We start from the raw sequence: 71,746 nt of genomic DNA, 5'->3' as shown, positions 1-71,746 counted from the left end.
TCACACATCCAGAATAGTTCGATTTAGTTCCTGTAGCTCACTCCCAGACAAAAACTTTGATACGGAGAAAACATGGGTCAGAGTTTTAATCATTCATACATATCGTATAGTTTAGAACAGCTAAATTTAGAAAATCTTTGAACAAGGCATGCTATAGGCTTTCCTACCTAGATTTTGTTTCGACTCTAAAGATGAGTGTACTTGACATAGGCCCATTTTATTGAAAATGGGGCTTTCAGTACAGTTTATATGTTGTATACACATATGCCAGATATTTTAGTTGTAAAGAATGCATCATGAGGACTACTTTGACCTAAGACACTTATGTCTTATTTTGTACTCTTAGTTGTTTTAGCTAGGTATGGAGTTCTGCTTAATAATTAAAACAGGTACTTGCTACATGGTGAGTCTGGTAGCCATCACTCAGCAAACCTAGGATCGGAGAGATTTAAATTAGTTGCTTAATGACTCACAGGGAATTATCCATCTGATTGTCTTATTTAGAATATATAGTCTTTAGGTTTGTAGTCTCCATCTTTTTTTTTTTTAAGATTTTATTTATTTAGGGATCCCTGGGTGGCGCAGCGGTTTAGCGCCTGCCTTTGGCCCAGGGCGCGATCCTGGAGACCCGGGATCAAATCCCACGTCGGGCTCCCGGTGAATGGAGCCTGCTTCTCCCTCTGTCTGTGTCTCTGCCTCTCTCTCTCTCTCTCTGTGTGTGTGTGACTATCATAAATAAATAAATAAATAAAAAAGATTTTATTTATTTATTCATGAGAGACACACAGAGAGGGACAGAGACATAGGCAGAGGGAGAAGCAGGCTCCATGCAAGGAGGCCGATGCGGGACTCAGTTCTGGGACTCCAGGATCACACCCTGAGCTGAAAGCAGACACTCAACTGCTGAGCCACCCAGGCGTCCCGACTATAGTCTCCATCTTTAGCCAGAAAGATTTTTTTTTATCTTTCCAATCCTCCAGTGGAAAAAAAAAAAAAGGAGCAAAATATGACCATTCATCCTGATTGCTGTGTAAAGTTGCATTTAAAGTGTTATTTGTATATAGTTAAATATTTTATTTAACAATATTGAATAAAGTTTTCAGAAAATAAAATGCAATGACTTGTAAGTATGCAGTTTGATGAGTTTTTATAAATATAAACATATTAAATCACCATCAAAATCAAGATACAGAACATTTTCATCGTCTCAAAATATTCTTACATGGTCCATTATCAATGAGTACCCCCTCCCCAACCCAGGCACTGCCCCAGATGACCACTGATCTGCCTTCCATTGTACAGATTGCCTCTCTCTGCTCTATAATTTCATATTAATGAAAATCAGTGTATATTCCTCATTCCTGTTGTCTGTATCAGTATAAATTGTCTGTTCTTTTGATTTATCAATAGCATTCCATTGCATGCATATAGTTTGTCGATTCACCTCTGGATGAAAATTAGGCTTTCTTCCAACTTGGAAGTATTATAAGTTAAAACTTCTATAAACAGTCTTGTAGAAGTTCCCCTGTGGGCATATAATTTTATTTCCCTTTGGTAAATGCCTAAGAATAAAATGGATAGTTCATATAATATAATAAGAGTCTGTGTAACCTCATAAAAACAAAACAAAACAAAACAAAACAAGTAATCATTTCCAAAGAAATTGTACTGCCTACAAAGCATGAAAGTTCTGGAAGCACCGTATCATTGAAATACGGTCTTTCTAATTCTATTCTACTGGTTTATAGTGATATCTCATGGTTTTAATTCACATTTTCTTAATGACTGGTACTGTTGAGCTTATTTTCATGTCCCAATCATTCATTTTTTTAAAGATTTTATTTATTTATTTATTTATTTATTTATTTATTTATTTATTTATTTATTATTTATGAGACACAGAGAGAGAGAGAGAGAGAGAGAGAGGCAGAGACATAGGCAGAGGGAAAAGCAGGCTTCATGCAGGGAGCCCGATGTGGAACTGGATTTTGGGTCTCCAGGATCACGCCTTGGACTGAAGGTGGCGCTTAAACCACTGAGCCACCTGGGCTGTCCCCAATGATTCATTTGAGTATCTCTTTTGGGATGTACCTTTTCATACATTGTATTAGCTATAATAAAATTATGAAGTTATTCATATTTCCTATTTCATCTTTTGTCAGTTTTATTTAAATTTTTTGTTAGTATAAACATGTTTAGAATAATCTCTTTATCCCCAAATGTCTTCAGAATATAAGGTTTCTTTCATTTTTGGTATTATGAATTTATATTTTTCTTTTTTTCTTTTTATGATTATTATTTCTAAGAGTTTAATCAACTTTACTATTTTTTTCACAATTAATATTTATTTTTCTACGTTTGTGTTGTACTTCATTGATCTATTCTCTTGTCTTTATTATTTGCTTATTATCTGTTTCTTATCTCAATTTGATTTGCTCTTTTCTTCTAAACTAGGTTAGATTCTAGATTATTATTGCCTTTTTTGCTGTTATAAGCACATAATGCAATACATTTCTCTGTATAGGTGTCACCTATATTCTATACATTTTGAGTATTTTGATTTTGTCTTTTCGCTCTCTTTAATTTTCTTTCACTTCAAAGTGAAAAAAAAATTCTCACCTCTAATTTTTGCTTCTAATTTTCTTCTGATTGTGGTATTTGGAAGTGATGCCCAATTGCCAAATATTTGTTTGGTTTGGATATCTTTTTATTTTGATTTGCAATTTAACTAAGTGCTTAGAAATAAGATTATATTTTAAAAATTCATTGAAATTTATTGAGATTTTGTTTATGCCTTTTACATCAGCTTATTTTGTGCATGGTTCTACTGGCAAGGACTATGTGCAACAGTAGCTGGTGAGAGTGTTGTGTAAGCACCAATGAGATCAACTTGGTTGATAGTATTATTAAAATATTTTCTATTCTTACTTGTTTTTGCTGTTTCATCAACTCCCAATAGTGGATTGCTAAATTCTCCAACTAGGAGTGTACATTTGTTTCCTTCTTCCTTTCCTTTTATTAATTTTCACTGTTACTAGCTATGCACACATTCAGGGCTGTTAGATCTTATTGATGATCTGCTGCTTGATTTCACTTTGAAATGACTTTTGTATATTTCCTATGGTTCTTTTTCTTGAAACTCATTGATAGCAACATAGGCCATTTTCCTTCCATTAGTGTTTGCATGGAATGTTTTTTCAAAATCTTTTCCTTTCCATTCTTTATATGGTATTCCATTGTTTTAGTGACCTGTGTCTTTATATTCAAAGTCTTTTCTTATAAACAACATGTTGACATAATTAGGTCTTACTTTTAATCTAGTCTATCAATATCTGCTTTTTATTTTGGAGATTTTACTGCAAAAATATAATTATTGATATGCCTGCTCTTCTTACTATTTGTTATCTATTTGTCCCATAATCATATTTAACAATCTATTCCATTTCTTTCACTACTGTTGTCATGCTTTAAACTTATATTATAGGCCTGAGAACACATTATTATAACTTTCGCCTTAAACCATTGACTTTCTTTATAGTATTTAAAGACAGAAAGAAAGCAGTTATTTATATTTACCCATATATTTACTGTTTCATCATTCCTTCCTCCAGATATGAATTCTTATCTATTATTTCCTTTTTGCTTGTAGATCTTCACTTAGTATTTACTACTGGTGGTATGATTATGCTGGGACAAGAATTCTATGAATTTTAGTTTATCCTACTCAGGAGTTTCTGAAATCTCTGTTTAGACTTCTAAGCTTTTCCATTGTTTATTTGTGATGAATTTAAGCACACTCTTGCATTACTCAGTTAAGAATTCTGCCGAAAGACTTGAGGGGGATTTCTATTCAAATATTGCGGCTTTCCCACTTACGGGTTCCTAATTTAGGGATCCTATTTATTTTCCAGCTCTTCTGGTAGCTCTGAATTTGGACCTCTCGCTTCTTAGATTAGTAAGACTTCACTGTCTGCAGATCACTCTGTGGGATCCGGGGACAGCGGACCAGGAACGGATTCCAGTGCTGGCCATCCCTGTTAGCAGGGCTATCTTAGCTAGTCACTCAGTACTTCTGAGCCTTGTTCACTCTCTTGTATGACAAGGAAATCAGAAACTACCAGGGTAAGTAGATTTTAGGATTTGAGATCATTAGATACGTATATATTTTCTCTCACACACGCTTACTCTCCCTCAGAGCAATAATTCAGTGTTCCCAGCGAGTAAGTATAAGTGTAATTAGGGTTTGTGTCTGTACAGAACCTATGGGGGATATGTGGAATTGGCTGGATATGTAGGATTTATACTGTTACTGACAGGATGTTAGTGTTGTGTAAACCATGCTGCCATTAACAAAAGAAGTTCATTGATTCTTCTTGCTTCTCCTCAGTTTTATTTTTTATTTATTTATTTATTTTTATGATAGTCACAGACAGAGAGAGGCAGAGACACAGGCAGAGAGAGAAGCAGGCTCCATGCTCCGGGAGCCCGATGTGGGATTCGATCCCAGGTCTCCAGGATCGCGCCCTGGACCAAAGGCAGGCGCCAAACCGCTGCGTCTCCCAGGGATCCCAACTTCTCCTCAGTTTTAAAGACTCCTTCCTGGGAGTAACAAATCACATTTTCTTTTTTATCCTATAGTCTCATCCACAATCTCCTCATTCCACCTAACTGCAAGTGGTACCTGGAAATATATATTTTTTAGCTCAGCTAAAAGATATTTGTTTTCACTAAAAAAAAAAAAAAGGAGGCAAGGGAATAAGAAGCAACTACTTTCGGTCAATGCCCTACATGTGGTGATATGGAAGCAGGAGAGTGAGGTTCTTGTCTCACAGAGTCGAAGAATGAATTTCACAAAGGAGAGCAGGCAAAGCGATAGAGTTCCATTAAACATGGACACAGAGTGACCTCTCAGGAGTGAGGTGGTCCCAATCGAGTGACCAGTGAGGGCTTTTCATCTCTGGCCTTTCATTAGGACTTTACCAAGCTCGCTGGTGGTTAGGTCAGTGGCCTGGAACTAGATATGATGCTCATAGATCATGAGAGTTTTTGTTCCTGTGACATCTGTGAGCCACAGATATGTGTTGTAGGTCTGGTTCTATGATCTATAGGTATGTGTTGTAGGTCTGGTTATTCTTTACAGTGAACTTTTCCTTTGAGGCCTGATGAGGTTTTGTGGTTATTTTTCTTTTCTGTGGTTACAATGCAATTCTTAGAAAAACATCTTAACCCTAGTAATTAGGATAAGGTGGTCTAAATTTTCCTGATCTCCGTCTTTGTTCTGTCTCAGTATCTGCACACCTGAAAAACCCCAGAGCCTAGTTGGGGACCCTTCTCTTCCCCTATCTACAGTCCCATCCTTTCCCTACTTGATGAGAATAACTTTTTAAAGTTATTCTCAGTAAAAGATGTAGCCATTATCCTTCTGGAGGAGCCCATAGCTAATGGGGAAAGCAAAATTATCATGTTGAGATCAGCTGGAATGCTTAAAATTAACCTAATGCTATGGCAGTTAAGGGTCAAAGAAATAAAATGAGAAAAGAGGTGGCTTGGCCACAATGAGAAAATAGAATTAGGTGCTGGGGTGGCTAGTCAGTTCAGCGTCTGGCTCTTGGTTTCGGCTCAGGTCCTGATCTCAGGGTCCTGGGATGGAGCCCTCCAGGTCAGGCTCTGTGCTCTGCTTGGAGTCAGCTTGAGATCCTGTCTCCAGCCCTTCCCCCCTGCCTGCTCGATGGCATGCTCTCTCTCAAAACAAAAGCAAACACAAAAAAGAAATAGGCAGTGATAAGCACCTACTGAATACATGAAAAAAATAAATGCGTAATTAAATATTTAATTCAAGGGATTATCAAAATATCACTGCTAAAAGTAAAGTATTTAGCATTTTTTTCCTTTTTACAGTTGACATCATAAGATCAGCTTAATGTTGCCTAAATCTTTGACGAATCAGGAAAACATTGGATATATCAATATGCAACCTTCATGGAATGATATCCTATATATTTTTTTAAAATATTTTATTTATTTATTCATGAGAGACACACAGAGAGAGGCAGAGACACAGGCAGAGGGAGACAGAACTCAATCCCAGGACCCCGCGATCACGACCTGAGCCAAAGGCAGACACTAAACCACTGAGTCATCCAGGTGCCCCAATATCTTATATTCTAAAACTAATCAAAACCTAAAAGTTTTCTTATCCTTTCATTTTAGCCTGATGAATAACCTTCATCCCCATTTCATAAACAGGGCTTCCTAAGTATTTCATCTGTGTGTGGGAAATCTCTTAATAAGTCAAAATTTACAGACAAGACTGATTTCTTTCAGTAAGTAACTTTTCTATTTATTATTATTATTATTTTTTGCTTGTGTTAACCTTTTAAGCTCTATGCTTTCTCAAGAGGGGTAAAGGTGAAGTATTTCAAATATGTCAGGGAATTCTCAGGCATCAATTAGTATGAAATTCCCCAAGTGCAAATACCTGTCTTCCTTCCAAACAATGTTCCTTTTTACAAAGCTTGTGCATATGGAGGCCCTTAGACTCACTCTACAAGGCCCCTCACCGTTTTCTCCTCTCACCGCCTGGGACACAGATCTACTGAGCCAGAAATCTGTTTCTCATCTGGACCCCGCTAGACTCCAACTTGATCTTCTCCTCTTCATCGAAAACCCGGACATCTACCACCCACCAACCTCTCGTCTAAATCCTGCTCCCCTCCCGCGGGTGGGTACTCCCCCCGCGACTCACTCAGAACCCTCCCATTCCTGCCCTCAACTCCTGCAGGAGCTGACTCCTCCACGTCGGGACTTTCCTATCAAGCCCTCCCGAAGCCTGACCGAATGAATCCTCTTTGTGGATGGTAGTTCTCTCATCGCCCCGGACGGCCAGAGAGAGACACGCGGCCTACGCCGTACTTGCTTACCCTCGATGCCGTCCTGGAGGCGGCTGCCCTCCCCCTCGGGACACCACATACACTGCCTCCAAATACGCCTCCCTCATCACACACACACATTCTGTCCTCTGGCAAGAGCGAGGGTGTCTTACCACCAAGGGTACCACCCATAATCAATGGGCACCTCATTTCACAACTACTGGAGACCCTCAGCCCAGACCCTCAGACCCCCCAACCTCACTCAAGTAGCCACTGTCCACTGTCGTGGACCGACCCTCCAAGGACCTGGTGTCCCGAGGCAACAACAAACCCTACTCTCCACTGCCCGACCCACTGCCTTAGACCCCCACCAGCTCCCCTCCTCTTCCTCCACACACCACAGTCCCCCTCTTACACACACCAGGAAACTCAGACAGACACCCAAAAGGATGGGAGGAATCGCCAGGGACAAAGGCCGCATCTTCATTCCAAAGAAACTCGCTCTTCCAGACCATTCAGCCCCCATGATCGTTTCAGACATACGGCAGTCCCTACACGTCGGGCCCAAGGCCTTACACCAGTTCCTACAACCCCTTTTCCACCCTCCACATGTGCCACAGGTTACCGGAGAGGTGCCGAAGTCTTGCAAACCCTGCTCCACGGTCAACGCTCGAGGGGGAATTCGCAGGCCCGGCGGGGCCCAATCCCCAGCTCTGCGCACACCAACCTGGCGAGGACCGGCAGCCTGACTTTTCCCACGTGCCACGCCATAAATCCTTTCCCTACCTGTTAGCCTCAGTGGACACCTTTACACGGTGGATAGGGGCTTTCTCCATACCTCGGGACACTGCGGAGGCGGCGGCCACCATAGCCCTCCAACACATCATTCCGAGGTTCGGCCTCCCGCGGACCCTACCATCCGACAACGGCCCGGCCTCATCTCCAGCATCACCCAGCAAGTCTCCGAGAGCCTAAATATTACCTGGAAACCCCAGTCTTCGGGTAAGGGAGAGCGGGTCGACGGCCTTCTCGAGGGACATCTCCCCAAACTGCCCTTGGAGCCCGCCCGTCCTGGCCACCCTCCTCCCGCTGGCTTTAACAAGGCTCAGAGCTTCCCCTAGAGGGCCGTGGGGTCTTAGTCCCTTTCAGCTTCTCTTGGGCGGCCCTTCCTGGTCACTCAAAATCTTCCCGTCACCGCCTCCTCTGCTCCTATCTTGCCTACCTTACCTAACTCTTCTAAGAGCCCTCCTGCGGGCCCATGCGACTCAGTCAGCCCGACTCCAGGGGAACCCACAGCAGATACTCCCCAAGCCCTGGCCCCAGGGGATCGCGTCCTGCTACAAGAACTATACCCAAAAACCTTACAGCCTAAGTGCACCGGTCCCGATACGGTGGCCCTTATGACCCTCACGGCCGCCAAACTCCTAGCACACCACCCGCGGGGTACACAGCTCTAACTGAAAGCGAGGCCCCTCACGACACGGATGCGCAGGACCACCTTTGGGACCTACTCCAATACTGCTTTCAAAGCTCCATCCTCCTCCTCCTGGTCCTACCTCCTAGTTACTCCACCACTGACCCTTGTTAGGTGGACGTTTACATGACAGAAACCTGGCACCGGGGAATTTTCAGCACTGATTGTCAACCACCGATTCTCAACCGCCCCTGGAATGGCCAGGCCCCTACAGACTGAGTTACTGCGGGAGATGACCTGGCCGCCGCTTCTGTTGTTCCTCCTAGTGTCACTTAGTACCTCGGACAGATAGGGGCCGCCAGTGAGCAGAGGCCTCACGGGATAAACAGCTCCCACGGAGCCTTGCACCTGCAAGGGGGCGAAGCATGTCCCACATGTGCACACACCTGAGAATCAGCATGGCCGGCCCCTCCCCCAGAAGACCAGCTGGAAGGACAGGGGAAGAGCAAGTTCCTGTCCAAGCAGCGCTAGAAGGTTCAAGGCTAAGTCTAGGCACTTACAGTATATAAAATCAGAGGATACCCCTTCTTGTTTTTTGTTTCCCGCCCCCTTTCTTCTTTTTCCTGTACTAGTTGTTTTTAGCTAATCTGCACTGAGCAAAATGACTAGGAGGAAGGATTCACCACAAAAGAAAGAATAAGAAACAGTCCTCTCTCCCACAGAGCTACAGAATTTGGATTTCAATTCATTGTCAGAAAGCCAATTCAGAAGCACAATTATGAAGCTACCGGTGGCTCTGGAAAAAAGCATAAAGGATTCAACAGACTTCATGACTGTAGAATTTCGATCTAATCTGTCCAAAATTAAAAATCAATTAAATGAGATGCAATCCAAACTGGAGGTCCTATCCTGCTAAAAGATGAAAGGGTCAACCAAGAAATTAGAGAATTAAAAAATTCATGGAAGCTAATGAGAATGAAGATACAACCACTCAAAATCTTTGGGATACAGAAAAGCAGTTCTGAGGGGGAAATACATCACAATACAAGCATCCATCCAAAAACTGGAAAGAACTCAAATACAAAAGCTAACCTTGAACCTAAAGCAGCTGGAGATGAACAGCAAATGAACCTTCCACCAGCTGAAGAAGAGAGTAAGATTTGAGCAGATCTTAACAAAATAGAGACCAGAAGAACTGTGGAACACATCAACAAAACCAGGAGCTGGTTTTTGAAAGAATAAGATAGATAAACCATTAACCAGCCTTATTAAAAAGAAGAGAGAAAAGACCCAAATTAATAAAATCAGGAATGAGAATGGAGCGATCACCAACACCAAGGAAATACAAAGGATTATAATAACAGATTATGAGCTGAGCAGCTATACACCAATAAATTATGCAATGGAGAAGAAATAGACGCATTTCTGGAAAACCACAAACTACCAAAACTGGAGCAGGAGGAAAGAGAAAACCTGAAGAGGTCGATAACCAGGGAGGAAATTGAAGCACTCATCAAAATCCTCCCAAGACACAAATACGAGGGCCACATGGCTTCCCTGGGGAATTCTATCAAATGTTTAAAGAAGAAACCATGCAGATTCTACTAAAGCTGTTTGAAAGATAGAAAGAGATGGGATACTTCCAAACTCGTTATATGAGGCCAGCATCACCTTAATTCTAAAACCAGACAAAGACCTGTCCAAAAAGGAAATTACAGACAAATATCCCTGACGAACACGGATGCAAAAATTCTCAACAAAATACTAGCCAATAGGATCCAATGATACATTAAGAAGAGTATTCACCATGACCAAGTGGGATTTCACCGCGGAACGCAAGGCTGGTACAGCACTCCTAAAACAATCAATGTGATTGATCATATCAGCAAGAGAAAATCAAGAACCATAGGATCCTCTCAATAGATGCAGAGAAAGCTTTTGACAAAATACAGCATCCATGCCTGATCAAAACTCTTCACACTGTAGGCATAGAGGGAACATTCCTCAGCATCTTAAAAGCCATCTATGAAAAGCCCACCCCAAATATCATTCTCAGTAGGGAACCACCGGGAGCCTTTCCCCTAAGATCAGGAATACGACAGGGATCCTGAAGTGGGATTCAAATCCAGAACCCGAGGATCATGAACTGAGCCAAAGGCAGATGCTTAACCGCTGAGCCACCCAGGCGTCCCTCATCTCTCACTTTCAACCAAAAGCTAGAAACAATTAAACTTAATAGGCATGTTGAATCCCTAGAGAAGAGGTCAAAAGCTTGGTGTGTTGTGCCAGTGAGCCAAATTGTGAATGTAAAGGAAAAGTTCTTAAAGGAAATTGAAAGGGCTATTCCAGAGAACACATAAATCCTAAGAAAGCAAAAGAATCTTACCACTTATATGGGGAAAATTTTAGTGGTTTGGATGGAACATCAAACCAGCCACAATATCTCAACGCAAAACTTAATGCAGAGCAAGGCCCTATCGCTCTTCAATTCTGGGAAGGCTGAGAGATATAAGGAAGCTGTAGAATAAAAGACTGAAGCTAGCAGAGGTTGGTTCCTAAGATTGAAGGAAGGAAACCATCTCTATAACATAAAAGTGCAAAGTGAGGCAGCAAGTACTGATGCAGAAGCGGTAACAAATTACCCAGATCAAGCTAAGACAACTCATGAGGGTGCCTACACTAAACAAATTTTTTTTAAGATTTGAGAGAGACAGCACCCACCCGCACACTCGTGAGTGCACAGTGGGGAGGGGAAGAAGGAGAGCGAGAGAGAAACTACAAGCAGACTCCACGCCGAGCACAGAGACCAACACAAGGCCCAATCTCACAGCCCTGAGATCATGGCCTGAGCAGAAACCAAGAGTAGGATGCTTAACAGACTGAGCCACCCAGGAGCCCCACAATAAATTTTCAACAGAGACCAAACAGACATATGGGAAGAAGATGTCATTTGGGACTTCATGGCTACACAAGAGAAGTCATGGCAGGCTTCAAAGGAGGGGATGACTCCCTTATTAGGAGCTCATGCAGCTGATGACTTGAAGTAGAAATCTAAGCCCATTTACCATTCCAAAAATCCTAGTGCCTTTATGAATTATGCTAAGTGTACTCGACAAATGGAGCCTGGATGACAGCACACCTGTTCACAACATGGTTTACTGCATATTTGAAACCCACTGTTGAGACCTACTGCTCAAGGGGGAAAAAAAAGATTCCTTTCAAAATATCACCGCTGACGATACACTTGGAGACACATTCTGACGGGAGTTGTACAATGGCATTAATGTTTTCCTGACTGCTACACATCTGCTCTGTAGTGCATGGATCAAGGAATAAGTATGACTTTCAGGTCTTATTATTTAGGAAACAAATTTTGGAGGTGCCTGGCTGGCTCAATTGGAAGACATGTGACTTGATCTCAGGGTTGTGAGTTCAGGCCCCATGTTGGGTCTAGAGATTTCTTTAAAAAACCTAAAAATAATAATAAATAAATTTGTAAGGCTACAGCTGCCACAGTGATTCCTCTGATGGATATAGGCTAAGTAAACTGAAAACTTCTGGGAAGGGTTCACCATTCTAGATGCCATTGAGAACACTCTCATGGTACCAATGCAGAAAAAAAATCCAGAATAGAGACACAAAAGATGAAAGCAAATTACTATAAAAAAAAATGACCAAATAATAAAGACAGCAAAAGACAAAGAAAGGAACACAATAGCAAAAGAAAACAACCAAAATGGCAATACTAAGTCTTTATCCATCAATAATTATTGAAATGTTAAAAATTAAACTTTTTTATTTTATATTTTAAAGATTTTATTAATGTATTCCTGAGAGTTAGAGAGAAGGGGGCAGAGATACAGGCAGAGGGAGAAGCAGGCTCCATGCAGGGAGCCTGACATGGGACTCGACCCTGGGTCCCCAGGATCACGCCCTGGGCCGAAGGTGGCGCTAAACTGCTAAGTCACCGGGGCTGCCCATAAACTCATTAAAAAAAAAAAAAAGAAAGAAAGAAAAAGATGTATTTTTCCAGAGAGAGTGCACATGCATGTGAGCAGGTCAAGGGCAGAGGGAGAAGAGAGAGAGAATCCCAGCAGACTCTCTCCTGAACGCGGAGCCAGACATGGGGCTTGATCTCCTGACCCTGAGGTCAAGATCTAAGCCAAAACCAAGAGTCAGATGCTCAACCGACTGAGCCACCCAGGTGCCCCAGCATTAAACTCTTTACTCAAAAGCCATGGAGTGGCTGAATGGATAAATAAAACAAGAACCAGTAACATGCTGTCATAAGAGACTTGTGGTATATTGAAGAATACACACAGACTGAAAGTGAAGGAATGGAAAATATTCCATGCAAATGGTAACTAAAAGAAAGGGTGGCTCTGCTTATGTCAGACAAAATGGACTTTAAGTTAAAAATGGTCTCACGAAACGAAGAATGCCATTATGTAATGATAAAAGGGTTAACCCAGAAGTAAAACATAAGACTTGTAAATATACATGCACCCCACATCATAGCATCACAGTGATAGACAGTAATCCCCCTCACCCACGGTTTTGCTTTCCATGGTTTCAATTACCTGTGATCAACTGTGATCTGGAAGCAGATGACCCTCCTCCTTCTGAGGTAAGATCAGAAGATCAACAGTAGCCTAACACTACGTCACAAGGCCTACGTTATTCACCTACTTCATCTCATCACACAGGCATTGCGTCGCCTCACATCATCATAAGAAAAGGGGTGCGTATGGTACAATAAGGTATTTTGTGAGAGAGAGACATTCACATAACTTTTTTTAGGCCATGTTGTTACAATTTTTTGTATATTAGCTTTATCGTTAATATCTCACGGTACCTAATTCATAAAGTAACCTTTATCATAGAAATAGATGTTTAAGAAAAAAACAGGATATGCAGCTGATCTGTGAACACCACAGGGTTGAACTGCATGGGTTCACTTAAATGTAGCTTCTCAAAGAGCTGCCAACATTAAGCCACAAGGCATTTATTTACAACCGCATAGGACCAAACTGAAGGCCTTTAGCACAGACGTCCCATCTGTTGTTGCCTTCTGAGTACCTAGAGAGGCTCAGTGAGGCTGCCAGCATCCGCCCACCACAGGAGGTCCCAGGACTGGGCAGGTCACATCATGTACTAATGGGGTGATTGGGCTGAACTCCTGGGGCTGGCAGGTAGAAGGCTGGGCTAAAGTAGAAAGTGCCCAGAGGGCAGAGACAGTGCCGCAAAGAGAGCCCCACACCCCTGGTGCCCTCATCCCTCCCAAGTCCTCCATGCAGTAGGTGTGACTGCAGGCCTTGGGCCCCTCCTGGGCTGGGTGTGGACTCCTCCTCCTAGTGGTGCCCTGGCCCCATGGCCTCCTGGAGGCCAGCACACTCAAGTTTGGCTACAGTAGCTGTTGACCATGGCTTGTGGTACACCAGCAGGCAGATGGGGCATCTATACTGAACCTCCAAGATACTGCTGCCACCTTTAGACCCACCCAGTGACCTACTGATGAGCCAAGGCTACCAGGCTGCAGGACATGGCCATCTCGGGGCCACCATTCCTGTCACGAGCCAGTACACTCACGTAAGTATGTATACAGTACCCTGACCCTATCTTCTCTTTTGTATTAGAGTGCAGGTGGGCAAGTTGCGGGAGGGAGTGGGAGAGAGGATCTTAAGCAGGCTCTATGCCCAGCATGGAGTCTACACTGGGGCTTGAATTCATGACCCTGAGATCATGTATGGTCTACGTTGAAATCAAGAGTCAGATGCTTAACTGAATCATCCAGGTGCCCCCACACCCTTGAAGGTAGACTCCATTGGGCGTGGAGCCCAATGCAGGGCCTGAACTCATGACCCTGAGATTGAGACCTGAGCCGACATCAAGAGTTGAACTCTTAACTGAAGGAGCCACCCAAGCACCCCTATTTTCTCTTCTTTGTGATTTTTTTAATATTTCCTTTTCTCTAGTTTACTTTACTATATAAATACAGTATATCATACATATAACATAAAATATGTGTTATTCCTGTCGGTAAGGCTTCTCACAATAGTATGCCATTAGTACTTACGTTTTGGGGGAAGACAAAAGTTATATACAGATTTCTCACTGTTGGCATCCGTATCCACCATGCTGTTCTCAAGGGTCAACTGTACTAACAAACTAAATTCAACAGCACATCAAGAGAGTCCTATACCCTGACCAAGTGGGATTTATCCTTGGGATTCAAAGTTGGCCTCACACATGCAAAATCAATGCAAATCAATGTGAGACACAATACAAACAATGAGACACAAATATTACATCATCATCATTTCAACAGACGCAGAACATGTGACAAACTTCAACACCAACTCATGTTCAGTAAAACTTCTAAAACCTCAACACAATAAAGCCCATCTATGAAAACTCTACAGCTAATATAACCAGTGCGTTAAACCTGAAAGAACAAGGCAACGATCTCCACTCTCACTACTGCTACTCAACACTGTTCTGGAAGTCCTAGCCTGAGCAATCAGGCAAGACACAGAAACACAAGGTATAGAAGTCATAAAGAAAAAAGTAAAATTATCTATTCACAGGTGGAAAGATCATATATGTAGGAAAGTGCAAAGACTTTCCACAAAAACCTACTAAAATTCAGTAAACTTACACAATATAAAATCAACATATAAAAATTGGAGACATTTCGAAAGACTAACAATGAAATACCTAAAAAAGAAATTAAGAAAACAATTCCATCTACCATAACAACAGCAAGAATAAAATACTTAGGAACCAAAAGAGGTGCAAGACTCGTATGCTGAAAATTATAAACACTGATGAAGGAAATTTTCAAAGACACAAATAAATGGAAAGACATTCCAAGTTCCTGGATTGGAAAAATACTGTTAACCTATCCATACTACTCAAAGTGAAGCCTCCATCTCCTTGACTCCTTCTCACCGTCTCTCTCATTTCTCCGCCTGGGAGGGGTGTCCCCAGCTCTCCTCATATCTGGGTGCTTCTCAACACTCACCTATGAGTCATCAGAAGGTTCACACAGAAGCTACAATTCCCTGATCTTCCCCACCACACCCCCCTCAAAAAGAATAGGGGCTATAAAGGAAAACCCCAGTTCTGTCTACCTCCTTCAAAGGGAAAAACCTGGGGCTTCCCTGCTGGGAGTCTCTCCTGTGTCTCCGTTACTCTTCACACAAGTGACTTCTGACACTTTAGGCGTGAGGCGATTTTTCCCTGCAATGAGAACTCAGTCACATCACATCTCTGATACCATCCACCTGGAGATAGTGGCGGATCCCAACTTACCCGCCCAGTCCCACAAGACCGCCCCCGCCCTACTTCAGATGCCAATAGTAGTTAAGTCCCCAGGTTATACAACTTGTCTGATCTGGATGCAAATCAGAGGCTCCCATGAGCACCCCCTCGGGTTGGAGTAATTTGCTACAGTGGCTCACAGATCTCAGGGAAACACATTTACCAGTTATAAAAGGACAAACAATACAGATGAAGAGCCGGATGAAGACTTACACAGGGTGAAGTCTTGGCGGGGGGAGGACGTGCAGGAGTTTCTGTCCTTGTGGTGTTGGGGTACATCTAGGTGGAAGCTCTCCAAGTCCCCTATGACTGGGGTTTTAGGGAGGTTTCCTCACATAGGCATGATCAATCATTCCATTTCCAGCCCCTCTTCCCTGCTCTGGAAGATGAGGGATGGGGCCTAAAATTCCAAGCTCGTAATCATGGCCTCATCTTTCTGGGGACCAGTCCCATCTGGGAGCCATCTGAGAGCACAGCCTGAGCCACCTCATTAGAACAAAAGATGATCCTAGCACCCTTATCACTTGGGAATTTATAAAGCTTTCAAGAGCCCTCTGGGGACTCCTGGGTGGCTCAGTGGGTTACCCTGCCTTTGGCCCAGGGCGTGGTCCTAGTGTCCCAGGATCCAGTCCCACATCGGGCTCCCTGGGCGGAAGCCTACTTCTCTCTCTGCCTGTGTCTCTGCCCCTCTCTCTCTCTCTCTCTGTCTCTCTCATGAATAAATAAAATCTTAAAAGAACAAAAGCCCTCTGTCAGGGATGGGGGTCAAAGACCAAATGCTGGAACAGAGGATGTTCCTAGTGTTATTACTTAGGAAATGACAAGGTTTCAGGAGCTCTGTGCCAGCAACTGAGGGCAGAGACTGATGCATATTCTCAATCATCTCATAGTGCTCCTAACTCCAATAAGCCCTCATCAGACTGGTATTCCTTCTGTCATTCTTACAGCGCTCCTTTGAAACCAGCTTTCTTACGGGTCTGCTGACTTGGTTTAGTGGGCCCCATCCTCTTTCAAAGCTAAGTTCTTGGAGAGCAGACACCCCGAATGTTTACACCGTCTTCCCGGTGAGAGCAGTTTCTGAACAAAACAGGAAGTCAACAAATATTTGAATAAATAGTTGAATGAACGCTCCGTGTTGATCGTATCACGTTCACCTATTCCTTTGATGAACATTTCATTGACCTCACTTTATAAACTAATGTTTTGAGAATTAACTCACCCAACTGCGTGTTGTTCAAAGTGGGAATACTGAAGCATAATGAAAGGGAAACTGGGTAAACAGACTAGAAGTACCAGTGTCAGGCGAAGTTGTCCTTTTATACGCAGCATCAGAACACTTGCACAGTGTCCATGTTTGACCAGTGCTTGTCAATTTCATGAAGAATTGAGCCCCAGCTGGATCCAGAAACAGCAGTCCCCACTGGAGCGTTGGTTGTGTTTTCTTGTTTTGATAGTTTTCCTTGAAGCCACACCATCCGGGAAATCCACAACCACAGCTCCAGGACAGATGCTGCTCCTCTTCCCCATCAGGTCAGCTGTGCGTTTTCATTGTCAGGCCACTGAGGTAGAATTAGTTGACTCCATGTCGGCCCGCTGGGGTGGTTGCAACATTTCCTGCAACTTGGCGTGCACCCGGGCAAGTTCCACTCTGTTGAGCTTCCCCCACCTGTATTCATCCAAGTATACAACACATTCAGCAGGAACAGGGGACTGCACATGCTTCAGCTCCTTCAACCCTCCTAACTGTTGAAGCACGTTCGTGATGCCCCATGTGGAGATGACATGGTCGTAGAACACGAGCGAGGGGAGGCTCGAGCAGCAGCACAGAGCAGGCAAGCAGGGTTCGGAGCTGGGCTTCCTTCAGCCGGCAGCTGCACAAGTTCAGGTGCTGTAGAGTGCCAGACACCTCCCCCAGCAGAACCTGGAGGGGCCCAGGAACCGTGTGGGACAGGTTATTGCCACAGAGAACAAACTCCTTCAGGCAGGTGGCACGAATGCTCTGGGACAAGTAGGTGATGTCATTCTCAATGAGCCTGCATCCATTGATCACCAGCGTCTCCAGTGGTTTTGCAGGCCATTGTGGACAGACAGACACAGTCACTTCTTGGAAACTCGAGTGTCACACTAGATACATTTGGGAAAGATCCAGAAATCTGGCCTGAGAAATTGGCACAATGCCTACCCGAGTCTGGATGCACATGGTGGGAGCCAGGCTTCTGTAGTGGTTAAGACCACAGAGTGTGGAGTGAAACCCATCCCCGCTGGCCATGGGACCTCTCTGTTTGCAGACTATGGAGTCAGGCACCTCTCAGCCTTAGCTTCCTAATAAGCCCCATCAACACAATTATCGCACATGCTCCACAAAGTGTGGCTGAATTAATGAAATTTAGCTATAGCTCCTACACATGGTAAAGCATAGGTTTTACTGGCTGGAGAATTTGGGAAGATGGTTCCCCATGCTTCTATTTACTCAAAGACCAGGCCCCAGGAGAACAGCTCTGTATTCGGGGGGGTAGGGGGGGCAGGCTACAGAGAAGTCTGTGAGACACAAAAGAGAGGAAGGAGTTCATCAAATCAGCTGAGCTTAGACATTGGTGAGGGGGCAGTTCCCTCCCTCAAACACCACCCTGACAACCTACCATCCTGGTTCACTTTCTCTACATAAGCTCTAGGAAGACGAGACCCTGAGTTTGGTCAGAGTTTCATATCCATTCTTAGCTGTCTGCTTGGCACGGACTGAGTGCGTGAAAATGAATGAAAGAGTGAATGACAGGCCAATTTCAGACCTGCATCTTTCTCTTCTATAGCAATCGACAGCCACTGGCTGGTCCGAGACCTCAGCCTTGCAGTCTGTGTCCTCAGTGACTCTGCGGCCTCACAGGATTGGAAATCCAGGCTTGTCTCTGCTCCGACGCAGCGGGGTTCAGGGAAGACTCCAGGGATCCTGGCCCCTGGCCCTTCAGAGGGACTTGTCGCACACTCACTCAGCATCTTATGCAGCTGGCCCGAGAGACAGCCAAAGATGAGATGGAGCTTCTAGAGGCGGCCCAGTGGACTCAGCAAAAAGAAACAGTCTGCAGGGAAATCCCAGGGGATGTCGTTCATGATGAGGTTGCCCAGGTTGCTCATTTACCCTTGCGCGGGTAAAAAAACTGGATTAGGTCAGAACGGGAGCAGAACGTACTCCTGTAATGAAGCCTCAGCTCCCGGATGGTCTCCAGCTCCAGCATCCCCAGGATCTCGACAAGGCTGAGGAATGGCACTTGGACAATGACCAGTGTCTGACAGTGGAGGCGCAGACCGCCATGGTTCTTCTCGACTCTCTGGAGTATGTACGAGGGGAACCTAGACAGGTGGAAGAAGCCGAACAAACCACCTAGGAAAAGGTCTCTGTGTATTTCCTCGGGTTCTCGGTGATGCTAAGGCCGTTCTTTGTAACTGGGTGTCAGCTTGTCCGCCTCCGGCTCTTCTAGCATGTGAGTGATGACAAAGGGTGCAGGAGTAGCCTCCGAGCACTCCTTCCAGTTGGAGTGCTCAACGTCATGGGTAAAATCCAGCACCTTCAGCTTTGATCTCCTGTGGGGAATGAGGAGGAGAGCAGACATGAGGAATTTCAGGCCTGTAGAGCGGGGCCGGCAGGAGACCAGCAGCAGCGGCAGACCCTGGGGACCCACCACTGTGCCAACCAGCAGCCCTGCCCTCTGCCGTCCACTACGCCTTCTAGGTGCCCTCCTTGCTTCCCCACATTATACGTTGCCGGGATACCACCCAGGAACCCAGCCACACTCTTAACCACCTCAGTAGCATGATCAGCTCTGAACTATGCCAGGACTCTCTTCACGGAGGGACTCTGACAATGGCCTCAGGGCCTCATGATGACAGATGCTGCACCACCAGGAGAGGCTAGCACATGCTTGGACTCCACATCCCTGAATCCAGCTCCCACTTCTGCAATTCACTGTGCCCCTACCAGCACCCCAACTCTCCAGTTACCTGGGCCAAACTGCGTTAGGAGGAACCAATTCCAGCCCATCCAGGACGGCTTCCAAGAGGTCTTGAGTTCTTGACTGATCTCTTAACGGTCCCAGACGGAGGCAGGGAAAGGGCCAGGCCTGCACCATTGCTGTCACAGTCTTCATGTGTCCCCCATCAAAGGCTGCTGTGGACAGAGTTGGGAAAAGGCCCACAGGGAGCTCTTCCAGGTCACGTACAGCTGAGGCCTTCTCATTCCGCAGGCTCTGTGCTGCAAGATCCAAGAGATTGAGAGGGTCTTGTCCACTCATCTCCACCAACCTGGCACAAGGTTAAGGGAAAAGCCTAAGTAGATTTTCACAGGGCTCAGCCTCCTCCTGTTGGCACAGGACACTCAGCCTCAACCACCCATCTTAGCAGGAAGTGAGACCCTAGGCGGTCCTCCACCTCTCCTGCCATCCTACAACTTCTAGTCCTAAATCTTCAGCTCTTTCTCTGCTAGGTTCACCCAGTGTCCCTTAATACCAGCTAAGTGAAGGAAAACAATTATGGCTTCATCTCCATTCTTTATTGGACTTCAGAGAGTATAAATTGTTCCAAACCTAATTTCCTGAACTTTCCCAAAGATCATCACCATCTCCAAGGTGATTTCAAGGAGCCGGACAGAATAACCCATCTCTTACCCCAGTCCAGTGGTAAGAGGTCGGGTCCTGAGGTTTTGTTTGCCTTCTCTGGCAAGCAGAGCTTCTAAAACAGTAATGGCAACTTTCCACAAGTTCAGATCTGTCCTCCTTCCTGCTCTATGGAATACGTCCCTATTCACATTCTACCAAGCTCAGAGCAATTCAGAGACTAGAAAATTATTTTTAAAAAATCAAGAAGACATAAAAAACCCCTCTTATGGGGCTAGTGAATTTTTGACATAAAATGTCAGAAAAAGACAAGAGAAGGGAACATTAAAGCACCATCGTGGGGTGCCTGGGTGGCTCAGCTCTGCGGCTGTCTTCAGCTCAGGTCATGATCCCAGGGTCTTGGGATTGAGCCCCGAATGGGGCTCCCTGCACTCAGCGAGGAGTCTGCTTCTCCCTCTGCCCTTCTTTCCCCGCTTGTCCTATCTCAAGTAAATAAATCTTCTTTAAAATGTACCATCTCAGGTATAAGTAGATACAAAGGTCGTTACTAAAACATTACTAAGAAGAACTAATTGGTGTTCTTTGAACAGAATCACAAAGCATTTCTTCTAGGAACAAGAGCAGACTGACACATTTGAGAATCTCTCAGTGAACTTCTGATGACACATGGACAACTGAGCCTGAGTGCTCTCAGCTGCCTCCTGAAACCCTAAATGAAGTAAAGGAATAGCTAAGACCAGAAAGTCAAGGAGAATGAATTAGCCCCACTCTTCAAGAAAAGCCAACTTTTAGAATCTGAAAAAGGTGGATTGGGAAACTAGTGTGCAGACTACAGAAGCCAACACCTAAGCCTATACAGGTGGTGAAATCAGAAATCAATTGCAGAACCCACGAGGCCTCAGGAGCAACAGCCGCAGGCAGGGCCCCAGGCGAGGGCCAGAGCCACCCGCCAGCACTGTGGTACTCGAGGAGGCTCTACAACCACATGCGTTTACCTCCACCACCAGCACGGCCAGCAATCCACACCCGGGCCCGACCTTCCTCTACTTCCCACCCCGACTGCTCTGCTGCTCCCTGGAGCAGTGCTCAGCCCTCACATCCCATGGCAGGCTGCTCTTCTGTGGGGCACAAGGGGAATGCGCTGGGGCAGGTTTGGTACATGAGCATTTAGAACCACCAAAACACTGGACTATGACCCAACTGAGCATGCTCCACTTATGTATGAGCAGGGAGGGGCACCTGGCTCAGAGCTGAGGCCCGGGAGGCAGCTTATGGAGCAGGCAGGACAGGAGGGCACACCAGGCCCCTGTCACAACCACCAACTGTTCTGATGGCAGAGCTCCTCGGAAGCAGGAGGGCCCTTGCTGCAGAAGTGGCTGTGTGTGAACCCTCCCCTGTGCTTCTGAAATGTCCCATTTCTCTGAAGGAACAGCCCAAGAAGAGCCACATGCCTGGAACCCAGAGGGGTGTCTCTGCCCTTGCCCCTCCCTCATGCCCCTCTCACTCAGCAAAAAAGTCAGTCCAACTACTTGACTCCTCATGAGGGATGTATATTCTACTGATGGCTGCAGAGGACACAGAAAAGAGGTTCTCCAAAGGTCGGCAGTGAGAACTCCCACACTCTGAGGCGACCTCCATTGCCCTCCCCCTCAGCCTGTCAGCCTTCCTCCCAAATGCCTTTCTGAGGAGGAGCCATTCCCACCTACAGCTGCTCCCACCTGAAGCCACTAAGCATCTCCCCGATGCGCACCTGCACCTGAACGATCCTCATCAACCTCCCTCTGTAGTTGAGGTGGCTGTTTAAGCACAGTCTACTTGTCACACTGACTTCTGCTTTCTCCCTTTGTGGAGATTCTCAGCCCAAGGCCTCGGGCCTCTGCCCAGCAGGTAGGAGGAGATGAGGCCTCTGACTTCTGAGTGCAGCCAACAATGCATCACTCTTCTCCTCCACAAAATCCAGGATCTATTGCTGGCCAACTGACCACGTGCACCGCCTGAATGCACTTCACCTATGTGGGAAGGGTCTCCCCCTGAGATTCCAGTGGCCTCTAATCCTGGGGAAGACTCAGAAGAGGAAGACCAGTGAGTAAATGATGGCCTTGGCCACTGCAGCTGGTCTTGGGCTATGATGGATACTCATCTTGTCCTCCCTGCATTATTTGTTGCAGATTCCCCTCAAGGTCCCTACAAACTCTGCTGTCCTCCTCGCTAAGTTGCCAGGTGGCCTTCCTCACACCTTCATCTCTAAAATTTCTGAGCCCCAGCTCACCAGGCCTCTTTTGGCAAGGGTTGTGGCACTTGTCTTTTTACTGTCACAACGGGGCAAGGGAATACCAAGAGGGTCCTGGATGAATCTCCTGGGAGTCAAACTTATTGCTCTTTATGCCCTGGTTTTAATTTTTTTTTCCGATTTTATTTATTTATTCATGAGAGACACAGAAAGAGAGGCAGAGACAGAGGCAGAGGGAGAAGATTTCCCTCGGGGAGCCCGATGTGGGACTTGATCCAAGAAGTGCAGGATCACGCCATGAGCTGAAGGCAGATGCTTAACTGCTGAGCCACCCAGGCGTCCTTCTATGTCCCGGTTTTTTTTTTTTTTAATTTTTATTTATTTATGATAGGCACACAGTGAGAGAGAGAGAGAGGCAGAGACACAGGCAGAGGGAGAAGCAGGCTCCATGCACCGGGAGCCCGACGTGGGACTCGATCCCGGGTCTCCAGGATCGCGCCCCGGGCCAAAGGCAGGCGCTAAACCGCTGCGCCACCAGGATCCCCGGATTACCACATTTGTATAACCATCCTCTCTTTGACAAATACTTGTGTAGCATCATATCCAAAAACTATTTCAAAAACAACCCACAGCTCTAAATAGAAACTTTAAAGCTATAAAACTTCCAGGAGAAAATCTTTGTGACCTTGGGTTAGGCAAAGATTTCTTAAAGATACAGCAAAAAGTACTATCTGTCCATAAAATAACAAGTTGATAACTTCATAAAAATAAAAAAAAATGTCTGCTCTTCAAAAGATACTCTTAAGAAAATCCAAATACAGGGGAGCCTCAGTGGTTCAGTTGGTTAAATGTCTGCCTTCAGCTCAGGACATGATCTTAGGTCTCGGGATGGAGCCCCACATTGGGCTCCCTGCTCAGCAAGGAGCCTGCTTCTTTCTCTCCCTCTGCCCCCCCCCCCCATTTATGCTTACTCTCTCTCAAATAAATGAATAAATTATCTTTTAAAAATTTCAAATACACAGACTGGGAGAAAATATTTGCAAAACACATGCCTGATAAAGGGCTTGTATCTAGACTATATAAGGAAGTCTCAAAACCCATTAATAAGAAAACAATCCATTCAGTTTTAATACGAGAAAATTTTTGAATAGATACTTCATTAAGAAGACATAGAGAAGGCAAACAAATACATAAAAAGATGCTCAACATCATCAATCATTAGAGAATTAAAACCACAAATTAGAGGTACCTGGCTGGCTCATTCAGTTAAGTGTCTGACTCTGGATCTCAACTTAGGTCTTGATCTCAGGATCGTGAGTTCAAGCCTCATGTTGGGTTCCATGTAGGGTGTGGAGCCCAGTTAAAATAACAAAAACAGGGGCTCCAGGGTTGCTCAGTTGGTTAAGTATCTGCCTTCAGCTCAGGTCACGATCTCAGGGTCCTGGGATGGAACCCGGCATCAGGCACCCTGCTCAGCAGGGAGTCCGCTTCTCCCTCTCCCTCTGCCCTTCCCCCCTGCTCTTGCTCCCTCTCTCTTCTTTCTCACCATTTTGACTCTGTTCCAGCATCCCCATCTTTTTGACACTGGGATCCCATTTATCCAAGTTTCAGATACTATCCCATCAGGACCAACTCTAAGTTGGTCTGAATCATGGGGGACTGCACCAGGATTGATAAATTCTCCCCATCCAGCCTTTTATCCTCTTCTTGATCCAACACCTCAAGACACGTCTAGGCATGACTGCCTAGGTCCTTTTAGTTATCCTTCCTGTCATCCAGAGACAATAGCCATTAGTCAGGACACTTTGATACTTAACATTGGTTATTAGTCCAAAAGAAATGATGGGATCTGGGACATTTCTTGAGTAAGGCACGCATAATCCTGAACCAGCCTTTGGGTGTGGTCTCTGCAATGTCTCCAGGTGAAGCTGGAAGCTCCAGACCTATAGGAAGGAGGAAGCCCCTTGGCCCAGAGTTTTAGGGACTCGGAGTTATAAGTTCTCAAGTGCATTCAGCTAGACATGCCCATGCCAAGTCGCAGGTCTCATGCCTTCCCTGTCACAGCCTGACTTTGGTGTCAGAGATGCGGGGGTTGTAATATCCGTCACCTTGTTTTTCCATTACACTCCAGCCACAGATCTTGGTCTTCCCTCTGGCCACAGGTTGCAAAGTTCTCTAAGCACTGCCATAGAAGCCATCTGGCTCCCACATCTGTTGGCTGTCCTGCACCCACCATTTTCTCCTAGTGCTCTGCTGGCATTTAGCAACAACTAACCCACCCCACAGTTTTATGATGACCATTTCTTCCCTATTCCTGAAATGTTGGAGATATTGCATTAGTCAGTGCAACCCTTTCCATCTGAACCTGCAGGTCTACCACATGTGAGGGTCTTGTTTGGTAAATATGGGGAATGGGGAAGAGCCAGGAGAAGGGGTTACAAACTCATCCTACAGGAGCCAGAAACAGCCAGGCCACTGGGACGGCAGGTGAGGCCTGCGGCAGGCCACGGAGTGCAGGCCCACCTTGGGCAGCCACTTGCCTCTCGGTGCACCCAAGTGCTCCCACCAGGGGTTACTGGTGTTGCTACATCTTCTAGTTTGTCAACAAAAGCTGCAAATCAGGCCTTTTATGTGACATCTTGTAATTTTCCAATGTTGGGAACTGTTTTGAAATGTTTGTAAACAGCATGTAGTTTAAATAAAATATCAATCAGCTTCAAACTCTGGGCTGAACGGTTGTCAGAAGAGAGGACTGTCTTGCCTGTGGCTAAAACAATCCAAACAACTGTGATGCTTTGCCCCTCCTAACACCACAGAGACCAGCCATGCATCAGGGCAGTGCCTTGTGGATTCCAGAAGGACAAATGTGGGGGCAAATTTAGTCCAAAATGGGTGTGTGCTGCAGTGGAAGCTGGGATCACTATGGGTGAGACCTGGAGATGGTGGCAAGGGGTATCCTGAGAACACGATCAAGGATAAAAGCGTGAAGCAGGGACGACTGGATGGCTCAGCGATTGGGCAGCGCCCTTCGGTTCAGGTTGTGATCCTGGGATCTGGGATCGAGTCCCAAACTGGGCTCCCTGCAAGGAGCCTGCTTCTCCCTCTGCCTATGACTGCCTCTCTCTTTCAGTCTGTGTCTCTCATGTATAAATAAATAAATCTTAAGAAAAAAAAAAAAAGTGTGAAGCAGCTTTGGAGGAAGTTCTGGAAGCCTGCATCAATTGCATGTCTAAGCAGAGGGCACCCAAGGAAAGCTTGAAAAGGACGAGAAGGCAGCTGAAGAAGGCCAGGCCGTACCTGCACGACTGTGGTAGCTGGTAAGGCTGTGGGCCACTGCAGTGGCGGTGGAATTGCCCCCACCCCAGGCAGCCAGCCCCCTGCCAGGTGGCATCACCCTCTTCCTAAAAGCCCAGCACATGACTCTCAAATTCATAAAAAACCTGAGTAAAAAACACAGCACCATAAAGGCCAGGAAAGCTGACTGAGGCTGGGATATCCCATGCTAGCTGTGTGACCTCGGCCGAGTTCACTGACATGCACACAGGTCCCTCTAGAGTTGTTAGCGTCCGTATCACAGAAAAGGCACATTGGTGTGAAATGGAGTCCTGCCAAAAAGAGATAATGCCCCTGGGGTCACATGGATAGGGGCTGCAGGTCGTGGATGTGGGGCAATGCCTGGTACAGAGCAGGGATGTAGCACACAGTTACCGCTTGCATCAATAACTGTCCATCTTTCTACAAGATGTCTATTTCCAGAAAGGAAAGAAAGATGGGACCCTAGGTCACGAGCTACTCTTCTAGCCAGAGGCATCCAAGGTCTACCCCTGCCCCGAGCAAACGTGACAGATACACGTGGGGCAGGCCCACCTGGGCTTCCTTCTCCAGCTTTGTTAAGTTTAAAAACATCTGTGCGATCTCCCGGTCGAACACTCGTACTCGGTCCCAGTCCAAAAGAAGAGATCTGTCTTTATCGGCATTGACCTATAGGAAAAAGTACAAAGGCAGAAGACGGAAAAGAAAATGTCCAGGTGAGCACACACTGCCAGGGAAGAGAATCGAGGTAGATGAAGCTGGTCCTCCTCTGGGAAGAAAATGGTCCCGGCTCTAAGGTCTCACAGCCATACCTATACAGGTGTGCAGAGGTGCACAGATATGTAGGCTGAGACCCAGCCCTGTCCCAAGGAAAGGCTGCCCTGACTCCAGGCCTCTCCCCTGAGATTCGGCAAGTAGTCTCGTAAGGGGAGCCCAGAGCCAAGGCTGCTGTATCCTTAAGGGTGTTGGAACCTCCGTCACAAATGCCATCCCTGCCCACCCTCTGACACCTGGCCAGCACTAGGTGTAGTCCTTACAGGGGCCCCCAGCCCTATGTCAACCAGACCAGCTCTGTATTGCTTTAAATCTTGTAAGAAGCTTACACGGACGGCATTATTTGGAGAAATGGTTCTAAGACTTCAAAAAGTCTGAAAGTCAGTGGCTTATGGCCCTTGGTCCAAACCTCGGACCTGACCATCACAGCTGACTGTTCTGAGGCATGATCTACCCGGCCCCCTCCCCCTCAAGGCTGAGTTCATTCTTGCCTCTCTAAATTCAATGCATTCAGGCCTATGAAGGCTGGGATCCCTTCCCTGAGCACCCCACAGACCACTCTGGCGTCCCTCCTGTGCCCTTGGCCTCGGGGGTTTAATGGGCCGGATGATGACAGAAGACCCTCAGAGTCCACAGCCTGAACCTGGAAAGACCCAGCGTGTGTAGGGAAGGGAAAGCAAACCTTGGCCTGCAGCACCCAGTACGTCTCCGGTTTGAAGGACTGGATTTTATCATGTCTCTCCACGCAGAAGCCCAGGGTAGGGGTTTGACATGGCCCAAAGGAGATGAGGGAGCTGTCTAGATTGCCATATTTTCCCTGGAAGTACTTAGTTTGAAATCTACAAGGAGGCATGGGGTAGAGAAAGATATTCTGGTCACGTATGCACTCAAAGCCACCATCGTTAATCACCCACGTTGAGTCCAGCATGGGGCCAGCTGGCGGCAGTGCCCCTGCTCAGAAGACAGGGGACAGAGTGAGAACGTGGCTCAGCACAGGGGCCGGGAAATGTGTGTGTGGGTAGAGAGGAATCATGTGTTTGCACACATGGCACGGAAGGCAAGAGAGAAGAGTTTCCCCCATCCTGGGGCTGGGAAACCCTTCTATTCTATTCTATGCCCTCCACCCTCTCCTCAAGACCCATGCAGTGAGGCAAACACCCTGCCAGAGAGACAGTTGCCTTCAGGGTTTTTAGAATATGGACACTAGCCTAGTACTAACCAGGCCCAGGGGCAGCAAATGGGGACCCATGAGGCAGGAGCCCTGGCCAAAGGGAGGGCAGCCGGCACCTGGTGAACGCACAGCCGATGCGCAGGTCCAGCTCTTGCCTGGTGTCCACCGACAGCGCCTCGTTGTGGTCTGGCTCGCCCAGGCGGGCCATGGCGGCACAGATGTCCGTGTCTGTGATGGAGCTGAACCTGGCCCGGAACACGGTCTTTTCGCCACTATGGGTTGGATTCATGACGGGCAGCACAGCGTCCAGGACCTGGGGGAGGCAGCCCAGCTGTCACTCACCTTCCAAATCTCTGCCTCCACGCCTCTCGTGTGAGGGCTCCTCTCTGGGGCTGAACCTTGCTGGTGTGACTTCCTCTCCATCCTGCCAGACCCTCCTCCACCTCCTTGCCTGTCCAGAAGTCTGTCTCTCCACATCACTCCTGCTACACGGCTTCTTTTCCTTCCACTGACAAACTTGTTCAAACACCCCCCCCTTACTACCATCCTTTCTCTTATCTGCTTTCACCCTTGCCAAACCAGGAAATGCTAATGCCATGACACAGGGAAACTCAGTCATGCAATCCACCCCACTTGACCCATTTCCCTTCTTTTTAGAGGGCAGAGTGCAAGGAGGGGTGGGTGGAACTCTTAAGAAGCTGAAGAAAAGCCAGGGAGGGAAATCAGAATGAAGAGGAAAAGACAAAGGGCAGGAGCAGGGAGGGCACAGGGGACCCCCACCTTAGGGACTGAGGGCTAAGCCCAGCAGGGGGCCTGGAGCCAGACTCACTATGAAGGCTGTGCAGTGGGAGGGGAGTCACACTGGACCCTGGCCATGTAGATTCTTTGGTGGGGGGTGCCTTTGTTGCTGAGGGGAGAAAGCCCCCGAGCTTCTGCCCCCAGGGAAGGAGCAGTCCCGTAGGGGTGGGGCCGGGACAAGAGTGCCTAGGAAGGGACAAAGCGTGATCATGTTGACTGAGGGTGCTGTGCTGGAACTTGGGTTGTCCTGAGCTCCCTCTGCCACACAGGAAGCATTTCCTAAGCCCCAAAGTGTAATAGGCTCCGGGTGAGAACTGGGGGTGCAAGAGGCAGGAGCGTGAGCTGCACCAGGGGACACCTGCAGTCAGGAGCCGCGTGAGGGCGTCACAGCCACAAGAGAGGCAGACACCTGTGTCCTTGCAGGGAGGGTGGAAACAAGACGGGAGGGGGAGGCTTGATGGCATCTTGGAGGGGACGGTGAAGGCTGGAAGTGAGAAAAGCAGGAAGAAAGGTAGCTAAGTGGCAACCAGCCTTGGCCATAGGTCCCTGAGAGGTGCCCAGAAGGCCTGAAAACCTTCCCATCCACTGAGAAAATTCTGCCCTCTGTCTGTATGTTTGCTCACACAGTGCACCCGAGTAGGGGAATAGGTAATACCCCTCTGCCCTTGGCAGAGTCCATACATTTCAAAGTGTCTATGCAATTTCCAAACTAAAGGAGGAAAAAAGGCATTTCTAAGGCAACGCAGCAGATTCCCAGCCGCACCCCCGGCATGGCGCAAATGCGAGGACAGGTCAGTGGGAAGGCTCGAACTAAGGACAGCAGTAGGCCCCCTCTTACCTCAAAACAGATGTTCTCTCCCTCCTTGTCGCAGTCCAGCCATAGCACAATATAGTCGCAGCCTTTGCCCTCCACCTGCCACAGAGTACACAGTGACTGGCCCCTCCGTGGCCCGGCCCGTAGTGCCCACCGACGGTGCTCCCAACCACACCCTGAGCCCCATGGAGCAGGACTGCCACCCAGACTGGGCCCGGGCTGAGCAGCGGCGCTAGACGCAGTTAGGCTGCCTTAGCCACTCAGAGAACTTCACTCAGGACTTTGTTTTTTGGACACAAAGAAATTATAAATACAAAATGATCTTAACCCCCAAAACTGCATGGGAAGAGGGCTGAAATGAAATAAGCCTAAATGTTAATGGTGGTTGTCTTAGGTAGTGTGATTATATATTTTTTTCTTCCTTCTACTTTTTAATATTTTCCATAATGTGTGTGCATTTAAGATTAGAAAAACCGCCACCACCAACAAACAGTTTAAAAAGCAGAATTTCTGCTCTCCAGGGCTGAGTGACCCGGCTGCCCAGGTGGGCCAGTGGATGGTTGTGAGAACAGTCTGAAAGGTGCCTCGTGGGCAGAAAGGGCTGCGAGGCCCACCCAGGGCTTCCAGCAAAGGCCTCCAGTTCATCAAAGAGAGGACTCTGGAGACCACCTGCAGTGCAGAGGGCCCAGAGTAGAGGCTTCTCAGGTGCCCATGCCCTAGCACGCCCACACACCTGCAGGAACTTCACCATGTTCAGCTGGGGGTTAGCCTCCTTCTTCTCTGTCGGGGCTTGGCTGAACTGCTCTGCGGGGTCCACCTTGTCTCATTTGTTGTACTTTCCTACAAACCATAGCCACAGTGACAGCTGAATCATACTTCTTGGCTCACCAAGCTTGATCTCTCCAATTGTCATAGGCCCAGGAGGAGAGGGAGGCTTGGAGAACAATTTGCCCAGGGGAACCCCACAATTGGAGGCAGAGCTGGGCCTTCATTCCCCTGGGCTGCTGAGGTGACACCACACCTTGGTCACCTCCAGGAGCCACCGCTGGGCAGGGCTGCTGCTGCTCCAGCCTCACTTCAGGACATGCCCTGTGGCTGGAGCGCCATTCCTGGGCTGGCTCACTTTGCCAGAGCACTGAACCACACCCCTCCTACCTCTGTCTTCTCTTCCAGCCTGAATAGCTGCAACTCTCCCCCTACCCAGCACTTGACTGCACACATGACAGGTGCTCAGGGGAACCCCATGGGGAATCAGTCTCTTGGGCTTCGTGTCTGGTACATCCACCTACTTCTCTACTCAGTGCTCAGTGCTTGCAAGCTTAGCCCTCTGGCTTTCTTTTTGTCCCCATTTCGTACAGCCTGGGAGAACGGGGTCATACAGAGTCAAGTTCAAATCCCAGCTCCCCACCTGCTGGCTGGTGATAAAACTCAAGAGTCCAAATGCTTGGCCACACGACTGAATCAATGTCCTTGTTGTCACTGGGCAACAAGAAGTATTGAGACTTTGCTGTGCACTAAGCTCTCTTCCTTCACCGTCACACTGAGTCCTCAATCCTAGGAAGTGGATGGCACTATCGTAAGACTCACATCACACATGTGGAACAGAAATTTCTTTTTTTTTTTTTTTTTGGAACAGAAATTTCTAGAGGCTCCAGTCCCAGCCCATGAGCCTGTAGAGCATGAGACAGAGCCTAGGCTGGAGTCTCTCATCAACCACAGGGCCCTGCATGTGGCTCTGCTGGGTCACTAATGCTGGCCCTTCCAAGGTAACAGATAACAAAGATGACAATGACAGCCACCAAACGACCACTGGGCAACAGTCACATTCACCTCCCAAGTGCCTGCATGGGCCAGCCCCTCTGAGGTGGGCATCCACCACCTCTAGGAAGCACAGGAAGGAGCATAGGGCATGCAGTGACTAAGGGGTGCCTCTGGGATGGGGACCCACGGGCATTGAGCTCTAAAACCTGGGTTCTAGATGACCCAGGACCTGCTGGCCTCAGGACTCATGGGTTCTGCACTAATTTGTCTGCCTGGAGCCCTCCCTGGCTCCATCTAGACTTGGGGCAGCACTTTGCCGGGCTTCCCTCAGTGGGATAGGGGTTGGGCAGGGTGCAGGGGGCTCACCCAGGAAATCCAAGGTCATCACATGACCACAGACGGATGTCATCTGGAAGCGGACGGGCTGGCCAGCAAAGGTCCCGCTGTACTCATGCACGGAGCATGTTCCGTTCAGCCCTTTGTGGGAGGACATGTTTCCTGCAGAGAAGCACAGTGATGGCTGCTCCAGCAGGCCACAGCCACCACAGAGGCCCCAGACCCAGAAGCCACCACTCACAGGGCCAGAGTCCCCCTTCCCCAGAGCAGTCAGTGGCAGCGTTCCTCAGGCCACTGCATGTAACAGTGCTGACGAATGTCGTGGTCCTCCGGGGAACACCACTCATTGCTAACCAACCAGCACGGTATGCTCACCACGCAGGGCCCTGGGCCAGCTGAAGGCCAGGAGCACCCTCTCTGAAGGCTCTCCACAGCAGACACTTGGGCCCTTCCTCTCATTTCTGCCCCACTTCTTTCAAACTTCACCAGGTCTCCATGGACCTCCTCATTACCAGGTCCCTTGACATCTTCTCATGCTCCCGCTCCCCACTGACAGCCTCTCAACTGAACTTTCTTAGCTTCTGTGGATCGGGCACTTCTCAGCTCTCCCCTCCCCTTCAAAGAGACACCATCCCACTGTCCTGACCCAGGGGAGGTCACGGTGGACATAGGCCATTTCTAGGTACCCAGAGCACCCAAGCACCCTTCCTATCTGGAGGGAAGTCAGAGATAGGAAGGAAAGGAGCACCCCACCAACTACCCCAGTGGCCAGGATGGAGTTAAGGGACAGATGTCCCCTTTCTTAGTGCCCTGGTGTCTCAGTAGGGCTATATACCAGGGCCAGCCTAATGCTGCTCTTGAGTGACATGAGGCACACAGGCTGCAGCTATAGTGGTTGAGGGCAGTGGCAAAGCTCCTGTGGCGATACGGTCTGTGGCATGGCCTCAGACTTAGACCAGGGCGAGATCTTGGCTCTGTATTCTTCCTTCTAGTGAATTCTCTTTCTGTGTAAGTTACCAGGGCTGGGTGCTGCTTTATGAGCAACAGTGGACTGCCCGGTGCTACGCTGTGAATGGTGTCTGTACCTTTTGGGAGTCCTGGACCGCACACTGAATGTAGCAGTAAATGCACCCACAAAAACTAATACTGAGATGCTTCAGTAACACCCACTGTCCTGAACCAAGTCAATTCCAGAGGGCTGGAGTCACACTCCAGAAAAAAAGAAATGACCATGTTTAGTGATTCCTCCCACAAACCCGCCGGTTTGTCTTTCTTACCCCGAGAGGATTTTAGCAATGGACTGGGCCAAGGACGGCTTTTCTGCAACCATGAGCACGGTCTTCATCTTGTCTGAAAGCTGCCCGGGGCTTTGGCCCTTCACACTCCAGTTTCAGAGGGATGGAGATGAAGTTCAGAAACTGTTCTTCTGCAGCTCAACACTACCATCAAAGCTGACTCCTCTGAAAGACACACAGAAAACAAATGCTTCTAATGGAAACTCTACCAAGAAGGAAACTCATTTTAAAAAACAAAAACCAGCGGTGCCTGGGTGGTGCAGTTGGTTGAGCATCAGACTCTTGGTTTCAGTTCAAGTTTGACCTAACGGTAGTGAGATGGAGCCTTGCCTCAGTTTCCATGCTCAGTGGGGAGTCTGCTTGGGTTTCTCTCTCCCTGTCTCTACCCCTGCTCATACACGCTCCCTCTCTCTCTCGAGTAAATAAATATTTTTTAAATGTTTAAAAAAGATTTTTAATTTATTTATGAAAGAGAAAGAATAAGCAGGGGTAGCAGCAGAGGGAGAGGAAAAAGCAGGCTCCCGCTGAACAGGAGCTCAATCCCAGGACCCAAAAGAGCCATCCGGGTGCCCAACAAATAAATCTTTTTAAAAAACCCAAAAAGCAAAACACAAGTAGACACAATTTCTTTGGGATTCCTGGGTGGCTCAGTCAGTTAAGCATCTGACTCTTGATATCAGTTGAGGTCTTGATCTCAGGGTTGTGAGTTTTCAAGCTCTGTGTTGGGCTCCGCGTTGGGCATGGAGCCTACTTAAAAAAAACAACACCCCCCCCAAAACCCAAACTCCACACATAGGGGTTTCTGGCTGTCTCAGTCAGTAAAGAATGCAACTCTTGATCTCAGGGTTGTGAGTTCAAGCCCCACACTGGGTGTAGAGTTTACTTAAACAAACAAACCTGAAGAAAAAGAAAAAAAAAGACATGGGATAAACCAGGGCAATGGAACTGGCTTAGAAACGAACACCTTGGGAATTTGGGTTCCTTTGGCAGAAGTTGATGTGGCTCCCTGACCTCAGGTTAGTCATGTCACCAAATCCGTGCTAGGGAGACTTGGGGGCCTTTGGATCTGGACTGACAGGCTGGGGTAGCGCAGAGGGCCAGCCCTCCACCCAGGGCACACTTCTGTTTGCTCCCCAGGGCTGAGAGCAGTACCTCCACCTCAGCGGAGAATCGGGATGCCCCGGGACATTTTCTGGTTTTGTTTAAGATTTATTTGAGAGAGAAAGAGAGATCGTACACAGGCGGGGGAGGGGCAGAGGGAGAGAAGCAGACTCCCCATTGAACAGGGAGCCTAACTCAGGGCTCGTGATCCCAGGACCCTGAGATCATGACTCCAGCTGAAATCAAGAGTCCTCATACACTCAACTGACTGAGCCACCCAGGCGCCCCACCCTGGGACATTTTATAAAATGCAGATGCCAGGCCATGTTCCCTAGATCTTTCTGATCCAAAAGAGGCCTGAGACCCATTGGCCAATGGAGTCCAGACCCCAGTAGTACTCGACAGCCCCTTTCCAATGGGCTCCAATCTACCTTCCTGCCTGCCTTTCACAATCTCTAGCATTGCAGATCATGCTCTGGCCAATTAAACTGGACACCATATCTAAAGAAAAACATATTCTTAAGCCTCTGTTCCCTTGCTCGGAATGTACCACCAAGCCCAGAGAATGCAGCTTGACTGTCTGAAGGCCTGGCTCTAGTGCCAACTCTTGGTTAAAGAGCTCTCCCAACACCCTGGGGCGGGACAAAGCATTTCCTGCTGCCCCGAGTCCGTTACAATAGACCGCACCACGCCACGGTTAGTTACTGTCTCATTCTACACCAGCACGAGTTGCCTGAGGTCTGGATCACTGCCGGCCACTGTGACAACTGGTTCCATGATTGCTACAGGACATTGAATTCCTGCTTTTTTTTTTCTTCCTGCTGTCTTTTTGATCACTATATATATGGCCTTAACATTGACAAATATGACACTGTATTAAAAAAAAACCAACCCAACAACATGACTGCTACTTAAACAACTGGGCAACCTTCTGGGTGGGCTGGGAGGGTTAAAGCTAGATTCCTACTTTATTTATTTATTTAAGATATCATTTATTTATTCATGAGACACACACACACACACACACACACACACACACACACACACAGAGGCAGACACAGGCAGAGGGAGAAGCAGGCTCCATGCAGGGAGCCTAACGTGGGACTTGATCCCGGGTCTCCAGGATCATGCCCTGGACCAAAGGTGGTACTAAACCGCTGAGCCACCGGGGCTGCCCTAGACTCCTACTTTAGAATTGCCACCAAAACAGATTCCAGAGCTGGCAGAAATTTACGCAAAAAGATCAAACTAGAAAAAATACTAGGGGTGCCTGGGTGGCTCAGTCAGTGAAGTGTCTGTCATTGGCTCAGGTCATGATCCTGTGGTCCCAGGATCGAGCTCCCTGCTCAGTGGGGAGCCTGCTTCTTCCTCTCCCTCTGCCCCTCTCACCACTTGTGCTCTTTCTCCATCACGTTCTTTCTTTTGTTTTTTTAAAGGGTTTTTTTTTAAAAGATTTTATTTATTCATTCATGAGAATACACAGAGAGGGGGGAGAGAGAGGAGAGAGAGAGAGAGAGAGAGAGAGAGAGAGAGGCAGAGACACAGGCAGAGGGAGAAGCAGGCTCCATGCAGGGAGCCCGACGTGAGACTCCATCTCGGGTCTCCAGGATCACGCCCTGGGCTGTAGGCGGCGCTAAACCACTGAGCCACTGGGGCTGCCCTCCATCACTCTTTCAAATAAATAAAATCTTAAAAAAAAAAAAAACTAGAAAAATACTAGAAGAAAACATAAACTTTGGTATGAAGGAAAGACACATAAGGATTTCAGAAGCTCAGAAACATATCTCATGTTTGAAAGCATTTGCTTTCTTTTTCTGTGAATGGTCTATTCCTATTTCTTTACCCTTTCTCTCCCCAGCCAGACTGCTGTTTTCTCATTTTTAGTAATTGTTTTATATAATGAGGAAATTAGCCCTTTGTGATATGATGGCCAACAACACTTGTAATGGCAAATTAGAAGTAAAATGAGCTCATGCTTATCTCACTAGCAATGATCACAGGATGAGCACACGTGGAGGAGGGTCTGGTGACAGGCAAACTATGAAGGTAGGTGGCTGAAGTAAAACTGGACCAACCTCTGTGCGGATCAATTAGACGATCTCTCTCAAAACTACAAGTGCACATCCCCAGCAATCCCACCCCTGGGAATGAATTCAATCACCCCACCAGAATTTATTGAGCACATACTACATGCTCAGTATGTGTTGCTATGTGCCACGTGGGACAAAGTCCAGGCATTAAGACCCACAGAGGATTGGGGGACAGTGGGGAGGGCAGTTTCAGACTTTGGGTTTGCTTTGAGGGAACTGGGAGGTAGCACAGGAGCCTGATGACCTGACTTCAAGTGTTCAAGAGATCCCTCTGGCTCTAAGAAGGGAGTCACTGGGCCTTGGGGGCAGCGATGGAGGTGCTGAGGGAAAGTTGGGGTCTGGGGCTGATTCCCAAGGCAGAGCCAACAGGACTGAGAAGGGGAAGTGAGGCAAGTGCAGAATGACTCCAGTGCCTTTGGCCTAGGGAGCTAAAGGATGGGATTCCCATTTGTTGAGATGGGAAGTTAGGAGGAAGGAGCAGTTTGGGACAAAGATGCAGGAGCTGTCAGGTATGTTAAATGTGAGCTGCCTAATAGCCAGCTGGGCCATGGAGGAGGCGGTGGCATGTGGTGGCATGTGGAGCAGGGAAAGGAGCCCAAGTTGGGGGCTGGGGAGATAAGGTGACTCAGGAGAGGGGAGATCCTCAAAGGCCAGAGAAGAGGCACTTGGGTTGGTGGCGGGGGTGGGGAGGGCGGGAGGGGAGGCAGGAAGTCATTGCACATCACACATCGAAGGCTACAGATACTTGCAGCCTGGGGGAGGTGATAATGGAGACCTGACATTGGGGTCTGGAGACCTACAGGCGCCAGGTGACCTTGATGGGAGCTGTTTCATGCAGGAGTGCCAAAGGGAAAAGCCTGAGGGGGGTGAGCTCAAGAGGACCTGGAAGGAGGGAAGAGGAACAGTGAGTAGGTTTTTACATTTTAAGATGGAAGATAAACCAGCATGTTTGTAAGGAGGATAGAAGTAGTAGAGTAGAGGGAAAAGAGAAGATGCAGGAGGTGAGGGGGGAATTGCTGGAGTGATGTCTCTGGGTGGGAAGCAGTGGCTGTCCTTGGCCAGAGGGCCCCTCTAAGAAGTACAAATGTCAGCAGGTCAGCAGTGAGGACAGGAGATGGCACTGGGGGCAGGCTGCCAGCAGGGGAAGGGCTAGATTTAGCAGGGATGGGATGTGCCAGGTGAGTAGGAGTGAGAGGGTGAGGGGAAAGATACTCTAGGATGGGCAAGGAGGAGGGGAGGACGTGGGAAGGTCCACGCAGGGCATGCGCTGGTGGGGTCTAAAATCTTTATGTGCTAGAGTGGGGAGCAGGGGTGGAAGAAGAAGAAAAAAAGTCAGAGGGCAAGGTGCCTGGGCACTGGTGTGGGGGCCTGAATGGCGTGGGGGATGAGGCCGCAGGGGGACAGGAGACTGCAGAAGTAAGCAGTGGGCGCTGGCAAGACTGTCCACGTGGACACTGGGTTCCTGAGGCAGGACACAGCGGGTAACACACCGCCGGGGAATCCCCTGCAGCATTATCAGTCAGAAGACATTAGAAACGTTCTAGGGTATGCCAACAAGGAACTGTTAAATAAAGTGTGGCAGACAATGGAACACCAAGCAGCAATGAGAAAGAAGTGCATCTGCTCCGTAAATACTAATGTGAATTGAGTTTCAGAGAAATTACATGAAGAAGTGAAGTGTGTGACTGTACAAAGCACTGCCATCTATGGATGCGTGCACACACACACTCAAGAAATGGCAAAGCAACCACCTGGGGGCAAGAGTGGGGTTAGGGTCTGGAAGCTGGACCTGGGGGGGCCTTCTGCTAACCATACTTCCTTTTTTACTTGTTACATTTAGTGCAGTAGACACACATAAGTGGTCAAAAAGAACTACGATTTAGAAATACGGAAGAGGGGCGCCTGGGTGGCTCAGGTTAAGTGTCTGACTTTGGCTCAGGTCATGATCTCAGGGTCCTGGGATCAAGTCTGGTATCCATCCATCCGGCTCTGTACTCAGTGGGAAGTCTGCTTGAGATTCTCTCTCTCCTTGGAACACCTGGGTGGCTGAGCAGTTAAGTGCGCCTGCCTTCCGCTCAGGACGTGATCCTGGGGTCCTGGATCGAGTCCCACATCGGGCTCCCCGCATGGAGCCTGCTTCTCCCTCTGCCTGTGTCTCTGCCTCTCTCTGGGTCTCTCTCATAAATAAATAAAATCTTAAAAAAAAAAAAAAAGATTCTCTCCCTCTGCTTTGATGTGTGCGTGTTTTCTCTATCAAAAAAAATTTACCTGTGAAGTGAATAATAAAAACTTACAGATGCCTAAATTTTTTAAGATTTTATTTATTTATTCATGAGATACACAGAGAGAGAGGCAGAGACACAGGCAGAGGGAGAAGCAGGCTCCATGCAGAAGCCCGATGTGGGACTCGATCCCGGGTCTCCGGATCACACCCCGGACTGACGGTGGTGCTAAACCGCTGAGCCGCTCGGGCTGCCCTAGATACCTAAATTTTAAAAACAGACTTTACATCTATAGGACTACTGCAAACACTTCTCAACGTCCTTTTTTCCTATGGTGTTAAAATTTCTAGAAGTTTTATATTTCTACTACTCTTCTTTGTACCTAAGGATCCTAAACACTTTCAGGAAATAACAGATTCTTCTCTACAGATCCCTTTAGAGAAACATTTTGTCCTAGCATCTTCAAAGGGAGTACCTCATTTATCCAGGGCTAGGGATAAACCTCGACAGCGCCCACGAAGGCACACTGGCATCCATACCCGTTTCAGATCACCTGTCCACCTCAGACTAGTTGCTGTTCCACACTGTTACACGTAGGTCTTTAGCAGCTGGCTCTAGTTCAACAGTTTATAGTTCAGTTCTGCATAAGGACTTTGTAATGATCTGAGTATCACTGATTTACCGGGAAAAATGTATGACTTTCTTTAAGGATTTGGAATCCTGGGAAAGGGACCCTGGTGATGATCTGGTACAGACGTCTCAAGGAAGAACAAATTAAGACTCAGAGAAAGAGATTCTCCAAAGGTTACCTGGAAAGTTTGTTGAGTTGGAGCTGAAACTCCTGCTTCTCTATGAGATACTTTTTTGTTTTTTTAACTGCACCAGGGTCTACCTGTTAAAAGAATTCTGCAGTCTTAACTGATTAATTTTCGGTGGTTATCTTGGGGCCTATTTTTCTATTAAGGCACACTCCAACTTCAAAAGGGAAATCAGGGACGTCTGGGTGGCTCAGTGGTTGAGCATCTGCCTTTGGCTCAGGTCATCTGCCTTTGGCTCAGGTCGTGATCCAGGGTCTTGGGATTGAGTCCTATGTTGGGCTCCCCATGGGGAGCCTGCTTCTCCCTTTGTCTCTGTCTGTGTTTCTCATGAGTAAATAAGTAAAATCTTTTTTTTTTTTTTAAAGGGGAAATCAATGAGAATAAAAGCTGAAAGCAGTGGTTTGCAAACTTCTATAAACCATCATTATACCATATGCCATCTTAAAACCCTTTTGCTGTACTGTTATTACTTAAGGGTTTGCATTTTTTAAAAAATATTTTATTTATTTATTCATGGGAGACACAGAGAGAGGCAGAGACATAGGCAGTGGGAGAAGCAGGCTCCTCACAGGGATCCCGATGTGGGGCTCAATCCCTAAACTGAGCCAAAGGCAGACGCCCAATCTCTGAGCCACCCAGGCGTCCCAGGTTTTTGCTTTTTTTTTTTTTTAATCATTTTTTATTTATTTTATTTATTTATGATAGTCACAGAGAGAGAGAGAGGCAGAGACATAGGCAGAGGGAGAAGCAGGCTCCATGCACCGGGAGCCCGACGTGGGATTCGATCCTGGGTCTCCAGAATCGCGCCCTGGGCCAAAGGCAGGCGCCAAACCACTGCGCCACCCAGGGATCCCCAGGTTTTTGCTTTTTAAAAAAATCTTAAGGCAGCCCCGGTGGCTCAGCGGTTTAGCTCTGCCTTCAGCCCAGGGCGGGACCCCGGAGCTCCGGGATCGAGTCCCACGTGGGCTCCCCGCATGGAGCCTGCTTCTCCCTCTGCCTGTGTCTCTGCCTCTCTCTCTCTTTCGTGAATAAATAAATAAAATCTTAAATGTCTGTTATTTTTAAAGGGAAATGTGATCGCCTTCTTTTCCATAACCTATGTGGTTCATCACATTTGATCTCGTCGCCTGCTAAAGCTGCATCTGAAGTTGGTTCTCTCATTTCAAAAGGGAGAATCAGCCAGTGCTGAGGGCGTGTTGACAGCAAACAACACACACTGGAACTGTAAAGTGAGAGCGTCAGGTGGGCACTTACTGCCGGTCGGTCGGCGGACTCTCGGCAGCAGGATCAGCAACGGTGGGTGCCCTCGGGGGTCGCGGTACACCAAGTCCTCCCCTGTCAGTCTTACGAACAACGGAACTCGGCTTGGGGGTGGAGGCCCAGCGGTGGCGCAGACAGCACCGAGAGCAGGATCTCCACCTTAGCGACTTAAGCCGGTGCCGCGGGGTCCGGAGAGCAAGCCCCTCCTCTGCACGCAAGCCCGCTCCGCACGCCGCCGCTCTCTCCAGCCTGGCCCGTCACGCCTCGAGGCTGGCCTGGGCAGTTTTCTGACTGCGAGCGGACCGAGGCTCAGAACAATGCGGCCGAGGCCCAGGCGACCTTTGCCGCGGCTCTAGGGGCACCTCGGGGCTCCGTGGCCATCAAGCCCACTCTGGGCGGACCTTCCCACGTCCTCTCCCGAAGGCTGAGTGGCAAAGAGGCAGGATAAGGCCAGTCCTCCCTTTCACCTGCGAGAACTGAATCCGGCGAGTCTGTCCACCAACAACTCGGAGAAACACACCCGGAGCCCTCAAGGCCGGGCCGGGCCCGGGGCGGCAGGCGGCCCCCCGCACCTCCGTCTCCCCACCTGTGGCCGCAGCCCGCACCTCGGAGCCCCGCGGGAGGGTCGATGGAGGTCGCCCCTCACCACCTCCCGGCACCCCCACCGCCAGCCCCGGGGTGCGGGCGCCCCCGCCGGGAAGCAGGGCGCGGGAAAGCAAGGCGCCGCCTCCTCTCCCACGCCCCGGGGCTGGGGGCCCACCTCCCCGGCGCTTCCCGCCGCCCGCCGCTCACCCGCAGCCCCGCCGCGGCCCCCGCCGGGGCTCCCGCCGCAGCTTCCGCTCGGGGGGCGGACTCGGCAGCCTCCACTTCCGGTCCGGCCGCGGCGGGCGTCCCCGCGGCTGGCGTCCCCTCGCCTGTCCTCCGGCGCGCGCACGTCCGCGTCCGCGGGTTCCGTGGCTCGCGGGTACCGGCCCTGCCTCCTGACCCCTCCCCGCGGCCTCCCCAAACCCCCCACCTTACTCTTCTCCGCCACCGGGAAAGCAAGAAAGGCAGCTGTTACAATGGTCGTAAAAACGGAATGATAAATATGAAAATATATATGCTGTTCATAATTAAAATAATCAAAATTGCAGATGAGCGTATAGCCGACTCTTTTTAATGCTGTGAACGAATGTGGAATGAACGAATGAATGAATAGAAAATCTATCTGAAAAAAATCCATCTGGAAGATGAATTGGGCAATAAAAACAACTTTTTTTGTGTGTTAAAGCATTAGGATTATGGAAGGCTTAAAAAACTTTTCATGGCCTTATTTCAATATCTTTTATGGTGTCCCTAAATATGTTTTAAGTAATAGCAGACACACATTTCCCCTGCTCCCTGTAGGCTCTTTCTCCAATCTGCCTTTTTTGAGTAGGAGCCCTGAAAGATGCTCTGGACAAAGAAACATCTTATGGTCAAATTAAGGGCGAGAAATGCCAAGAATTAAAAGTCATAATGAGACTCATTTTCAAAACGGAACTGATTCCAAACCCACTCCTTGGCAAGGTCTCCGTCTCCAAAATGGCAGCTTCATCTTCCTGGTTGCTTAAGCCCAGTGTCTGACAGCGTCCTGGATTCCTCTCTTTTTCTCGCTTATTTCTCATCTGAAAATCCTGCCATCCCTGTCTTCAAAATATATCTGAGATGCAATCAATCCTCCCTGCTTCCACGGCCACCATCCTGACCCAAGCCCATCTCCCTCCTGGTCTCCTAGTCTCACTCTGCGCACTATGGTCTGTTTCCCACACTATTCTAGCGGTCAGGTCTAAGACTGGATTTAAAGGGTGAGACCAGTTGGCAGAGAGGCAGCACCAGAGCCCCTTTATTCTTTAATTCCATTTGGGGATCATTCTGCCCACCAGGAGGTAAGATCTGAGGCCTGGACCCAGCAGGGGGCACGGCGTGCTCAGTTCTGGGGGATCTCAAGAGCGTTCTTGCCAAAGCTCAGTCAATGCTGACTCAGCTGGCCTCAAGGTCAGATCCCTGAGAGACAAGGTCACTGTATCCTCCACAGGAAGGGGCAGCAACATTGCAGGATGTGTTATCTTAAGCCACATCAGCAACTGCCAGGTCCCCAAAGTCCTCATCTACAAGAACAACAACCAGTCCTTAGGATTCCTGACTCATTCTCTGGTTCCAATTTGGGCACCACAGTCCCTCTGACTATTGCTGGGCTCTCAGCTGAGGACAAAGCTAGTTACTACTGTCAATCCTATGACGCCTCAGTTGAGCCTGCATGGCTCAGAGTTCCAGACCCCAGAGTAAGTGACACACACAAACCTTTTAGCTCTTCTAGCACATTCATGACATCTGCTGGGTAAATCTTACTTTCTTGTCACCATGATGATTTTAAGTCAATTCTGGCATTTTTGTGGTTTTAGTGTTCACACCTTACGTATGCTGGCTCCACGTGCATCTCTGCCTTCCTGGCTGCTGGTGGCGTATTGGTAACTGTGGTCTTTATCCTTGGAAGTCAGTGTAGCTGGACCTAAAATCCTTCACTCATGTTTTCCTTCCCTGAATATCTTAAATATATCACTCTAGTTCCTTCTGGTATAAAATGTTGCTCTCAAGAAGTCTGATAATCTGATTTTTCTTTCTCTTGTGATTTTTTTTTTGCCTCAATGCTCCAAGTTTCTTTTTAAGTTTATTGATTTTTGCTAGAATACATCCTGGTGTCGGTCACTTGGATCAGTTTTCTCAGGTTTACAGTTTCCCTTGGAATATATGGTTTCAAAGATGTTTTTTCTAATTTAAGGAAAGGTCTCTCAAATCTGTACTATTTGTACTTGACTTTGTACTATCCTCTTGTTTCTTTTCAGAGTCTCCTATATTATACAGGTGTTGGCTCCTTGTGTGTGTGTATCTGTGTGTGTATGCACCTATCTTCTAAACTTGTAACTTTTTTCTCAAATTTATTTTGTCAGTCTGCTTATTTTACATACTTGAATGAGAAGAACACAGGTGGGAACTTACATAACCTGTCCTCAACCCTTCTATAAGGCAGTCATCAAATTTTCTCACAAAGAAAACCAGCAAGTCTCCTTATACCAGCATGGTGCGGGCATAAGGAGAAGACAAAGACAGCTCGATGAAATGTAATACAGCTGCCAGTCAAGGATGAACATATGTAATATCAATTGATTTTTCACAAAAGCACCAGAGCAATTCAATAGGAGAAAGCAAAGTCCTTTCAATAAGTGGTGCTGGAAACAAGTAAACTTCCATTTCCATGGACTAAAAAAAGTTAATGTAAAATTTGTAGACAGCAAAGGCAGTCATCATTAATGTACACACGATGATTCCATTTGTATGCAAACACCTGTGTTACCACCTTCCAGATGAAGACAAAGAAAATTTCCAACACCCCAAAAGGGACTCTTAGTGGCTGCCCAGTCAGTACTCCCTCATATTCTGCTGGTAAAGGTTGAATTTGCCCTGTGCTCTGTGTGTGTGTGTGTATACATGTGTGTTCAGTGTGGATTCAGGCTCCACTGAGGAAGCAGGGCCTGTAATCTCTTCTTGGGGATGCTGTGGGCATGTCCTTGATAGATGCCCAGGGTGTTGGCAATAGGACGCCAACTCTGACTCCGTGGGTGCTCAGTGCTCCCTGGAGTCCAGAGCTGTCTTCCAGCCCCTACCCAGGCCACCCTTCACAGGACCACCTCCCTATAGAGCACAGTGCTAAGGAGGGGAGCTGATCTGCACAAAGAGAATCTCCCTGCCTCACTGGGAGAATAGGAGAGATGGTGGACTGCTCATCTCCAGCTGTGGGGCCTTGGAGATAGGGTTAGTATTAGGTCTTTAAATGCTTAGAAAAATTCACTAGGGAAACCATCTAGGCATACGTTTTCTTTCTGAGAAAATTTAAAATCAGAGATTCTATTTTTTTAGCAGATATAGGACATTTTAGATTTTCTATGTGTATTCTGTTACCTTTTGAAATCTGTTTTCAAGGAATTTGTCTATTTCATTTGGTTGTCAATTTTATGGACATGAATTTACTTACATTATTCTTTTAAGCTCCTCCCTCCCCAAGACTGCGTTGTTCTCCATCTTTTCCCATTTCCACTCCAATTTCATTTCTCTCTGTGGATATCACTTGGCATTATTCTTTGGGGGTGGGGACAAGAGTGTTCTTTAGGGGTAGAGTCAGGGCCTAGGCCCTGAAGCAGCAGGGGCTCATGGGGCTGTCCCTGGGGTCCACTCACAGTGGGGCAATCAGGCCCCTGGTTTCCTGCATGCCAACCTCTGCTAAGGGTCCCTGGGGCCATGTCCCAGCCGGTGGGGTGGGGTGGGGATGAAAAGGATCAGGGGAGGGGCACCATTGTGCAGAAAGGATGCCTTTCTCCCAGGGTGCTGGGGAGGGAAGGGTGGAGTCGCACCGTAGAAGTGGGGGGCCTGTGGGACCCAAGACAGGGCTTAGGTAGGTGCTTTCTTCTGCTAGCTCTTTTTTTTTTTTAAGATTTTATTTATTAGAGGCACACAGAGAAAGGGAGAGAGACAGAGACAGAGACAGAGAGAGGCAGACAGAGACAGACAGAGGCAGAGGGAGGCAGAGGGAGAAGCAGGCTCCGTGGAGGGAGCCCGACATGGGACTTGATCCCTGGTCTTCAGGATTATGCCCAGGGAAGGCGGCGCTAAACCGCTGAGCCACCAGGGCTGCCCTTCTGCTACCTTTATATTTAGATGCTCTTCTTTTCCTGGGTACTCAAGATAAAGTTAGGTTACTGATTTGAGATCTTTCTTCTTTTTTAATATAGGCACTCACAGCTCTCCATTTGACTCTGGGTGATGTGTTTGTTGCATCCCATAAGTTTTGGCATGATGGGGACGACTGGGTAGCTCAGCGGTTTAGTGCCTGCCTTCAGCCCAGGGCGTGATCCTGGAATTCTGAGATCGAGTCCTGAGTCGGGCCTCCTCCATGGAGCCTGCTTCTCCCTCTGCCTGTGTCTCTGCCCTTCTCTGTGTCTCTCATGCATAAATAAAATCTTTTAAAAAATAAGTTTTGCCATTATGTGTTTCCTTTTTCATTCCTCTCCACTATTTCTCCTTGCGCTTGTGGCTTTTTTCTTTGACCCACTGACTTTTTAGGAGTGTGTTTGATTTCCACACACTTGTAAATTTTTCTTTTTGTTACTGACTTATGGCTTCATTCCTTTGTGATAAGAAAAGATATTTTGGGTGACCGCAGTCTTTGAAAATCTATGAAGACTTGTTTTGTGGCCTAACATATGGTCAACCTGGAGAATGTCCCATGTGCACTTGAGAAGAATGAGTATTCTTCTGTTGTTGGGTGGCATGTTCTATAGATGTTTATTAGGTTGAATTGGCTTACAGTGTTCTTCATGTCCTCAATTTCCTTGTTGATCTTCTGTCTAGATGTTTTATTCATTATTGAAAAAGGTATAACTAAGTCTCCATTATTGTAGAACTATTTCTCCCTTCAATTCTGTCAATGTTTGTTTCATACATTTTGGACTCTGTTGTCAAGATATAATGTCCACTTTTGTCTTGAGACTGTTTTTTTTTTATTTTTTTTTTATTTATGATAGTCACACAGAGAGAGAAAGAGAGAGAGAGAGAGGCAGAGACACAGGCAGAGGGAGAAGCAGGCTCCATGCACCGGGAGCCTGACGTGGGATTCGATCCCGGGTCTCCAGGATCGCGTCCTGGGCCAAAGGCAGGCGCCAAACTGCTGCGCCACCCAGGGATCCCCTCGAGACTGTTTTTGACTTAATATGCACTTTTTCTGATATTGGCAGAGCTACATAAGCTACTTCAGTCTTTGGTTACTATTTGTATGGAATATATTTTTCCACTCTTTTTTTTTTTTTGTTTTTGTTTTTATAAATAATCTTTTTTTTTATTTTTTTTTAAAGATTTTATTTATTTATTCATGATAGTCAGAGAGAGAGAGAGAGAGAGAGAGAGAGAGAGAGAGAGAGAGAGAGAGAGAGGCAGAGCGAGAAGCAGGCTCCATGCACCGGGAGCCCGACGTGGGATTCGATCCGGGGTCTCCAGGATCACGCCCTGGGCCAAAGGCAGGCGCCAAACCGCTGCGCCACCCAGGGATCCCTATTTTTCCACTCTTTTATCTCAACTCTGTGTCTCTGTATCTCGTGAGTCTTTATATCTCAAATGAACCATATCTATGAATAATTTTTTAAATGCATTTTGCCTATCTCTGCCATTTGTAGAAAATTTAATCTATTTACATTTTTTAAAAGATTTTTTTTTATTTATGAGAGACACAAAGAGAGAGGCAGAGACATGGGCAGAGGGAGAAGCAGGCTCCATGCAGGGAGCCCGATGTAGGACTCGATCCCAGAACTGCAGAATCATGCCCTGAGCCAAAGGCAGTTGCCCAACCACTGAGCCACCCAGGTATCCCTAATCTATTTACATTTAAAGCAATTACTGATAAGGCAGGGCTTCTGCCATTTAGCTATTTGTTCCCTCACCTTCCTTGGGGAGACTGGATCCTCCAGAAAGGCAAGGCTGCCACCAGCACCCCTGAAATCTTCATGCTTAGCATGGTCTCTGGAAGAGATGTTCACTGGAAGAATAATGAATGGACTGTTGCTTTTCAGACATAACTTTCTCCTCCCCTTGGGTTACTACCCCCAACTAGTCCAGGACAGCAACTTCCCAGTTATGATGAGTGTCTGAATAGTCCCCACCTGGCTTGGCGGGGGGAATACTTCAGAGTATTCAAGGGGTTCATGGCCTTTGTGTCTAAAAGGATACTTCCACTTGTTCCCTGCTCACCTGAGAAAAAAATCCTTGCTTCAAAGTAGCCCAGACTCCTAAGGTGGACAACAAGGTTGCTGAGATCTTGTCCTCCCCCTTTTTCCCAGAGAGATGCTAGTGGAATCGTGGCCCTGTTCAGTTTGGTCACGGGTGCCATGCCTGGCAAAGCCTTCTCATAGCAAAAGGGTGAAAGTCCCGCTCCAGCATCTCTGCCTTCTGGAGGAAGTCTGGGTCCAGTCCAACACCCACAACACCATCTTGATGAAGATTCTGATGCTATCTTGACCACACAGTCTGGCAGCAGAGGAGTAGAGGGCCAAGGCTTAGTTTGATCTTTTTTAGGAGATAGAGGACTTGTCCATCTTTTGTTTTTTTTTTTTTTTTTTAAGATTTACTTATTTGAGAGAGAGTGTGAGAGCAAGTGGGGAGGGAGAGGGAGAGAGAGAATCTCAAGCAGGTGTCATACTCAGCACAGAGCCCAACGCAGGGCTCGATCTCACGACCTTGAGATCATGACTCAAGCCAAAATTAAGAGTTGGATGCTTAACTGACTGAGCCACCCAGGCACCTATGACTCATCCATCTTGCATAAACAGCTCAATACAAGATCTGTGCATTTTTCTATTGCTTTGTGCTTCCCCTGCCTTGGGCTCGCCTCCTCTCTGGCTGGGCCACTGGCTGGACTGCACAATTATGGCTGTTGTTTGGGAACAGATGATTATGTGTTCTAGGGATCCTGTTCTAAGTCTTGAATCAGGTCAAATTCTTCAGCTTTGACCTTCTGTGGGGATGGGAGAGGTTGGCCTGAGAGGCTGCCTTTTAGGACAGTGTACCCCCACACAATAAACCCAGCAGAGGTTGGAGACCTCGAGCAAGGGCCAGATTCCTTTTCCTTAGGCCTATGTCCCTGTTGCCAGCCTGTCCCTCCTCTACCTCATCCATCCTTCTTCCCTCTCAGATATTCCCTCATTCCCATCCCTAGTACTCATCCATATTACCACCTATAGGAGGTATATAGCTCTCACTAATCAATCTCATCTTGATCAACCTTGGCCCAATCAGCTTTGTACCATCTCAGCCTCTCCTTTCTCACATGGCTCTAACTCTCTGACTCTCCTTCTCTACTTGCCTTCAACCCTAATGTTATGGAAACAAGCTCCATCTTGAGGAAGGGTAAGATTTGCACCATGGCCTTCACTGCCTCTTTGGTCAACTAGAAAAAGCAGCAAGAATCAGAGGTGAGAAGAGGCTCTTGGGGAACTCTTCCAGGTGGCTAAGAGCTGAGGCTTTGCCTCCCAGCATGTTCCAGATCGCACGTACCAAGTGCATGGAAGGGGCTGGGTTCCTTGCCAGGATGGAATTTGTTGCAGGGTAAAACAGAATTCTAGAGAGCACATTTACAAGGCATGTTGTCCCTCATAAGACAGGGAAGGAAAACTCAAGCCTCTACTCATACTCTTCAGAAGCTGCTTCTGGAGAAGCCAGAGCTGTGCTAACCTTGGTCTAACTCTGCATTAGAACCTGAAATCCTCAACTCTGCCTCTGCCTAGTGATAGAGCCCCACAATACAAGAACCCCAGAAAATGTGTTCTGTATAATTTCAGGAAAATTGAAGATGCCAAGCTTGGGCATGTGAGGCTAGAAGAGCCCTCACTGGGCAGACTTAGCTGAGGCACACATAGGAAGAAGTGAAGCTGATTCGGGCCCCCTGGGCAACATGAGCTATGGTCTGGGAAAGGCTTCTGACTGGCTTCCTTTGGTAGATGTCTTGCCTTTGATCATCAGGTAGGAGCCAAGAGGCAAGGCCCCCTCTTGGGGAATAGGACCATCCCAATACTTTGGGCTTCCAGGAACCAGGTGGAGTTCCCACCCCAGTACTGAGATTGATCCCTACTAGAAACAGTCCAAATCCTCAAGACGTGGGTAGGACAGGGTAGAGGAGAGTCATTCAGTCTCTGGCCCTCTTCCCCCAGGCATGCAGGAATAACTGCTTTGTGACCCTTAGAATAGAACTATCTAGGAGGGGAAGATCAATTTATCAAGACGATGTAATAATTCTAAACATGTATGCACATGACAAAATATTCTCAAAATATATAAAACAGAAATTGATAAAACTACAGGGAGGAGTTAATAAACCCCTATATGGTGGGTGATTAGTACAGCTGTGTCGATTAGCTGTTATCACCTAATGAAGACATATACAGGGATCCCTGGGTGGCGCAGCGGTTTGGCGCCTGCCTTTGGCCCAGGGCGCGATCCTGGAGACCCGGGATCGAATCCCACATCGGGCTCCTGGTGCATGGAGCCTGCTTCTCCCTCTGCCTGTGTCTCTGCCTCTCTCTCTCTCTGTGACTATCATGAATAAATAAATAAAATCTTAAAAAAAAAGACATATACAAAATCCAAAACTAATATTTAGCAAACCAAATCCAACAGAATATTAAAAGGACATGTCATAATCAGGTTATATTCACTCCAGCAATGCATTTTAATACTAGAAAACCCATAGGCTGAAGTAAATGAAATTAGGTTTGGTCAAAAATAAATGAAAGAAAAAAATACTATCATCTCAATAGAGGTAGAAAAAGCATTTGGTAAAATTTAGTAGGAGAAGAAATAAGAGATTAAAAGCATAAGGTTTGGAACGGAAGAAATGAAGCATAATTATTTGCCAATAATATGATCTTCTACTTAGAATACTGAGAAAAATCAATTGAAAAATTAACAGAAATTACAGGAGAGGTTTACAAGGTGACTTATACGATCAATACATGAAAGCCAATCACATTTCTATATACCAGTAATAAGCAGAAAATTTAATAATAAAAACTATATACCACACCAAAAAATTATAAGATATCTAGTGAAAATCTATAAAAGTTTTTGAAAACCTATATGGGGATACTTATAAAACTTTAAAAAATAAGTTTAAAAAACGAATAAATAATAGCCCATGTTTACAGATAAGAAAACTTTTTTTTTTAAGATTTTGTTTATTTATTCATGAGAGACACAGACAGAGAGAGGCAGAAACACAGGCAGAGGGAGAAACAGGCTCCATGCAGGGAGCCCGACATGGGACTCGATCCCGGGTCTCCAGGATCACGCCCTGGACCGAAGGTAGGCGCTAAACCTCTGAGCCACCCAGGGATCCCCCCAATTTCCTTCTACCCAGAAGCAAAGACAAGAAGAAAAAAACCAACGAGTGTCCAGAGGGGCATGCTGAGGAAAAGAAGAGCTCCCCGAGGGCTGGGCTCCTGGAATCTCTGTCACATGCCCAGGAGACGGGAACAAATGGGTGTCGGAACCGGGCTGAGGCTTGCAGCTGAGGAAGGAGAGCACAAAAAAAGAAAACCACACACACACAAAAAACACACACACACAAACACACACACACACACACACACACACAAAATAAAAAATGAAAAATAAAAATAAAAAAAAGGAAGGAGAGCACAGAACCCCCCAGGAAGCCTGGGGCCCCAGGCGAGCTTCCAGACCCCTCCACCCCCGAACCGCCCCTCTGGAGCTGCAGTAGCCACAGGGGCAGCTCCACTGCATGGTCTCCAACAGCTTCTGCAGCCTGGTCGGCGTCCTTCAGCTGGCAGTGCTTCAGGTACAGGTGCTGCGGTGTCCCCGAGACCTCCTCCAGCAGAGTCTCCAAGGGCCCAGGGACCATGTACGACAGGTTGTCACCACTCAGATCCAGCTTCTTCAGGGAGGCGGTGTGAAAAGTTCTGAGACAAGTAGGTGATGCCCACGTACAGGAGCGGATCTCCAGGGAGTGCAGTGGCTCCTGCAGGTGACTGAGGAGAGAGGGTGCGGCTCTGTCAGGGGAGGGCCGGGCCGGCAAACACCTGCCTGTCCCTGTCGGGGCCAGTCCTGCGGCAAGCACCTCACCTGGGCTGCCATTTACCAATAGATTTAGGAGTATGTCCTTTGGTGTACCAAGGATTGGCCCAGTCTCAACAGACCTACCTCCTAGGTTCTCTTCCAACACCTCCGACACAGTTTCTCTGGTGAAATGGAGACCACATTAGTACCTGGTAGGACTGCTGACAGGAGTTGTTTGGAAAGAGATTATATGACCATAAAGAATCCATAGCATAAACTTGTTTTTTATACAGGTTTGGGTTTGGGGGAGCTTAGCTTGGCTGGGGTGTGCAGAAGGCCTCCACCCAGAAATTTCTGGGAGGCAGCACAGAGCAGATGTTTCCCTCCCATAATCATCCTGGGAGCCGTGCACACTCCTCTCCAGGGCAGCACAAATACCAGGACTGATCTGTGTTGTCTCTAGTTCTTTCCTCAGGGCCCAGCACAATGCCAGGCACTCAGCAGAGCCCAAAAGTATTGTTGAGGAAATCGCTGCATGCATCTTTCCCCATTAAATTTCTCTTCCTAAGGAGATCCCAGCCACTGGCTACAGGGGAAGCCCAAGTTCCCAGACTGCCTGCGATGCCATGAGCAAGTAAGGAGAGCCACCACTTCCTGTCTTACCCTCTGCCCTGACTTGACTTGAGGGGGCATCCTGGGTACTTTTTAGAGGACCCTGCCCACCCCTTCACCTGAGCACTTGATGCAGGTTGCCTGACAGGTAGGAGTAAGAGTAGAGCTTCTGAAGGTGACCCAGCTTGCTGAGCTATGACAGGAAGTACCTGGAGGGCTGCTCAGGCTCAGAGGAGAAGGCCCAGTGGTAGCAGGCCAGCTTGAGGCCTTGCTGGTTGCAGATCCTGCCCAGCTGGGTGGCAAACAGGCTCTGCTCAGACAGTGCCCAGAACCAGTCAAACACCTCCAGCTCCTGAATGAAATCTAGGTTCAGGATTTTCAGGATCCCTATAAGGCTATTAAAAGGCATTTCTTTAATATGCAACTTTCTACTGCAGAGAGGCAGGGACCCACAGCTCCCTTCCACTTTATTCAGGAGGCCAGAGAGGAATGTATCTAACTTGAGGGGCCTTCATAGGAAAAGATCCATGTGTAATTCCACTAGTTCTTGCAGACTCTGCTGGCTTGGGCTTGGCCCTGGCCGGGGGCATCACTGTGAATGGTAACCAAAAAGGGAACCTGGCCAGGGCCTCAGAGGCGCCTTTACCTTGGACCTGTTCGGAGTCCAAGGTCAAATCCAGCACCCTCAGTTCTGACCTCCTGTGGAGATGAGAGCAGTGTGAGGAGATGCTGACATCTGGGGAGCCCATCAGGGCCCAGGGTAAGCAGAGCAGCAGCAGCAGCAGCAGCAGCAGCAGCCCTGGGCCACTGTGGAGTCTAAGTCCCCAGTCTCAGCATCAGCCCTTCCTAGGTGCCCCCCTAGTCCTCTCCTCTCTAATGGGTTTTTCCCTTCCTACTTTCCAGTCCCTATTCCTCACACAACCTCTACCACAATCCCTAGAAGGTAAAAAGCACACCCCTTAATGCTCTTCAGCTACACCATCAACCACTTCACGCAGAGATCCTCACTCACAGCCCTAGCAGATTCCAGTACTCCCTCCCTTCCTTCCCAGCTCTACCTCCAACTCAGAGCTCTTTCAGCACCCATACTTCAGTCCAGCAACCCCCTTACCTGGGACAAGTCCTCTGGGCAGGGCAGGCAAGCGCAGCTTGCAGGCTGTCTTGGTTGGGCCACTGTACAATCAGGGAGCCCAGGTGGAGAAAGGGGAAGGACCAGACCTGCACCAGTGCCTTCAGAGCCGCCACCTTTTGGCAAAAGCAGCCATGAGCAGTGGTGGGAAGTACTTGACTGTGAACTCTTCCAAGGCAGGTATGGGTGAAGCCTCATTGCTCAGGAGGCTGTGGGCTGCAAGTTCCAGGATCTTGGGTGGTGCAGGATTGCTCATCTCCATGGACCTGGTGAAGAGTCAGGAGACTTGTTGCCTCAGCATCCCCCCAAGTCAGCACGGAGGCTCCAAGTCCTTCATGTCCATCGCAGGACAGATGTTAGCCAAGGAACTGGAGGCCTCGCTCCACCCTCCATTCATGACTCCACATCCAGAGTTTGGGTCTTGCAAACCTGACTCTGTGACTGTCTCCCCCAACCCCCCACCCCAGGCACTGGTGGCACAGGGCCCAGAACTATCTCAGGGCCTTTACATTTACTCTTCTCTCTGCCTGGAAGATTTCTCCTAGAAATCCACTTGGCTGGCTCCCTCACTTTATTCTCTTTCAGTCTCTGCTTATATTTCCCCTTGTTTGAGAAGTCTTCCCTGAACACTGAACACTCACATAGGATAACACTCCCGTCCCTTAATAATGACTCTATCCTACTCTGCTTCATAGCTCTTGTACTACCACTTCTACCCTACCACCCACTCGTTCAAACACACACACACACACACACACACACACACACACGTATCATTGCTTGTTGTCTATCTCTGTTAAACTGTAAGCTCCATGAAATAAAAGAGGTGTCTGCTCTTATCATTGCTGTAGTCTGAGGGACCAACATATAACAGGCAACTGAGGCATATTTTAAGTGCATTACAAGAGCAAGTCTGCACATTGTAAGCTCACCACAATCCCACTGATTGAGCTTAGGGTGACGGAGGATGGAGGTTTTCTTTCTTTCTTTCTTTCTTTCTTTCTTTCTTTCTTTCTTTCTTTCTTTCTTTCTTTCTTTCTTTCTTTTCTTTCTTTCTTTCTTTCTTTTTTATTGGTGTTCAATTTACTAACATACAGAATAACCCCCAGTGCCCGTCACCCATTCACTCCCACCCCCCGCCCACCTCCCCTTCCAACACCCCTAGTTCGTTTCCCAGAGTTAGCAGTCTTTACGTTCTGTCTCCCTATCTGATATTTCCCACACATTTCTTCCCCCTTCCCTTATATTCCCTTTCACTATTATTTATATTCCCCAAATGAATGAGAACATATAATGTTTGTCCTTCTCCGACTGGCTTACTTCACTCAGCATAATACCCTCCAGTTCCATCCACGTTGAAGCAAATGGTGGGTATTTGTCATTTCTAATAGCTGAGTAATATTCCATTGTATACATAAACCACATCTTCTTTATCCATTCATCTTTCGTTGGACACCGAGGCTCCTTCCACAGTTTGGCTATCGTGGCCATTGCTGCTATAAACATCGGGGTGCAGGTGTCCCGGCGTTTCACTGCATCTGTATCTTTGGGGTAAATCCCCAGCAGTGCAATTGCTGGGTCGTAGGGCAGGTCTATTTTTAACTCTTTGAGGAACCTCCACACAGTTTTCCAGAGTGGCTGCACCAGTTCACATTCCCACCAACAGTGTATGAGGGTTCCCTTTTCTCCACATCCTCTCCAACATTTGTTGTTTCCTGCCTTGTTAATTTTCCCCATTCTCACTGGTGTGAGGTGGTATCTCATTGTGGTTTTGATTTGTATTTCCCTGATGGCAAGTGATGCAGAGCATTTTCTCATGTGCATGTTGGCCATGTCTATGTCTTCCTCTGTGAGATTTCTGTTCATGTCTTTTGCCCATTTCATGATTGGATTGTTTGTTTCTTTGCTCTTGAGTTTAAGAAGTTCTTTATAGATCTTGGAAACTAGCCCTTTATCTGATATGTCATTTGCAAATATCTTCTCCCATTCTGTAGGTTTCTTTGAGTTTTGTTGACTGTATCCTTTGCTGTGCAAAAGCTTCTTATCTTGATGAAGTCCCAATAGTTCATTTTTGCTTTTGTTTCTTTTGCCTTCGTGGATGTATCTTGCAAGAAGTTAAGGTGGCCGAGTTCAAAAAGGGTGTTGCCTGTGTTCTTCTCTAGGATTTTGATGGAATCATGTCTCACATTTAGATCTTTCATCCATTTTGAGTTTATCTTTGTGTATGGTGCAAGGGAGTGGTCTAGTTTCATTCTTCTGCATGTGGATGTCCAATTTTCCCAGCACCATTTATTGAAGAGACTGTCTTTCTTCCAGTGGATAGTCTTTCCTCCTTTATCGAATATTAGTTTCCCATAAAGTTCAGGGTCCACTTCTGGATTCTCTATTCTGTTCCACTGATCTATGTGTCTGTTTTTGTGCCAGTACCACACTGTCTTGATGACCACAGCTTTGTAGTACAACCTGAAATCTGGCATTGTGATGCCCCCAGATATGGTTTTCTTTTTTAAAATTCCCCTGGCTATTCGGGGTCTTTTCTGATTCCACACAAATCTTAAAATAATTTGTTCTAACTCTCTGAAGAAAGTCCATGGTATTTTGATAGGGATTGCATTAAACGTGTATATTGCCCTGGGTAACACTGACATTTTCACAATATTAATTCTGCCAATCCATGAGCATGGAGTATTTTTCCATCTCTTTGTGTCTTCCTCAATTTCTTTCAGAAGTGTTCTATAGTTTTTAGGGTATAGATCCTTTACCTCTTTGGTTAGGTTTATTCCTAGGTATCTTATGCTTTTGGGTGCAATTGTAAATGGGATTGACTCCTTAATTTCTCTTTCTTCAGTCTCATTGTTAGTGTATAGAAATGCCACTGACTTCTGGGCATTGATTTTGTATCCTGCCACGCTACCGAATTGCTGTATGAGTTCTAGCAATCTTGGGGTGGAGACTTTTGGGTTTTCTATGTAGAGTATCATGTCATCGGCGAAGAGGGAGAGTTTGACTTCTTCTTTGCCAATTTGAATGCCTTTAATGTCTTTTTGTTGTCTGATTGCTGAGGCTAGGACTTCCAGTACTATGTTGAACAGCAGTGGTGAGAGTGGACATCCCTGTCTTGTTCCTGATCTTAGGGGAAAGGCTCCCAGTGCTTCCCCATTGAGAATGATATTTGCTGTGGGCTTTTCATAGATGGCTTTTAAGATGTCGAGGAATGTTCCCTCTATCCCTACACTCTGAAGAGTTTTGATCAGGAATGGATGCTGTATTTTGTCAAATGCTTTCTCTGCATCCAATGAGAGGATCATATGGTTCTTGGTTTTTCTCTTGCTGATATGATGAATCACATTGATTGTTTTACGGGTGTTGAACCAGCCTTGTGTCCCAGGGATAAATCCTACTTGGTCATGGTGAATAATTTTCTTAATGTACTATTGGATCCTATTGGCCAGTATCTTGTTGAGAATTTTTGCATCCATGTTCATCAGGGATATTGGTCTGTAATTCTTTTTGGCGGGGTCTTTGTCTGGCTTTGGAATTAAGGTGATGCTGGCTTCATAGAACGAATTTGGAAGTACTCCATCTCTTTCTATCTTTCCAAACAGCTTTAGGAGAATAGGTATGATTTCTTCTTTAAACGTTTGATAAAATTCTCCTGGGAAGCCATCTGGCCCTGGACTCTTGTGTCTTGGGAGGTTTTTGATGACTGCTTCAATTTCCTCCCTGGTTATTGGCCTGTTCAGGTTTTCTATTTCTTCCTGTTCCAGTTTTGGTAGTTTGTGGCTTTCCAGGAATGCGTCCATTTCTTCTAGATTGCCTAATTTATTGGCGTATAGCTGTTCATAATATGTTTTTAAAATCGTTTGTATTTCCTTGGTGTTGGTAGTGATCTCTCCTTTCTCATTCATGATTTTATTAATTTGAGTCTTCTCTCTCTTCTTTTTAATAAGGCTGGCTAATGGTTCATCTATCTTATTAATTCTTTCAAAGAACCAACTCCTGGTTCTGTTGATCTGTTCCACAGTTCTTCTGGTCTCGATTTCGTTGAGTTCTGCTCGAATCTTTATTAACTCCCTTCTTCTCTTGGGTGTAGGATCTATTTGCTGTTTTTTCTCTAGCTCCTTTATGTGTAAGGTTAGCTTTTGTATTTGAGTTCTTTCCAGTTTTTGAATGGATGCTTGTATTGCGATGTATTTCCCCCTTAGGACTGCTTTTGCTGCATCCCAAAGATTTTGAACGGTTGTATCTTCATTCTCATTAGTTTCCATGAATCTTTTTAATTCTTCCTTAATTTCCTGGTTGACCCTTTTATCTTTTAGCAGGATGGTCCTTAACCGGAGGTTTTCTTTCTTCACTCATGAAGCATCAGGTTAATTTCAGGTCACTTATATTCTTTCCACGGCCTAAACCCTCCTTTCTTCCTAGGCTTCCTAGGCTTTCTTCCTACACTTCCTAGGGAAGTGTAGCCCCATCCCATTACCCTCCAAGGCCACCCAGGCTACAGAGCAGATCTTTGTGCTGTGACAGAGATTTTCTAGACCCGTGCTGTCTGATGTGAAAGCCATGAGACACATGTGACAACAGACCACTTGAAATGTGGCTCATGGGACTAACTCAATTTTTAGTTTTATTTAATTTCAATTAATAGCTACATGTAGCTACATGCTACATTTTTGGACAGTACAAAACTAGAATCTATAGAAGTCAGAGACAGGAAACATTCATTCGTAATCTCACCAAGCTATGAAATCCACTCCTATGATGCTATTATGGCGTTGGCAAGAAAACTGAGAAATATAATATGTCCCTTTTTAAGGAACAGTGAATATTGGCAATTATTGGCCAATCTCACTTTTTTATAAAGATATTTATTTATTTATTTATTTATTCATTCATTCATTCATTCATTCATGAGAGACAGAGAGACAGAGAGAGAGAGAGAGAGAGAGAGAGAGAGAGAGGCGCAGAAGCAGGCTCCATGCCAGGAGCCCAACACGGGACTCAATCCCAGGACTCCAGGATCACGCCCTGGGCCAAAGGCAGTTGCCAAACCGCTGAGCCACCCAGGGATCCCCTCACTTTTGAAGCTGGATGTAAAAGTCCTAAACAATGAAACACTGACAAATCGTTCTCTTAAAAAGATGATCATGTATGATTGATACCAGGAATGCAAGAAGGGTTAATGTCATTAATTATTTAACTGTGTCAATGGCGACAGGAAAATCAAGTAAGGGATAGGAAGAAAATTCCTGAACCTGATATTTAGTAGTGGTGTTCTATATACACTGCCTTTAAAGTCAAATAAGAGCCACCATTCACATCCTGCACACCTGATGCACCCTGCACGTCCAATTCAGGGAGTGTCACTGATCCAGGGCCCACCCTGTTGCCCACAAGAATCCCTGGCAGCCTGGAGCAAGGGCCACACCTCACATGTGTTGCTCTGCACCAAAGACTGCGTGCAACAGACTAGCTCCTGGGAGACACTTTGGTTTGAGGACTTGCCAAGGACTTTGCTGAACCTGCTTGAGAGTGCCTGGTGGATCTGGCACACTTCCACCTCACCTTGCCTCCCTAATTGCCTCATCGCCTATGTCCATCTGTAGCTCTCCAAGCCTTCCTTGGCTCCTTCCTCATTTTCCTTCATAGACAACTCCCCTAGTAAAATCCTTGCACATTTTCCTATCTTAGCATCTGGTTCCTGTGGGGCCTGGACTAACTCAGATGTCATATCGCCGCTTCTATTCAACACTGTACTGGACATCCTGTCACACTTTTACAAGGAAAAAGGTTGTATGAGAACAGGAAAAGAAGAAACAAAAGTGCTAATAAATGTAGATCATATGACTCTTTACACAGGAAATCCAAGACAATCCTAGACAAACCTACAGAATAATAGAGTTCAGCCAGGTTGTGTCACATAAGATTGACATATAGACATCAGTGGTGCTAGTATGTATCAGTAACAACCATTTGAAAAATGTAATCCTCATGATTATAAGGTCCCAATCACAAGTGTACTAGATGGTCCTTAATAAAAGCAACAACAACAACAACAAAACAACAAAATAAATAAATAAATAAATAAATAAATAAATAAATAAATAAAAGCAACAAATGTTTCTCAAGATGTCTTTAAAAGATTTCAAAATTTTGGACCAGAGTATATATAACGTGACAATCACTTAAATTGACTTTTAACTTTCTTATAAGTTTTAGATAATAACAACCATAACACACGGATTGTTAAGACAGCAAAAGGACACTGCTGGGGGGCTGCATGGTGGTGCAGTCAGTTGAGCGTCCAACTCTTGGTTTCTCCCAGGGGTTGTGGGATTGAGCCCTGCAGAGGGCTCCAGGCTCTGCGCTCTGCATATAGTTTGCTTGAGACCCTCTTTCCCTCTTCTTCTGCCCCTCCCCACCACCCTCTTGGGCTCTCATAAATAAATAAATAAATAAATAAATAAATAAATAAATAAATAAATAAATAAAGTAATTAAAAAAGTACACTGTTGGGAGAAATAAAATTTTTTTTGGGGGGGGGGAGAAATAATTAAATAAAATCTCCTGTCAGGGGATCCCTGGGTGGCTCAGCGGTTTAGCACCTGCCTTTGGCCCAGGGCGGGATCCTGGAGTCCCGGGATCGAGTCCCACGTCAGGCTCCCAGCATGGAGCCTGCTTCTCCCTCCTCCTGTGTCTCTGCCTCTCTCTCTCTCTCTCTGTCTATCATAAATAAATAACTCTTTAAAAAAAATCTCCTGTCAACCCAGTACAACCCCTTCACAAAATGTAGACAAGAATGAAAGTTTTGTTATTAAGCATTAAACCAGACCATGATGCATATCACAGGCATTCAGCTAAAGAAATTGGAATGATAAAGAAATCTCACCCTTTTAGATAGCTAGGCAGAAACAATCCATTACATACATACAACTGTCTTAGTCCAAAGGAAAAATTAAAACTTGGAGCCAAGTGCTTGGACAAAACTTCCACAGAGTTAGGGAGACAGAACCCCACACTCCTCTGTGTTCACCTTTCACAGAGGTGGCTCCAGAAAGACACACCTAGAATGCAAAACGGGCAAAAGGCTTGTTCAGCTTTTTAAAAGATTACATATGTGTGAAAAGAACAAAGAAGATTAGGATCACAAATTTTCTTTTTTTTTTTTAATTTTTATTTTATTTATGATAGTCACACAGAGAGAGAGAGAAGCAGAGACATAGGCAGAGGGAGAAGCAGGCTCCATGCACCGGGAGCCCGACGTGGGATTCGATCCTGGGTCTCCAGGATCACGCCCCGGGCCAAAGGCAGGCGCTAAACCGCTGTGCCACCCAGGGATCCCGGATCACAAATTTTCAAAAGGAAATGCTGGAAAGAAAAGCAGGGGAAGAAAGTGTTCTTTCCCTTTTGGCACGAGGGACACATCAAAGTTCTTGAGACTAAAGCAAAGTTATTTGTTTTGTATATTTTTTAATTGGAGTTCAATTTGCCAACATATAGTGTAACATCCAGTGCTCATCCCGTCAAGCGCCCCCCTCTGTGCCCATCACCCAGTCCCCCCGTCCCCCCGCCCCTTCCACTACCCCTTGTTTGTTTCCCAGAGTTAGGTGTCTCTCATGTGCTGTCACCCTCTATGATATTTCCCACTCATTTTCTCTCCTTTCCCCTATAATCCCTTTCACTATTTTTTATATTTCCCGAATGAATGAAACCATATAACGTTTGTCCTTCTCCAAATGACTTACTTCACTCAGTGTAATACCCTCCAGTTCTATTCATGTTGAAGCAAATGGTGAGTATTCATTGTTTCTAATGGCTGAGTAATATTCCATTGTATACATAGACCACGTCTTCTTTATCCATTCGTCTGTCGATGGACACCGAGGCTCCTGCCACAGTTTGGCTATTGTGGACATTGCTGTAAAGTAAAGTTTTTAGTTAGAGGCAAATTCATAGTCAGATTCTTCAATTACTAAAGAACACTGAACATATAAACTCTACAATTCATTTAATAAGAATAAAATCAACCACAAAGGCAGCAGAAGAAAGGGCATAATTACGAGCACTTGAAGATAAAATAATTAGCAGAAAAACAGCATTAGGAGAAAAATAGGCAGACTGTAAAGAAGAGAAAAAGAACTAATCAGAATTAGAAATGGCAAAGTGACTATACCTATGGACACGGATCATATCATGAGAACCAAGAGAAACAAAGACAGAACGAGCAGCACTATCAGTATTTTGTTGATGTTTGAATTAGGACAAGCATACACACTATCAACATTGGGAAAGCTGTGGCCAATGCAATATGACATGTAATGCTGGTGCTCTCAATAGCAATTAAAAGAAAAAGAGATAGAAAAAAACCCATGTATTTCAGTGGAAAACTATGCATCCTTTATAATGTATACCCTTTTAGATTATCAGATTCTAGATTATCAGCTCAGATTCCTGTTCATTATCTTTGTGCGATTTTGTAACTCCTTGTATGTTGTAGGTAACTGATAGATATATAATTCTATCTAGCCTGGTAGTGACTTTCCACTAATTTCCACCTGTGGAAAAGCAGTTTTATCTTTATTCATAATTCATCTCACCATCCCTTTATGTCATATAACTGCACTGTTTGGATTCTTCTTTTGAATTGGCTAGAACATCTGCCTCACATATTCACTTTATAACTCTATATGAGAGTCATGATTCTACCTTTTTTACCAATAGAAAGCTAAAAGAAAAAAATTTTTTAAAGGCTAATATAATAAGAATATTTTTATTGATGTGACTGGATGGGAATGTTGAGTATATCCAGCAAGAACTGAATAGTAAATGTACAATGGCAAAGTAACTTAGACACATGAAAGAAACCACACCCTAACCAGGCTATCACTAGGGATGACATTAATAATAAATATGTGAAATAAAATTAAGAATAGCAAATTATTGATGTAATGGAATAAAATTAACAAAACTAAAGACTTGTCAAAGGGCAGAAAGCAAATATTGAAAAGATATAAATTCTTAACTTATTGTTATAATCAGAATATTTTTGGTAATCTGTCTAAATAATTATAACTTTAATCTAGAAGAAACAACAAAACAAGAGAATGCTAAAAGATACTAACTTTACCAGATATTTGCATAAAGTAATATTGACCCAAGAACAAAAACCAACTGATGAACATAAATAAAGGAAGCTCTCCCAAGAGCTCACTGTATTATTGAAGGATCTAGTCTTCAGGGGATCCCTGCATGGCTCAGGGGTTTGGCGCCTACCTTCAGCCCAGGGCGCCATCCTGGAGTCCCAGGATCGGGTCCCGCATCGGGCTCCCTGCATAGAGCATGCTTCTCCCTCTGCCTGTGTCTCTGCCTCTCTCTCTGTCTATCATGAATAAATAAATAAAATCTTAAAAAAAAGAAGGATCTAGTCTTCAGTATCCAGATTGTTGACTACAGATAGCTAAGACAAAAAGACGAGCTTCTTTGGAGAAGATTCCAGTGAAAGGTGGCTCAGCAAAGTGAGGGAAACTGCCTGTCACAGTTAAGGTTTAGGCAGCAGGAGAATCTGGCAGCTAACTCTTCGTCCTCCAACCTCCACTCTCAGAGCTTTCCCACAAATCCAGCAGCAACAAACCCTCCGCAATGCTTCCCTGTCTCAGGGACACCTGGGTGGCTCAGGGGTTGAGCGCCTGCCTTGGGCCCAGGGCATGATCCCGGATTCCCCGGATCGAGTCCCACGTCGGGCTCCCTGCATGGAGCCTGCTTCTCCCTCTGCCTGTGTCTCTGCCTCTCTCTCTCCCCCCCCACCCCGTGTCTCTCATGAATAAATAAAATCTTTAAAATAAAATGCTCCTCTCTTCACAAACATCGGATAGCTTTGAGAGAGATGAATTTGTAAGATGCGGGCAGCCCCGGTGGCGCAGCGGTTTGGCGCCGCCTGCAGCCTGGGGTGTGATCCTGGAAGCCCGGGATCGAGTCCCGCGTCGGGCACCCTGCATGGAGCCTGCTTCTCCCTCTCCCTCTGCCTGTGTCTCTGCCTCTCTCTCTGTGTCTATGAATAAATAAATAAAATCTTTAAAAAAAAAAAGAATTTGTAAGATGCATCACATAGGAAAGAAAAAAAATCCACTACCAATAAAACACCCAGTGAGGGTAAGGCCCATACTGATTACTGAGATGCCAATCCCTGATGTATCCATGATGCACAATGAATAGGACTTTTTGGTAGGTGGACGTATAGCGTGAAAAAATAATTTTCTAGAGGGACACCTGGGTGGCTCAGCCGTTGAGTGCCTGCCTTCGGCCCAGGGCGTGATCCTGGAATCCTTGGTTCGAGTCCCACATTGGGCTCCCGGCATGGAGCCTGCTTCTCTCTCTGCCTGTGTCTCTGCCTCTCTCTCTGTGTGTCTCTCATGAATAAATAAATAAAGTCTTTAAAAAATAATAAATAAAGTATGTTAATTTCATTCATAAAAAAGTCTTTAAACACAGGCTAAACAACATTGGTTGGGGCTTAAGAATGCATTTATTTCAGGAATAGTTTCTGCTTGGGCATAACTGATAACATTCAAAAGGCAGAAAGTGATTTTTCCGTACAAATTATTATAACTCTAAAGTACCAAAGGGCATTCTGGAGATACTAAGACATTTGGGGATAAAAAACATATGTAGTTTCCATAGCTTGGCTTTATTCCTGAAAGACTCCCTCATCCTTTTAACAACAGAAATATCCCCCGCTCGCTAAGGCCAGTTGTATATCAAACACTCCCATATACAAAGACTGGCCCCATCCCCATCCACCAATTTTCCAGTGATAAGAGAAGCTACAGGAGACAGCAGGAAGCAGACCAATAGGGAGATCTCTCAGGAACTCCAATTTGCTTCGCTGGAATTTTCTTAACCGTCCAAATACGTCTTTTGCCAAAGAGCCATAGTTGTCAATAGCAGTCAGGGAATAAATGACGCCAGGGGCAACACAGTTGCTCCTTACTCCGTTCTGGCCTATTCTACAGCCAAGGATTTGGTGAGATTGTAAACACCTGCTCTGGCAGCTGCACTATACACAAGTCCTGGAAATCCATTTTAAACAAGGATAATATTATTCAGAATGGATCCTCCATGCTCTTTCATCCAGGAGTTGTAAACTGCTCTCCACATGTAGAAGGTGCTCATCAATTTGGTTTCGATCACAGCATGCCATCCCTTTGCACTGATGTGTTTTGCAGGAGACCTGAACTGACCTCTTCCATTGTTTACAAAAAATTGATCTTACCATAAATATCTAAGGTGGATTTGACCAAATTGTTCACCGCCTTTTCTTTGCAGATGTTGCATTTTATGGGAGTGACCTGAGCCTGGTGGGCTCAGTTCATCTGCAGTAGATTTTAATCAATCAAAGTTACGTGACGCAATGACCACATTACACCCCAGCTGCAAGATCTTGGTCATGATGGCCTTTCTGATACCTGTGTCCCCTCTGGTGATGATGGCCAGTTGGTCTTGCAGCAAGCCAGCAACCAGCCAGCTCTTGCCCTTGTCCCAAGTGCCCATCTCCACCAAGCATCTGAGTCTTAGGAGTGCTAAAGTCACTTACATGGTAAAAAATAATAATAATAATAATAATATTTTTTACTTTATTTATTCTTGAGAGACACATACACAGAGAGGCAGAGACATAGGCAGAGGGAGAAGCAGGCTTCCTGTAAGGAACCCAATGTGGGACTCCATCTCTGACCCCGGGATCATGCCGTGACCCGAAGGCAGAAGACACTCCACTCCTGAGCCATCCGGGTGTCCCTACAGGAAAATTTTTATGTTTAAAAAAAAATCAATAGCCTGTCTAAATTATCTCATTTTATTAAAAATAGATTATCATTTTAAATACTGATATTCTGTCAGAAGTCTCTTATTGACAGTTATTTTGAATTTCAAACTATAAATAACCCAGAAATAAATTTTGTTAAATGCCTTTATCCAAATTTCAGGTTATTGAGTATATGCTTCCTTTACATCTTTTTCTCCTTTATGGAGATGATCATGTGGGATCTCTTCCTCTCTTTTGTGTCAATATGGTGAGGTTTGGTTTTGTCTTTTTTAAAGACTTTATTTATTCATGTCAGAGAGAGAGAGAGAGAGAGAGAGAGAGTGACAGGCGGAGGGAAAAGCAGGCTCCATGCAGGGAGCCCGATGCGGGTTCGATCCTGGGTCTCCAGGATCAAGCCCTGGGCCGAAGGCAGGCGCTAAACTGCTGAGCCACCCAGAGATCCCCAATATGGTGAGTTTTATTAAAAGATTTCCTCATATTGGACTATCCTTGCATTTCTAGTATTTCTCACGTAGTCACATGCTATTATGACTATCAATGCCATTGCACCAGTATTTATCAATGAGATTCGTCTGTAATTTTCTTTTAGAGACCGTTTTGTGAATTTGTGTTTGGGATTTTTTTTTTTAGTGAAATAGCTCTGTCAATTTTGATCTGTGTTGGACTTTGACTTGAATCTAGTGTGGTCTGGGGTGAATGAGCTGGCTGAATGACAGACCCTATCCTGTGATAGGTGGAAAGAGGATACTTCCGTGAAAAACTATGCATTGCTCATATCTTACTTGTTCAGTCTAGTCTTCACTATTTCCTAGTCTTTCATGGTTTTTAAGCTACTTCAGAAGACAAGTGATAGGAATGCAAAATAATTCTTGTCTCTGGACATGTACATTCTGTCCTATTCAATTGACTTCTCCTCACTAGCCGGTTAAATAAATCTTTAACACTTGTTCGTTTTTGTATCTGCATGAGTCATGATTTTATCATTTTTAAATAATCTATTTTTATTGTAAAAATATATTTATATTATGTATATTTATGTAAAATATACATAAAATTGCCATCTTAACCATTTTTTAAAATATGCGGGTCAGTGGCATTAAGCACATTATTGTGCACCCATCACCACCATCCATCCCCAGAACTCTTTCATCCTACTACTACATTGAAATTGTACCCAGTAAATAATAACCCTCCATTCCTCTATCACCTAAGCTCCTGGGAAACCACCCTTCAACTTTCTGTCTTTATAAATTGGACCGCTCTACATATCTTTGTAAGTGTGCTAGGAGGAAACACTTCCTACCAATTCAGATGCAGTGATCTAGAGACTATTAATTAACTGACAGATTTGGGATCCCTGGGTGGCGCAGCGGTTTGGCGCCTGCCTTTGGCCCAGGGCGCGATCCTGGAGACCCGGGATCAAATCCCACATCAGGCTCCCAGTGCATGGAGCCTGCTTCTCCCTCTGCCTGTGTCTCTGCGTCTATCTCTCTCACTGTGTGCCTATCATAAATAAATAAAAAAATTAAAAAAAATTAACTGACAGATTTACAGGAGAAAAGACAAGATTAATTTACACACTCACGCAGGAACATTCAGATGAAGAGGCTCCCTAAAGAGCTGGAGATAGACGTTTATATACCAACTGAACAGGGGAAAGCGATGGAAAGCAAAGAAAGAGCTTCTCTGGAAAAGACTAAGGAGCTTTTAGGAAAACAAATGGAAAGTATGATATTGTCATGTTTGCCACTTCTCAGATGCAAGTGGTCCAGGCTGAGAGTGAAACTACCCCAAAGAGGGATTTATGGCAGCTTCTCTCTCAGAAGGATAAGCCTTTAGTCAGATACATGAGACCCAGAAAGGCTTCTGCATTTGCTGTGTCATAAATGACTTCAGTTTAAAATAACCTTGCTCCAACTCAAGGGGTATAAGTGGATCCATACAAGTGGAATCATATAGTATTTGTCCTTCAGTGACTAGCTTATTTCATTTAGCATAATGTCCCCAAGGTTCATCCATGCTTACAATGTGTTAGGAATTACCTTCCTTTTAAAGACTGAAATAAAATTCTGCTGTACTTATATATTACATCGTGTTTATCCGTTCATCCATTGATGGACACTTGAGTTCCTTCCGCCTCTTAACTATTGTGAATAAATGTGCTTATGAATACAGCTGTACAAATTCTTCAAGACCCTCCTTTCAATTCTTTGGGGTATATACCCAGAAGTAAAATTGCTGGATATATATTTTTTAAGATCTTATTTATTTATTCATGAGAGACACACACACACACAGAGAGAGAGAGAGAGAGAGAGAGAGGCAGAGACACAGGCAGAGGGAGAAGCAGGCTCCATGCACCGGGAGCCCGATGTGGGATTCGATCCCGGGTCTCCAGGATCGCGCCCTGGGCCAAAGGCAGGCGCCAAACCGCTGCGCCACCCATGGATCCCCCAAAAGGTTTTAATATTTAATTGTAAAGGTGGGCAATAAATCTAAATTGTGGTATCATTATGATTTTTTCTTTTTTAAAGAGTTTACTTATTTCTTTTAGAGAGAGAGAACACAAGTTGAGGAGGGAGAGGGACAAGCAGTCTCTGCACTGAATGTGGAGCCTGATGTGGGATTTGACCTCATGACCCTGAGATCATGCTCTGAGTCAAAATCAAGAGTTGGATGCTCAACTGAGACACCCAGGTGCTCCTCATTGTGATTCTTAAAACGAGAGATACACAGTGACTTATTTTTCATGGCAAATATTTTTAGATCCATAAAGCTTTATGGTAATTATCCATGTGTTATTTGTTTTGGTCATGCTGTCAAATTTGTAATAAAGCTTCTTAACCCAAAGGAAAAATAAAGTTATGTGTAGCAAAAAAATTTTTTCTCTCTGTAGTGTGTTTGAATCTATTAAGATATATATGCTCCAGGGGCATCTGGGAAGCTGTCAATTAAAATGTTTGCCTTTGGCTCAGGTCATTATGCCAGGGTTCTGGGATCAAGTCCTGTGTTGGGCCTGCCTGCTGCTCCCCCTACTATTCTTTCTCTGATTGACAGATAAATAGATAGATAAATAAATAATCTTTTTAAAACAGATATATATGCTCCAAACAAACCTTAAAGAAAAAACAGCAAAATGTTATTGTTTTCACTCTTCACACACTGCTATAAACATTCTCATTAGCTCACACAGTCCTTCCAGCTGGCTTACGTATACTTACTTCCCTTCGGCTTCAGGGATTGGGGGAATGGCTGGAAGTGCACACGAGGCTCTTTTTGTGATAAATTGTAAGCAGGCATACATTCAGCCAGAAGCCTTCCAGACTGGTCATATAAAAACATGGAGAGCAAAAAGAAAATGGAACTGAATGACTACCAAATTTCTACTCAGTACAGAACATTTTAGACTTACAACAGTAACTCTAAAAGCTCCCATTAAGCACGTTCAATATTAGTTTATAACCATTATCTCATTTAATCTTCACACACATACAATTTATGTGGTATATAGCATCTTAATTCCCATTTCAGAGCTGAGGAATGCTCTGCTTGAGGTCATGCAGCTAGTAATTGGAGCTAGGGGTTCTTAACATTGCATACTCTTTTCACCCTGGGGATGCTACTGAACTCAAAGGGCAGTTCTGAGGATTAGATGTGCTGAGGCACATTGTTTCCTTAGCCTCCTGCCTGCCATGGAGTAAGTAGTCATTATATGATCGCCATTATTATTGAATCATTACTATTTAATATTAAATTATATTAATACAAATAAAACAATTAAGTTATTAATTGTGCATATCTGGGTCCTATGTATAGGTTTTCCAACCGTTTTATTCAATTCCTGTACTTCAAGATCATATAGCACACAAGTGAGAATATCTCCAACTTTGTGATTATAAATTAATAAAGGGTTAAGACTAGGAATACAGAAGTACTCACAGTTCAAATTTTAACTCACCATTTGTGAAATTGTGGGTCAGGATGATGTTGTAATAGGTAATAGGGCCATCCTAGTTGCTGGACAATGTTCTGGTCAGGAGTCCATCGGCAGCACTTTGGGATGGGTACTCCATTCTGGAGTCTGACTTCAAACACTTGCAGTCCAGAAACTCAACTTAGTCAGTCTATGGAAAATTACTGAGGCTCTTGGAAATTATTAAAATGAACCAAACTAACCAAATAAGTAATCTTTAAATCATATTATCAATTGTGTATATATAATTAGAGACATACCTCTCCTAGAAGGGGCTATTCTATCCCCTTATTGTCCTAGCAATGAGAACAAATTCTTGCTCACAGGTGGTCCATTGGAAATCACTTCCCTAACCAGAGTTAGGGAATCTCCCTAACCAGAGTTCTTCCTCCCCAAATCTCTCCCCTATTATGTGTTTTGTTTTCTGGTAGCAGTTATCACTACCTAAAATTATCTTACTTCCTCCTAGATTGTCTGCCTTCCTCCATTAGAATGGCAGGTTCTCTGATGTTTGTTCACTGCCATATCCCTAACTTCTAGAACAGAGCTTGACACATAGCAGGAACTCAATATATGCTTGAATGAATTAATGTCATCTGGAGGTTGTAAACCCAAGTTAGATGCAAGTCAACTTAAGCTTCTTTCCCTCAACAGGAAATAGTTGCCCGGTCACTGAACTGAGTTTAGGGACAGTCCTCAGAGATGGGTCGGCCCCCTCGGACTCAGACCCCAGAGCAGGTGGAACCTGGCCCAGCCCAGTGATCTGTGTGTCTGCTCTCTCAGCTGCCCTCCAAAGCCCTGGGATCGACTTGCCACACTCACTTGCACCCTGAGCCACAGCTTCTGGTATAAGCAGAAACCACGGAGCCTCCCAGTTTCTCTTATTCCTTTCTTCAGGTTCAAGGACCCCTAAGGCTCTGGGTCCCTAGTTGGTGTTCTGGACCTAAAGATATGGGCATCTGCTTATATCTAACTCTAACCTGTTGTGGCCCAATGATCTCCTCCCTGCAACAAAGAAGGACTGAGATATGTAGATTGAGAACTGTGATCCTTCTTGGTTGTTAAAATAACTTACAAGTTATTATGGTACTAATTTTGGGGAACAGCAATGGATACTGAGTTTGTGCTTAATGCTCATCGACTGTTCCCCTCCCATATTCCCATTAAATATGTTTGAGAACTCAAAAGGCTAACTCCCAAGACCACCCTGAAATAGAGTCCTCCAGTCTTTTTTCTTTTTTTTTTTTAAGATCTTATTTATTTGAGAGGGAGAGTATCTGCACACAGGAGTGGGGGGTAGAGGAGACGGGAGGGAGAGGGAGAAGCAGGCTCCCCGCCTGAGAGGCTGCAGCGCCTGGCATTCCAGTAGTGCTTTGTGTGGACTCAGGGGACCATTCCCCCGGTGACTTTGAAGGGAAGCCTTCTGAGAAGCTTGGGACCAGAAGAGTTCAGGTGCAAGAGGAATAGGGATGGTGTGGACCTTGAAGACCCTGATCCCATCATAGAGTGTTGTGGTGTCCTGGGGGTCTCATGCAGGACTGGGGTGCCAAAGTAGCAGACACTCTGTTCAGCTTTGTCGGGGCACGATGGCACTGTGTATCCAGGCTCCAGCTGTTTTCTTTTTTTTTTTTTTTTTTCCGGCTGTTTTCTGAGAGCCACTTGTTATTGTCTTCTCCTCATAAAAGTGAGGGGAACTGATTCTTCAAGTTGGTTTTATAAGATCACTTGAACTACTTCTCAAATGACTGAATTCACAAGCCAGGTCACAGACTATCCTAGTTCAGGTAACAATGACCTGCAATGCACACGTAAACCTCTTATCCACCAAGTCCACTGCGTACTCCTAGCCACAGACTCTTTTACTCTGGACATCACCCTGATTGATCCTGGGTGGCTAAATACATGTCCATCGTTTTCACCGGATTGTCCCGTCTTTTCATGGTTCTACTTCTGGTTTCTTCTGCATCCTGTTCTGTGCAGTTCCCTGCTGCTCTGGATCTATGCAGTCCCTTTAGGGGAATGTGCTGACCTCAAGATGCTCCTGGCACGAAGGTGGTAAGTGACAGCATCCAAAACCTGGTTCAAAGTTCATGCTATTCCATGATGTCACAGGAGCTGAGGCCTGTCTACACAGTGGCCTACTTCACAACTCCCATAAATAGCCTATATTCCATAAAACGCAGGGGTTGGTCACTATCAGGAGATTGGAATGAAACTTAAAATAACTCCACCAATCCAAATAGGAGGGGTCTGCCCTCAGTTTGTTTTGATCTTTTTTAATAAAATCTTTATTTTATTTTATTTTTTATTTTTTTGAGAGAGACAGCATGACCAGAGGGTGAAGGGCAGAGGGAGAGGGAGAGGCAGAGAATCCCAAGCAGGCACCACACCCAGCTCGGTGCCTAACTAACATAAGATCTGATCTCATGACCCTGAGGTCATGACCTGAGCCAAAATCAAGAGGAGGGCACTTAACTGACTGAGCCACCCAGGTGTCCCTCAGTTTCTTTTTCTATTAACCCTTTAAGATAGAGATCTTTTGTATAAGTGAGCAGTAGGTAGAAGAATTGGTGGCACCAACAAAGACCAACAGGACTCACAGCAGGGTCGTCTGTCTTCAGTGGTGCTGGGAGCAGGTCTCTGCGGACTTAACACTCCCTGCATATCACGGGGAGATGGCCACCTATCGCTCAGGTCCTTAAAAATGTTTGTTAAATTCGTTTAGGCAGGGGTAGAAGTACTTTCTAGAAACTGAATTTAATAGCACCTGTCAGGGAGAAGAAAAGCCTATTGTTCAGATCGAAAAGGCTCACAGAGTCAGAAAGTCTGAGGAACTCAACAAAATAGCCTCTGATGTGCGGCACCATGGGGGGAAGGGTTCCAAGGTCCTGGGGGAGACAGGAGAACCGGAAGTCAGCATCTCTGTTGCCTGAGACCTCAGCCAGCTCACTCCTCCTGCCCCTTCCCCATCCTGGGCAAGTGGCGCCTCTAACAGTGAACCCAGGAAAGGAAAAGACAGCAGGAAAGGGAAAACAGGAATAGAAAAATGGAAGGAACAAACAGAATAAAAATAGTAAGATGAGAAGAATGTGGTTTTTTTCCTCGGATACCAAATATGTGTTGTTTTCCACACCAACCAATTCTGACACTAACTGGGTATCTAAAAATTCAATTTAATGACACCGCCTAGCTGGAGTTACCATCACATTCCACACAGGTTAAATGGCTCAGTCCAACAAGACTATGTGCACTTCAGATGCCAGATAGGAATGGGGGGGGTGCTCAGGCTACCTGTGCTTCTGCCAACTGCAAATGTGGGGGCTCCCCTGACCCCTCAGGTATGATTACGACTCACCTTAGGAATGCACTTGACTTACAATGACTGGT

General features: G+C 46.1%; 1 protein-coding gene, 1 long non-coding RNA gene and 1 pseudogene across 3 annotated transcripts; all 3 read right to left on the bottom strand.

Moving 5' to 3' along the window:
• Window positions 1-26,214: 26,214 nt before the first annotated feature.
• Window positions 26,215-31,568, bottom strand: LOC144299373 (DNA topoisomerase 3-beta-1-like). Its single transcript, XM_077874929.1, has 6 exons — window positions 31,437-31,568; window positions 30,043-30,149; window positions 29,334-29,408; window positions 27,814-28,010; window positions 27,209-27,365; window positions 26,215-26,421 (listed from the first exon to the last, which is right to left on the bottom strand). Exons 2-6 carry the CDS (start codon window positions 30,058-30,060, stop codon window positions 26,230-26,232), a joined length of 639 nt encoding a protein of 212 aa, XP_077731055.1. The 5' UTR covers window positions 30,061-30,149; window positions 31,437-31,568; the 3' UTR covers window positions 26,215-26,229.
• A 19,517-nt stretch (window positions 31,569-51,085) lies between these two features.
• On the bottom strand, window positions 51,086-68,473 carry LOC144299385 (uncharacterized). 2 transcript variants are annotated; one of them, XR_013366120.1, is made up of 5 exons: window positions 68,345-68,473; window positions 67,608-67,702; window positions 60,311-60,483; window positions 52,548-52,831; window positions 51,086-51,788 (listed from the first exon to the last, which is right to left on the bottom strand). It is a non-coding gene; the product is annotated as an uncharacterized LOC144299385 (long non-coding RNA). The 2 variants fall into 2 exon arrangements; XR_013366119.1 differs by lacking the exon at window positions 51,086-51,788 and having other exon boundaries at window positions 52,242-52,831.
• LOC144299367 (peroxisomal trans-2-enoyl-CoA reductase pseudogene) lies at window positions 62,942-64,391 on the bottom strand (annotated as a pseudogene).
• Window positions 68,474-71,746: the final 3,273 nt, after the last annotated feature.

This window comes from Canis aureus, chromosome 27 (genome assembly GCF_053574225.1).
Source record: "Canis aureus isolate CA01 chromosome 27, VMU_Caureus_v.1.0, whole genome shotgun sequence".
Classification (NCBI taxonomy): Eukaryota; Metazoa; Chordata; class Mammalia; order Carnivora; family Canidae; genus Canis; species Canis aureus.
The sequence above is the reverse complement of the archived record's forward strand: the minus strand, read 5'-3'. Positions and strand labels throughout refer to the sequence as shown.

Coding starts and splice junctions, on each gene's coding strand:
- LOC144299373 (XM_077874929.1), bottom strand. Junction 28,011..29,333: donor GAGAGAACATCTGTTTTGAG/GTAAGAGGGGGC, acceptor TGCCTCCCCCAG/GTCCTGGACGCTGTGCTGCC. Junction 27,366..27,813: donor ATCGGCTGTGCGTTCACCAG/GTGCCGGCTGCC, acceptor GCCTCCTTGTAG/ATTTCAAACTAAGTACTTCC.